Source organism: Schistocerca cancellata, chromosome 1 (genome assembly GCF_023864275.1).
Source record: "Schistocerca cancellata isolate TAMUIC-IGC-003103 chromosome 1, iqSchCanc2.1, whole genome shotgun sequence".
NCBI classification, from domain to species: domain Eukaryota; kingdom Metazoa; phylum Arthropoda; class Insecta; order Orthoptera; family Acrididae; genus Schistocerca; species Schistocerca cancellata.
The window spans coordinates 669,555,378-669,627,466 of record NC_064626.1 but is presented as its reverse complement, the minus strand read 5'-3'; the positions used below and the strand labels follow the sequence as shown (position 1 = coordinate 669,627,466).

General features: G+C 40.7%; 1 protein-coding gene across 1 annotated transcript; it reads right to left on the bottom strand.

Moving 5' to 3' along the window:
* Window positions 1-19,378: 19,378 nt before the first annotated feature.
* On the bottom strand, window positions 19,379-59,734 carry LOC126183838 (transmembrane protein 230). Its single transcript, XM_049926101.1, has 4 exons — window positions 59,556-59,734; window positions 56,151-56,330; window positions 21,686-21,808; window positions 19,379-19,685 (listed from the first exon to the last, which is right to left on the bottom strand). Exons 2-4 carry the CDS (start codon window positions 56,235-56,237, stop codon window positions 19,548-19,550), a joined length of 348 nt encoding a protein of 115 aa, XP_049782058.1. The 5' UTR covers window positions 56,238-56,330; window positions 59,556-59,734; the 3' UTR covers window positions 19,379-19,547.
* Window positions 59,735-72,089: the final 12,355 nt, after the last annotated feature.

Genomic DNA, 72,089 nt, shown 5'->3' with positions numbered 1-72,089 from the left:
TGAGGGGATAACAGAACCCACTGGGGAGTGGAAATTGTGGTCGTACCCAAGAAGTCTAAGGATGGTACGAAAAACTTTTATTTTTATAGTGCTTACCATTATTTAAACAGTAAGACTACTACAGAAACCTATCCAATTCTGAACATCACATGGATGATAGATAATCTAGGGCAAAGCCATTACTTCTCAACAATGGACTTAATGAGAGGATACCATCAATTAGAAGTGTCTCCAGAGCATATACTAAAAACGGAGTATCCAGAACCCTGGGGACACTATCAATACAATTATGCCTTTTTGGTTTAAAAATACAAAACTGTGTCAGAGTCTAGTGTATCTCAATGACATAACTGTCTTTTCAAGGCATATACAAGAGCATAAGCAGCAAGTGAGGGGTATGTTCAAGGGGTTAACTAGCAGCTCATTTCACACCAATTACAGGGCATTGGCTTAATAATGGTGACCTCTTATGCCAGAAGTCTCTGGCTGCCATCGCTGATGATTTTTATTCAAGATTTAAGAAGTGGTGAGGCTCGAACCTGGGACTAAGGACGTTTTGATTACAAATCAAAGACAGTGCCTGGGTACACCAACTGGACCCTAAGGAACTGGAAAACCGTGGCCTTGTCAGGTGAGACCCACTTTCAGTTGGTAAGAACTAACTGTGGCCTAGACCCCACAAAGCCATGGATACCAGTTGTCAACAAGGCACTGTGTAAGCTGGCGGTGGTTCCACAAAGGTGTGGGCTGTTTTTAAATTGAATGGACTGGGTTCTCTGCTTCTACTGAAGCTATCACTGACTGGAAATGGTTATGTTTAGCTGCTTGGAGGCCATTTTCAGCTATTCACACACTTTATGTTCCTAAACAAAGATGGAATTTTTATGGATGGCAGTACAGTATACTATTCATGATTGGTTTGAAGAACATTTTGGACCATACAAGCAAATAACTTGGACTCCCCGATTGCCCGATATGAATCTGATCAAATATTTATGAGACTTAATCGAGAGATCAGTTTGTGCAAAAAATCCTGCACTGGCAACACTTTCATAATTTTGGATGGCTACAGAGGTAGCATGGTTCAATGTTTTTACAGGGGACTTCCAACAAATTGCCGAGTCCATGCCATGTTGAGCTGCTGGGCAAAAGGAGTTCTGACGCAATATTAGGAGATACCCCATGACCTTTGTCACTTCAGTGTATGCACATATGTATGTATGTATGTATGTATGTATGTACAAGATCTCCTCCTAAACTCATGGATCGATTTCAGCCAAATTTGATACACACACACAACAAGCTTCAAAATTGTGGAGTTTATAAGCTCCTAGCTCCAACAGGAACAGAGATATGGGCAAAACGTATTTTTATGCCCCTACTCTATAGCTCGCCCTGCAGAACAGGTGTGTTGTGTTGTTGTAGTATTGGCTTGCTTCATTGACCAGTTGTGTAAGGGCTACATGTGTGGATAGAGGAGGATTCATGTGGATAGATGAGGGGATGGACAGAGAGGGACATAAAAAGGGAAGGACAGAGACAGGGTATGAAGTGGGGAGAGAATGAGAATGAAGGGCACGAGGGAAGACAGGGAAAGGGGAAGGAGGAGATAGTGAAGGATGGGGAGGAGGAGATCGATAGACAGGGAAGGAGGCAGAAACAGACAGAGGGAAAGGAGCAGGTGGATAGGTAGAAGATGGAGGAGGAGATGGATAGGGAGAGAGGTATAGGAGATGATAACAAGGAGATGAGGAGAAGTAGGGAGATGGGAACATGAGAACATTGATAAGAAATGGGGACAGGATGAGATGGTCGAAGAGGAGTGGAAGAGGGGGACAAAAAGGGAGAGGGGGAAGGGCGAGAGGAGGCAGAGAGGTTGGAGGAGTAGATGGACAGAGAGATGAGGAGGAGCAGTAGTAGGTGGATGGAGGGGAGTGAAGAGGAGATGAATGGAGAGGGAGGAGTAGGTAATGAAGGAGGAGGAGGAGGAGATGTGCAGAAAGAAGGAGGAGGAGATGGGCTGAGAGGGGGCATGAGGAGCTACACAGAAAAGGGGGAGGAGGAGATGGGCAGATGGAAGGGGACAATATCGATTTTAACCAAATGTGGCACACAAACAACAGGCTTTACGAGTATCAGCACTGTAGGGTTTACAACATCCTAGTGTTTGTTGGGTGGTTGAAGGAGAGGGGGGGGGGGGGGGTAGGGACCAAACCGCAAGGTCATCGGTCCCTTGTTCCTGGTAAAATAATTATACAAGGGAAAGAAGAAAATAAAGGAGACATACAGCACAATAACAGGAGAAAGGAAGAACTAGAAGAATGACAGAAGTACAACCAACACTACTATGGGCAAAACAGGAAAAGAAAACCACAGAGAGAAGCAAGAATCAATTGAAGGGGTAAAAAAAAGAGAGCAGATGACCATGGCTGAAAGACCACGAAAATTAAAAGGAAAAGCCAGCCACTCTGCGACACATTAAAACATCCACCCTAAAAGCATGAGAGTTCAGAACACAAAGGGACAAAGGACACGCGCTAAAACTTACATAGAATGATAAAATCCACCATCATGTGTAAAACTAAATTAGGCGATGAGGTGTTGTCGGCTAAAATTAATGGCAATGAGTCCGGTAACTGAAAAGTCCATTGCAGGGCAGTCAAAGGACAGCTCACCAAGATATGGTCCACTCTCAGCTGGGTGCCGCACTGACACTGAGATGAGTTATTACAGCACAGGGGGTAGCCATGTGTCACCCAAGTGTGGCCAATGTGGAGCCAGCAATGAGCCACAGAGTCCCTGTGAGAGGCCTGCATGGAGAACTACCACACATTCGTAGTCCCCAGTTTGCTGTGCATGCTGAGGTTATGTCATTTCGTCTGCCAAAGCCGCAAAACCTTGTGGCGTAGTACTGAACGCGGGTCAGTTGCAGAGAAGCCAATCTCTGTAAGCCAGCCTGTCGGCAAGTTTGTTGCCTGGGATTCTGACGCGACCGGGGCGGTTGGGGGGGGGGGGGTCCAGACACACACAACTGAACGACTGGACTGTTCCAGGGCATAGATGGACTCCTGGATGGTCGCTACCAAACGATGAAGAGGGTATCACTGATCATAGCTTGTAGGCTGCTCAAGGAGTCAGTACACAGAAGAAACGACTCCCTAGGGCATGAACGGATATGCTCAAGAGCACGAGATATAGCCACCAGCTCAGCTGTAAAAACACTGCAGCCATCAGGCAAGGAATGCTGTTCAATACATCTTCCATGGACATACGTGAAGCCGACGTGAGCATCAGCCATTGAGCCATCGGTGTGAAACACTTTGTGGCCTCGGTACATGTCAAGAATCGAGAGGAAGTGGCAGTGGAGGGCCGTGGGGTTAACTGAGTCCTTAGGGCCATGTGAAAGGTCCAGGTGAAGCTGCGGCCTAGGTATACACCATGGGGGTGTACGTGAATGGACCTCATGTATAGATGGTAAAAGCAAGGACACGAAGTGCAATTGGAAGCCCTGACCTGGGCTGCCGATGCGGGAGATGAACTGCCGTGGGTGGGAAAAGGAGACTATGTACGTGTGCAACGTCACTGGCCAGCAGTTGTGCACGCCTAATCTGCAATAGAGGGATTTCGGCCTCCACAAGGATGGTGGTCATCGGAATAGTCCTAAAAGCTCCTGTCGTAGGTGAACGCCACAGTAGTGCAGTGGGTCGAGTAAATGCTGAGGGCGCCGCCGAACCATAAACCAAACTCCCATAGTCAAGGCGGGATTGAACAAGGGCTACGTACAGCTGCAGCAGCGTAGAACGATCTGCACCCTAGTTGGTGTTGCTCAGGCAGCAGAAGGCATTGAGGTGCTGGCAGCACTTCCGCTTAAGCTGACAAAGGTGAGGAGGCCAAGTCAATCGGGCGTCGAAAACCAGTGCTAAGAATCGATATGTCTCCACTACAATGAGTGGATCGTAATTAAGGTAAAGTTCTGATTCTGGATGAATGGTTCGACACCGATAGAAATGCATAACACACGACTCTGTGGCCGAAAACTGGCAACTGTGGGCTAGAGCCCATGACTGCGCTTTGTGGATGGCTCCCTATAGGCGCCACTCAGCAACACCAGTACTGGTGGAGCAATACGAAATGCAGAAGTCATCTGCATACAGAGAAGGAGAGATGGACGACCCTACAGCTGCTGCTGCTAGACCATTAACGGCCACTAAAACTAGAGACTCAATACAGAGCCCTGCAGGACCCCATTCTCCTGGATATGGGGAGGGAACTATGGGAGCATAAACTTGGACATGGAAAGTACGAAGCAACAGGAAATTCTGGACAAAAATCGGGAGCGGTCCTCAGAGACCCCACTCGTATAATGTGGTAAGGATATGATGTCACCAGGTGGTGTCATACACTTTTCGTACGTCAAAAAAGACGGCAACCAGGTGTTGGTGGTTGGAAAAGGCTGTTCAGATGGCAGACTCGAGGGACACAAGATTATCAGTGGTAGAGCGACCCTGGTATAAATGACCTGACATGGAGCCAGTAGGGCATGTGACTCCAGGGCCCAACACAACCGCTGACTTACCGTACATTCTAACAGCTGACAAAGAATGTTGGTGAGGCTTATGGGGCGATAGCTATCCACACCAAGCGGGTATTTGCGGGGTTTGGTACTCTCTCGCCATTGCGATGGAAAGACACCGTCACACCAGATCCGGTTGAAGATGACGAGGAGATGTCACTTGTAGTCAGATGAGAGATCTTTTTATCATCTGACTGTGGATCCGATCTGCCCCAGGAGCTGTGCCAGGGCAATGTGCAAGGGCGCTGAGGAGCTCCCACTCTGTAAATGGGGCGTTATAGGATTCACTGTGGCGTGCAGTGAACGAGAAGACTTTCCCTTCTAGCCGCCATTTGGGAGTGCAAAAGCCTGGGGAGTAATTCTTCAACACAGAGGCTCGAGCACAGTGCTCAGAAAAGTGCTCGGCAATCGCGTTTGCGTCGGTAGATAACACGTCATTTATGTTAGCACTAGGAATACCTGTTGGGGTCTGGTACCCAAAAACATGTTTGATCTTTGCCCAGAATGGGAAGGTGACGTATGGCACCCATTGGTCGAGACGTATCTCTCCCAACACTCCTGTTACCATCGTTTGACAAGTTGGCAAATGTGGCCATGGAGCCATTTAAAGGCTATGAGGTGCTCCAGGGAAGGGTGCCTCTTATGTCACTGTAGAGTTAGCTGACGCTCCTTAATTGCTTCAGTGACTTCCGGCGACCACCAAGTGTCTGCCTTTCACCGAGGGCACCCTAAAGAACGAGGGATCGTGTTTTCTGCCACAGAAACGATTGTTGTTGTTACCTGCTCAACCATCACATCAATGTTAACGTGTGGGGGAGATTCAATGGTGACAGCAGAGGTGAAAGATTCCCAGTCTGCCTTGTTTAAAGTCCATCTGGGCAGGCGTCCATGGGCCTGACACCGGGGCAGTGACAGGAAGATGGGAAAGTGGTCACTACCACACAGGTCGTCATGTGCTCTCCAGTGGATAGGTGAGGGAAGTCCTGGGCTGCAGATTGATAAATCAATGGCCAAGTAGCTACCATGAGCCACACTAAAACGTGTGGTGGCCCCAGTATTTAAGAGGCAGAGGTCGAACTGAGACAGTAAAGTTTCGACATCTCTGCTTCGGCCAGTAAGCACGGTGCCACCCCACAAGGGGTTACGGGAGTTAAAATCTCCCAAAAGTAGGAAAGGTTTAGAGAGTTGATCAATCAGTGTAGCCAATGCGTTCAGGGGTACTGCACCATCTGGAGGAAGATATACATTGCAGACAGTTATTTCTTGTGTCGTCCTTATTCTGACAGCCACAGCTTCAAGGGGCACAGTTTCACTACAGACTGAGTTTAGGACATTAACGCAAACTCCACCCGACACTCGATTGTAGTCGGTACGGTTCTTGTAGTATCCCTTATAGCAACGGTGGTGGCTATAAGGGATGGTGGAAAAAAACTGCCGCAATTCCACTCGAGGATTATGTCATCGTGAGACAGGAAAGGCATGGAACATTCCATGAGGCAGTTTACGCGTCAGGGTCACCTGCTGCCACCGACTTTTTGTCTGAGCAGTCTATATCCATTGTGCCTGAGGGTTTGGCGAGATCTAGGTCCTCAGCGGATGCCAGAATCAGCTTGTAGGTTGCGGTGGTGTGGGTGCCACCGGAATTACTTTGGTCTTGGGACCTTCTTTTTATATTTCTCTCACTGTTGCTTGGGTTTCCCTGACTGGGAGGACTTCACTGATTCAGTCTCCGGGACTGAGGATGAGCGTGAAGCCCTATGACTAGCTGCTTTTGAACTCTTTAGCCACTGGCAGGTGTCATATTTCCCAATAGCAGAAACCTGGGAAGACTTACACTTCTCCAGCTCAGCCCTGATGGTTGAAGGGGTGGTGGGATATTGCTCCCGAAGTAGGTGGTGCTGGAGCAACAGGGAGGGAAGTGTCCCCCACCATCATGGGGGCAGGTGTAGTTTTCTGGTTCTGAGAGGCGACAGGAATGCGAGGAACTGATGGGGCGACAACTGTTCTCGTAGCGGCAGTGTAAGAGGAGGTCACAGCCACAGGATATAGGCGCTCTAATTTCCTCTTAGCCTCAGTGTAGGTCAGTCGGTCCAGCGTCTTATATTCCATGATTTTCCTCTCTTTCTATAATATCTTGCATTTTGGTGAAGAAGGTGAAAGATACTCTCCACAGTTGACGCAGATGGCAGGCGGGGCACAGAAGTAAAGCAGGAAGACATATGGCCAAACTTCCAGTACTTAAAGCACTGCATCAGGGGAGGGATATATGGCTTGATGCCACAACAGTAGACCATCATCTCGACCTTCTCAGGCAATGTGTCACCCTCGAAGGCCAAGATGAAGGCACCGGTGGCAACCTGATTATCTCTCAGACCCTGATGGAAGCACCAGACGAAATGAACACCTCACCGCTCTAAATTGGCGTGCAGCTCGTCATCAGACTGCAAAATAAGGTCCCTGTGGAATATAATACCCTGGACCACATTTAAGCTCTTATGGGGTGTGATGGTAACAGAAATATCCCCCAGCTTGTCACAAGTGGGTAATGCCCGTGATCGGGCAGAGGATGCTGTTTTTATCAAGAGTGACCCAGAGCGTATTTTACATAAGCCCTCCACCTCCCCAAACTTGTCCTCCAAATGTTCCGCAAAAAACAGGCTTCATGGACATGAAAGATCCCCCATCAACTCTCGTACATACGAGGTACCGGGGAGAATAAGCTTCACTGCCATCCCTAGTCTGGCGTTCCTCCCATGGTGTGTCCAGGGTGGTGAAGGATTTGGGGTCATATTTCTTAGCATTGAAGTTAGACTACTGGTGGCAGAATAACAGCAAGAGATGACGTACTACACTTCATGGTGTGTCACCCGCCCTAATGCCACCCACTCTGACCAGATGGCCTCCCCAAGGGCGCCACCCAGCCTTGGCAAGGGCCACCTGGCAGAATGGTTACTGCTGGGAGTCCTGATGCCCCAGGGAGGTGGGCATCTACTACATGGCATATAGGGGGAGTTAACGGCGCAAGCATTAGTAGAGTGATCCCTGTGGTGTCAGGGGCTACAACCAACAGGATACATGGTGGCCCCACCACAACCGACTGGCTACCATGTTGGATATGAGGTGAAAAGAATTCCATGGTCCTCGTTGGCGCAGAAAACGACACTGCATAGAGGGTGGTGGAAAATGCACCCAGGAAGGTGCTCTCGCTCAAGAGATGTAGGATGAGCAGGACTGCAATGCCATGATGAGATAGTGTGCTAAAGATCTCAATGCATGATGGACATGATGCACCATGTAAGGCGCCCTTCCCCAATTGGCTCACTCTCCAGGAAAATTTGGAAAGATGGAGGTCAAACCCAAAAGGGTACCATTACACAAAGACCAAAACGTGTGGACTCCTTTTCGTCGCCTCTTATGACAGGTAGGAATACCTCGGGCCTATTATAACCTCGGACCTGCAGGGGTACATCCTAGGGTGAACAGCACCAGAGATAAGGGCAAAAAGGTGTTTTTTTTCAGCTCCTGTTAATAGGCTGCCTTGCTTGCCAGGCGTTTTGTGAGGGACTATTACCAGCCTGCCTTATCCACCTGCATTTCAGGCAGGATACACATCAGGTGAAGAAACTATTTTCCAACCCCAAATATGCAGGCTACACTGCATGATAGGTGTGTTTGGGTGGTTGAGTAGGGCAACCTGCAAAGCAAGAGCTGAAAAATGACGTTTTTGCCCGTCTCCCCTTTATTGGAGCTATGAGTTTATGAAGCAAATGCTAATACTCATTAAGTTCACTATTTAAGTGCCAAATTTGCTTTGAAATCAATCTAGTGGCTTGGGAGAAGATCCCAGACATACGAATGTGCTGCTTAATGTAAAGATTGACTAGCTTTATCCTCATGGTTTCACTTGTATACCTGAATGACACACACTGCAAATATCTCCTCCTCCCCCATCTCTTGAGCTATCTCCTGCACCTTTTTCTTTTATGCCTGACCACTAACACTCTACACCTATGAACCTACAGCACCTTGTACTTTGCGGTGGAGGGGGAGAGGGAATTTCAAGACAAACCATCCTGACTGTCTTCCCATGTCTTCCACTTGAAAATGACCTAACTAGGCTGTAAAAGCAGACTGAGACAATACTGGAGTGGTGGATACTTGTTAGGCCCTACCGCACATATAACAATACTGTTGAGTCTGTAAACAAGCCACGAGGAGAATTATGTCTCATGCTAGATGCCTTCTGTTGGAACAAAAATTTACTAATTGAAAGAGATGGACCTAAAACAGGAGGACCTGCTGCCACAATCTGAGGGGGTCCTGGCACTGTGTTGCCATATTCCACCTACTGTGCTGCTCTACAGTGCTAATTTGTTGTTATTTTAATATGTGGAAGGTGTAGAGGTTTGGTGGGCAGGTGGAAAAGGAAGAGGTGGACAGAGGGGGAGGAGCACATAGACAGAGGAAGTGGGGGAGAGGGATATGGTCAGAAATAGGGAGTGGAGGAATTTAAGAGAAAGAGACATTAGGGAGGAGGAGATGTACAGAGTTGGAATTATGTGATGGGCAGAGAGAGAGAGGGGAGAGGGGCGAGGTGGAGATGGACAGACAGAGCAGGGAGGAGAAAATGGACAGAGACAGAGGTCGGGAGGTATGTTCTGCAGTGAATCTTGAACATGTATGAGCACTTGCACAAGCAAATACAATTTCTGCTTCAGTAGTTGTGTCTTAACAGTTTGTGTTGTGTTGCCAACAATACTGAAGACACCACCATGTACTGGGTGAAGTTTCATGGCCAAAATCGGGACAGCAAATGAGATGAAAACTGAAATAATACTGGGCAATGTGACTGTAGCTGTAATCACATTTGCAATCTTTCAATAACTACATTTCTTGCTTAATTGAAACTGTAACTACAGTATATTTAATCATACTTGGCCAGTTTTACAACAGACTTCTTGTGAGAAATTATTTAACATTTTCGTCTACATTTTTAAGCATTAGATTACTGACTTTTAGTGATTTTAATGAGCATTTTCCACCTCTGAAAGTGATGAATGTGTGCCAAGTTTGGTAACAATTGGTTCAGGCATATGGCAGTGGCATAGAAAAATGTTATCAGTACCATCACCAATGAGTCTGGCAAACCATCACATCTTTTCATTTCCAATCACACCCCTAAAGTTGGTAGTGGTATATTGCCTGCACAGTATTTTTGTACAAATTTTGATTGAAACTGGTGATGACCTTCCTGAGTTATGCTTCTGGGTCAATCCCCCCCCAGTACTTCATTCAAGATAGAAAGTAATGTGTTTATTAAGTTAAATTGATCCAGTGATTGAGGAGATGTGGAATGAACATACATACATATTATAAAAATGGATGTACATACACTGAACAGCCAAAGATACTGGTACACCTGCCTAATATCGTATAGGGTCCACGTGAACATACAGAAGTGCTGCAACATGACATGGCATGGACTTGACTAATGTCTGAAGTAGTGCTGGAGGGAATTAACACCATGAATCCTGCAGGACTGTCCATAAATCCGTAAGAGTATGAGGGAGTGGAGATCCCTTCTGAACAGCAAGTTGCGACGCATCCCAGCTATGCTCAATAATATTCATGTCTGGGAAGTTTGGTGGCCAGCAGAAGTGCTTAAACTCAGAAGAGTGTTCCTGGAACTAGTCTGTAGTAATTCTGGACATGTGAGGTGTCGCATTGTCCTGCTGAAATTGCCCATGTCTGTCAGAATGCACAATGGACATGAATGGATACAGGAGATCAGTCAGGACGCTTACTATGTGTAAGTCTTATCAGGGGTCAAATATCACTCCAACTGCACATGTCCCACATCATTACAGAGCCTCCACAAGCTTGAACAGTCCACTGCTGACATGCAGGATCCACGGATTCATGAGCTTGTCTCCATACCAGTACACATCCATCCACTCAATACAATTTGAGAGAAGGCTTGTCTGCCCAGGCAACATGTTCCAGTCATCAACAGTCTACTGTCAGTGTTGACGGTCCCAAGTGAGGCATAATGCTTTGTGTTGTGCAGTCTTCAAGTGTACATGAGTGGGCCTTTGGCTCCGAAAGGTCCATATCGATGATGTTTCATTGAATGGTTTGCATACTGACACTTGTTGATGGCCCAACACTGAAATCTGCAGCAATTTGCAGAAGGACTACACTTCTGTCACGTTGAACAATTCTCTTCAGTCATCGTTTGTCCCATTCTTGCAGGATCTTTTTCCATCTGCAGCGATGTTGGAGATCTGACGTTTTACCGGATTCCTGATATTCATGGTACATTCAGAAAATGGTCGTTTGGGAAAATCCCACTTCACTGCTACCGGTACTCCAGAGATGCTATGTCCCATCGCTCATGCGCCAACTACAACACTACGTTCAAACTCACTTAAATCTTGATAAAGTGATTGTAGCAGCAGAAACTAATCTAACAACTGCACCAGACACTTGTCTTATGTAGGCGCTGCCGACTGCAGCGATGTAGTCTGCCTGTTTACATATCTCTACATTTGAACACAGATGCCTATATCAGTTTCTTTGGTGCTTCAGTGTATATACATTTTGTATTCCATCGCTCCTGTATCATTGGACTGATTTCAACCACACTTGGTACACTTACTGTTCAGAAATCATCGCTGTGGGGATAAGAACTACCTACTTATCAAAGGGGTGAGAGTGGGGGCAGAAGCAATATAGCCCATAATGCACAATAGCCATAATTTAGTCATCCAATATTTGAGAATAAGAGAATTCAGTGAGTTGGAACAAACTTTAAACATAATTTCAAATGTTTAAGAAACTTTTTCTCACTGACAACCCCACAAAATGAAGAAATGAAAAAAAGTTATATTTTTGCTGTTCATGCACTAAAACTGCACATGAAGCAAGAAGTTTTAATTATTTGCTTCTTTACTACTAAATGTATCAGCAACACATTTTTCAGACAGTATTCAGATACACTACTGAATGTACTTGCAAAATTATATCATTGTATGGCACTTGGTTCAGGAAAAACGATGTCAAAAACTGAAGAGAATGAAAAACTACTAGCTCCATTTGCAGCATATTTCGCATACAGTAACCACATACATCATTAGATGTACATGCACAATTATATCTTTGTATAGCACATAATTGAGGAGGTGTGACGACACAATAAACATTAAGCTGTGTGAAAATGAAACTGCAGAGCAAAACTGGCTATACAAAGAGGTGAAATAAGTCAACAATTATGTGTGAAATAAGTTAAATATATCTGATATGGATTTATGTATGTGGGCAAAGCCACACGTAAAATGCTCATCCTAAACAAATGGAACAATTTCAACCAAATTTGGTACACACATTACTTCTGGTCTGGAAAGAAATACTGTGGGAGTAAAAACCATCAGCATTCTTTTGGGGTGAGCATGATAACATGAAAAGAGGAGGAGGTGAGGAGATGAACAGATAGTAAGGGAGGAGGAGGAAATGGACACAGTTAAGGAGTAGGAAGACATGGACAGAGACATGGGAGGGAGAAATGGAGAGAGAGTGGGAGGGAGAAATGGACAGAAACAGGGAGAAAGATGAGATGGACAGAGACAGGGGGGTGGAAAAGGAGATGGAACAAAGGAAGACTGGAATAAATACATGCCTGGTCAAGCCTGGGTACTCACCTTGTTTTTATGGGTACTCACCTTATTCTTGTAAGATAATACAGGATCTGCCAGAAAAACCTGAGGTTTAGAGAATAAAACAAATGATGAGAAGTGTAAATATTTATGGTGTGATAAAGACACATTTTCTTTTCATATTGTAAATTAGTGTGTATCGCTATTTTTTGAAAATAAAATTGGTAAGTCCCCCCCATACTGAATAACACATTCATGTTGTCTGCCTGCAAGACAAAACATAACTCATCACATCTTGTCATTTGGAATCTCCCAAATGCACCCATCACTTCACTCTTTTAGCTAGTCATTACTGGTTGGGTGTTGTTCATACACTTTCTGTTTAAGATAGCCCCAAAGAAAATTATCAGGTGCTGTTAGGTTAGGATAACGAGCACGGCAGTTGATGTCCCCAAGGTGAAAAATGACTCTGCCTGGACACATTTCATTCAAGACTCCCACAGAATGACATGCAGTGTGGGCTTTTGCTGCATCTTGTTACTGCTTTAGTTTGGCCTCCATTTTATAAAAAAAAAATACACTGATAATGAGCTTGAAAGAAATGGCACAGCATATTCTCATTTCTGCTCTATGCATAGGATGTTCCAGCAATTCACACAGGGTGTGTGCAGCACAGAACAAAGAACTGTTGGTTGTTGAAATACCCACAAAAGTGGAAATTGCCCTCATATGAGATCAGTAACATGTACAAAATGCCCTCTTCAATTTTCAAAAGCTTCAAGAACTTATTACAAAATTTCAGGAATACTATGGACAACTTTGATCTTGTACAGAGGGTAATGATCTTTTTACAAGATATGGAAAATGTTGGTATCCAACAACCAAAGTGCGAAAGCTCATCACTGAGGACTTTGTAAGTTCGCATTGTGTACACGATTCACAATTTCTGAAGTATGTACTGAATGAGGATGACCTGTAGGTTTACACCCTTCATGGTTCCACCTTGACTCCATTTCAACACCCATAGCAACAGAGTATTGTGACTAGGAACACCATATCAACCAACCCGATGAAAGTTGCATCGTTCGGTTGTCATAGTGTCCATCTTTATAAACTCCTCTACTATCGCAATTCAGTGTTCTGCAGATCATCACTCTATCTCAACTAAACAGAAGTGTCTAAAACAGCATGTAATGTTACAGCGCTGCATGGTGGGTGTCCTGGAAATGGAAGTTTAAAAACCGTGTGGCATTTCTGGTCCACCCTGTAGATACGGATTCAATTCATCTAGACCAGATGGATTGAAAGTGGTAAAGTGATCCAGATAGTACTAGCCCCAGAAGTAGAGCACTGAGGTAGTCCCAGAGAAGTGACCAAGTGTATTGGGAAGGCTCTCTGGGACTTGCCTTGTAAGCTGATGGGTTCAGTATCCCAAGGATCACTGGTAGGCCATGAATGTCAGCTTCAAGGTGGGAATGGTGACAGAATAATGTACAGGTTGGTGTCCAATGGTAAAGGCAGTTTACTTGTGAAGTCGTTAGAGTGGAGATAACACTTGTATAGGAGCAGTGTGGAAGCAGATACCACATACTGACTGCAAATCTTGGTTGTGCAGTTTCAAGTATGAAACAGTTTTGTATAGTGACATTTAAACTTAGAAAATCCACAAGTTTTAGTTTGTAGACTTGGAGTTTGCAAATATGGGCTATTGTGTAGAGGCAGAGACTTATTTTTGGATGGTCACTATGGACTACCATTTTTCTGCTGTGTTCTGGATTTAGAATCTGGACTGAGAGGAGTTAGTTTGGCCTTAGAAATATTTCAATGACTCACTTGTGGGTTTACCAGTGTTTGAACTTACAAGGGAACCTCCCCATCGCACCCCTCTCAGACTTAGTTATAAGTTGGCACAGTGGATAGGCCTTGAAAAACTGAACACAGATCAATCAAGAAAACAGGAAGAAGTTGTGTGGAACTATGAAAAAAATAAGCAAAATATACAAACTGAGTAGTCCATGCACAAGATAGGCAACATCAAGGAGAGTGTGAGCTCAGGAGCGCCGTGGTTAGCGTGAGTAGCTGCGGAATGAGAGGTCTTTGGTTTAAGTCTTCCCTCGAGTGAAAATTTTATTTTCACAAAGTTATGATCTGTCCGTTCGTTCATTGACATCTCTGTTTACTGTAATAAGTTTAGTGTCTGTATTTTGTGACCGCACCGCAAAACCATGCGATTAGTAGACGAAAGGACGTGCCTCTTCCCTCGAGTGAAAATTTTACTTTCTTTATTTTCACAAAATTATGATCTGTCCATTCGTTCATTGACATCTCTGTTCACTGTAATAAGTTTAGTGTCTGTGTTTTGCGACCGCACCGCAAAACCGTGCGATAAGTAGACGAAAGGACGTGCCTCTCCAATGGGAACCGAAAACATTTGATCGCAAGGTCATAGGTCAACCGATTCCTCCACAGGAAAACACGTCTGATATGTTCTATACGACACTGGTGACGGCATGTGCGTCACATGGCAGGAATACGTTGTGGACCCACCTAACTTGTACACTTAGCGAATGGGTAAAAAGAGTCTTCTACCTTGCCCGATTTAGGTTTTCTTGTGGATGTGATAATCACTTCCAAAAAAATGACGGAAACATAAAAGTTTGTCACATAAACTGAAAATAAAAAATTAAACTTTTCACTCGAGAGAAGACTTGAACCTAGGACCTCTTGTTCTGCAACTGTTCTCGCTAACTACGGGACCACGGCGCTCCTTAACTGACGTTGTCCTTGATGTTGCCTATCTTCGCATGGACTCCTCAGTTTGTATATTTTACTTATTTTTTTCATAGTTCCACACAACTTCTTCCTGTTTTCTTGATTGATCTGTGTTCAGTTTTTCAAGGCCTATCCACTGTGTCAACTCATAACTAAATCTGAGGGGAGTGCGATGGGGAGATTCCCTTGTTAGTTGAAAATTTGATCAGGTTGCACATTAGCTTGGAATCTGGGAATTACCTCGTTGAGTTTGGGAATATTAATAATACATTTCCATGCAATCAAACTTTGAACAACTGGCTGCAGTGGCCATAGCTAAGCACTAATTCATATCAATTAACAGCTTATTATATAGAAATGAACTGTCTTATTGAAGATTAGTTTGTTGTGTATCACATACTCAATTCAGTCATGACACTCTGTTTCTATAATTTCAAATTACAGGTTTGGTAGGGTGCATGTATCATATTTCTGTAACATACTGTAACAGTGTTTGGCCAAACATTGACAGTTAGAGAATCACATCTGGTCATAGCAACCATATATTACTCCACCTGCCTTACAGCTAGTCGACTTTACTATTGGTATTTAAAATATGGGTTGACATGTCACTGACTACTTCTGCTACTTTCTTGTGCCCACTAAACAATGCATTGATGAATTGGTGAATCGTTTTGCATTTTTCCTCTAACATCCACATATCAAGATTGGTAAACGAGGCAAGAACAATGAATAATTTATCATCTACATTTTACACTAAGTTTCTAAGATGTAACCTCCATGAAAATTTATCAGCTCCAAATGGCCTCAGGGAGCTATGGATGTTATCTATCACATCATCCTGGACAGTAATGTTGCTACAGCACTTTGCCGAGGTATGCTTTGCGATGATTTCAATTCTCACCTCACTCGACAATAATGAATTAAGTTCTATATACTAGGATCTTTTAATCCAATTTCATACCTGATTCGTGGGTATGTGCTCTGTTTGCAATGAGATAAATGCTGAGCTGTATCAAAAGGTATATGGAAGACAAGAAAAACAACATTAACATGGGCTCTACAACTTATATCTTACAATTTCCTGTATATTGTGCATGAAAAGAAAGGTCTAAGTTTCATAATAATGGTGGAACACTAGTTGCCTCCTACAAAAAATTGTTTGGCTTCCAAAAAAGTCATCCTATGCAAGATCAAAACATTCTGTACAAACTGCTGCAAGAAGAGGAGCTAGTTGTTCTTACAAGCAAAGCAAAATCTGAAAGGTAGCTCACTGGATCCAAAAAGCCTTCCTTAGCCATGTGAATTTCCATCTTGAAGTATCTTAGAGAATCACTCGCAACTTAACTGATAATATTTGGTTTTCAACAACACTGATTCTTTTCAGTTAGCTGTCCTTTATGTTTGTTTTACCTTTTTGTTCAACCTCTGTTAGCACAGGCTTGGCATTGTCCTTATGTTTGTTTTGCCTTTATTAGTAAAGGTTTGGCATGTCTTGAATCTGTGATGAAAATTTTCAGCTGTGTTGTATAACCAATGAAGTGGACAAAATTCTCAGATTTTCCCAGCAAGGTAGATGTGAAATTAAGTCTATCATGTGCAGCTGGGTGTTTCTTGCTGGCACATTATTCAGTGCTGTAGCTTGTCGACTTCATCAGGTGTTAATAAGCCGTTAAGAATGTACTCAGTGGCACCTGTGAGCAAACAAAAAGTAGAACTCACTGAAGTGAAAGGGCAAGACTAAAGTAGATAAGCATGGGCAACTGTCTTGATGTATCAGTAGCCCTTTATGGTAGCAATAAACTACAATGAAGTAAACAGTAAAATATAATCTATATTAAGGTCTAATCATGAATTTCACATACAAGAAATACTCAAAAGTTTTGGATGGGTAATAAATCTTATGAGGGATGTAAATAAAGTAGTGGCAACTTTGACAGAACATTATAATTAATGAACTAAAACTACAGGTCTTCAATGTAGTCACTCACAAAACCTTTTACCTCTTGCCAAATGTCGGGAAACTACTGGGGACTGTTGGCAGGGTGTTCTATGTTGACGATGACTGCGGTGGAGTGCCCTCAGAAGGACTCATGTCTGGTTAGTATGGATGGTATATCGAGACTGTCCAACACCACCACTGCAATATGAGCTTCACATTGTTTGCAGCATGACAACACAAGTTTTCACCAAAACAATAAGGCGATTGTATCACAATAAATGCGGACATTTGCACTGCATGACCGGACACAAATGTTACTCCAGAAATCGGAACTAGTAGTCACTGCTGAAGGTTTGTCCCTCAGGTGTAGCAGGCTTAAGGATAACACCTTTGCAGTCATATGCCACAATCTGAATAAGGATCCCAAGACTAGATTCCTGTCAGAATTTCTGTGGACATGGCCAACATGAGCGACACCATTCATTCAACTGGTGCTTTAATTCAGGCTTGTAGAATTGTTCCTACATCTCATTAATGGTGATAATATGCTGTAGAAATGTGTCGCCTTTGTTGTGATATCTGTCCAGGTGGATGCCTGTCAGTGCACACCGGTGCCCTTTCTGTACATCGATGAGTTGATGTGAAAACACAATGGATGCAATTTTCCTCATGTTAAGACATTTCATCAGTATGTGCCACACCATTTCATGACTGAGACCAACCTCTATCGGTAATTCCCAGACAGTACATCAATGGTGTATGGAACTGAGACAACTTACGACATCAATCTGATCTTGAAGAATGGATGGCTGATCTGTGTGGTGCATATCTGCAGTCTCATTCTGAGTGGCACAAAGGCATTGACCCACTGTGCAACCGCTCTATACAGTAAAGTATTCTTGCCACGGGCAACCTTGATTTTAATCCACAAATATTTACCACCTACTGGAGACATGCTTTAGAGGGGTGGAATTGACACTCCTCAGCTGAATGCTAGACAGCAACAGCACTCTCAACTGGATGCCTCTCAAATGCACACTCCACACCAACACTGGTGCTATCTGATTGCTCCCACATTCTATTAGCGCACGCCGAAGCTCCTGCAAGTGTCTGGACTATATTGGCACTTACTTTATTTACAGACATCATATTGTTGTTTGTTTTTCAGGACAGTAAGTTGATAGATGGATACTTATGTAGTCAAATCACTAGTATTTGGATGTGTTATTTTCCAACCATAATCATTTTCCAAGCATAATCATCAGTGATCTTTTAGCCACTCTCAGCTGCCAGTGTTCATGTTATTTTGGTTTAATATTTAACACACACTGTGTAAATTTTTTTATATTTTTTCAATGATTTAGGAAACTGGGAGATCACACTTACTGAACATATTGAACTACAAGGAGTCCTATGTGGGGGCAGCAGAGTATCTGTGGAAGTTAGTACAACTACTAAAATGTCATGGAGATGTAGAACTTATACTTCTGATGTACAGATATTAGGTTAACAAATGACACATTAAAAATTGATTATATTTGACAAATTTTCATTATTAATGGTTTTCAAATCTGTCTCCATTTAAAACAAAAATACATATTCAAAAACATTAACAAATACAATTTACAACCATCATTTCACAAGAAAACAATCTCTCTCTCTCTCTCTCTCTCTCTCTCTGACACACACACACACACACACACACACACACACACACACACACATGCACACGCATGCAAACCTGCATGCACATGCATGAAACAAAGCAAAAATAAGCCCATCGAATAATGGAATATTGCCTTTTCCGCATAATACAGCACTTGGAAATCACTTATAACACTGTCCGAAAAGTGAGCTGAATATTTACTGACTGTCTTACTGACACAATGAAGAAGTCTCACACAGCATTATTGAACTTGCTACACATGCAGGAATCCTTTATGTAGTAATAAGTTACATAATTTCTTCACTGTGGCTGTAAACTCAGACAAAGCATCAGCAGACCAAGTAGCAGAAAGCCAAAATAATGTGAAAGCTTCAGTACTACAGTGACATATTCAGAAGACTAAAACAGTCATGGGCAATCATACAGTGTACTGAATGCCAATACTTCATGAACTGCGATGTGAGGAGGCAGGAAAAAGTTGCTAACAGCAAGGGATGAAATATTAAAGCCTTAAGTAAAACATTGTGGAAGAAGTCTAGTGAGTCTTTTGTTGCTTCTGGTCATCTTTTACTTTCTGTTAGTATTAATGCAAACTTCTGTTTCATTTGTCTCTTTATGAGAATACAGCATGTCTACCAATTCAAAGCCCTCAAACCTACTGATTAACTTCAAGTTTGTGTGATAGTTCAATATGCTTAACTTGTTCTGTCTGGTGGATATTACTTTTTACTTTTTGTATGGATTGTTATTGTACCTCATTGTTTGATGCTTGTTTTATACTATTTGATTGTGCAATGTTAATTGATGATCTTCACAAAAAAAGATATTGAGAGAATGTGTTTTGGTGCACAGGAGGTGAAAAGAGAAACATTTCTAGCCATTTCTTGAAACTGTCTTTGCAAGATTTGAGTGAACACTAGATGATTCTGCTGTTCTGGAATTTCAATCAAACTCGGGTATATCATCAAATGAGTAACCCGGATATCGTCGAAATGCACAATATGCTATGCGTATGTGGTATGCTCCTGGCAAAAACATGATGGATCCCAAAATGAGTAAAGGCCATGTCCGATCCGCGTACTGGAACAAAAGAGAGAGACAACAAAATGACTGAATCTTTAAATCCAATTTACAAAGAAGGAGATACAAAAATGCATTAACTATTGTAGTATTATGAAAGTACAGGGTGTCCATAAAGTCCCTTTACAACATCAAAATTTTATTACAATGGCAGGTGTTGTAATATTTTAACAAAATTTCTTTTACTGTAATAACTGTTTACTAAAGTTTTTATATATACTAACATTTTGTGTTTCAGATACTCTGTTGATGGAAGGAACTGAATCTCTATGAAGTGGCAACCCCTCAAGAGAAGGCACAATATGTGTCCTGGTTTATTGAGACAAAATCGGATGTTCAGACTCAATGAAAATTCAGAATGAAGTATGGAAAAGATCCACCACCATGCCCTTCAATCCGTGCATGGCACAAAAATTTTATGGAGGCTTGGCCAGTGTTGGATAAAGAGAGGAGCCGGCGACCAAGAACATCTGAGGAAAACATCGATCATCTTTTAAACGTCTTCACTCGTTCACCTATGAAGTCCATCTGCTGCTGCCAGACAGTTGCAATTACCACGTTCAACTATGCATAAGATCTTTCACAAGAACTTATGGTTGTACACTTACAAAGTGCAACTGTTACCGACACTTGAGCCAAATGATGAGCCAAAACAGACAGAGTTTGCACTCAACATGTTGGAATGCCTTTCGGAGGATGAAGCATTCCTCATGCAAGTTTGTTTCGGTAACGAAGCAACTTTTCATGTTTCTGGGACATTAAACAGACACAATGTGAGAATATGGGGATATGAACACTTCCATGTGACTAGGGAGCTTCACCAGGATAGTCCAAAAGTGAAAACATGTGCAACCAAATAATTGGTCCATTTTTCGAGTCAACAATTACTGCAGATGTTCACCTCGACCTTCTGACCGAAGATGGAGCACCACAATTGATTGACTTATACAACCAACTATCATTTTCCAGCAAGATGGTGCACCACCACATTGGGGACTGCATGTTCGTCAATTCCTCAATGAAACATTTCCAGGCAGATGGATTGGGAGGGATAGGCCAATTCCTTGGCCACCGTGTTTGCCAAATATCACTCTGCTGGACTTTTTTTTTATGGGAGTATGTAAAAGATATTGTGTATCAAACACAATTACGGGACATTGCTGACTTGAAGCAAAGGATTTGTAATGCCATTGCCACCATTGATGATGCTATGCTACAGCCAACATGACAAGAAATCGAGTACCGTCTTTATGTGCTTTGTGCAACTAAACTAAAGGCACCCATATAGAGGTCTATTAAACATTGTCAAAAAGCTTTTATAAACACTGATTACTATAAAAGAAATGTTAAAATATTTCAACAACTGCTGTTGTCATAAAATTTTGAAGTTGTGAAGGGACTTTATGGACATCTTGTATGTCTAAAACTAACTTTTTTCTGGCATGAGGAAAAACAAGTTAAAATACTGCAAGCCATTAATTTTACTTCAGGTTTGTTGTTACTAGTTGCTACTCAACAGATCTCTTTGTTGCTATACCTTACACTTAATTAAAAGTATTCCTCTATGTGCAAACTAACTTCATTTTTGTGACAATAGTGGATGGGTGCAATCGTAGGGACAAGTTGAGCAGAAACATATTTTAATTTGTTCATTTTTCTAAACATGAAACCAGTGATAGCCCATCATTAAAACTGGTAGTCTCTGCTAACTGAATCCATAACAGTCTCAAAATTTTCCAGGAAAATGGCACTAGCAGAATCCAGCAGGCTGCATACAGTAACCCCTTTATCAAAATTTTATAGTCCAGCACAGTTATGTCATTCCTCTAACTTTTGGTAAAATTTCTCTAAAACTGCTCTGAATTTTTCTTCCTTTTTTTTAATTTTTCTTTTGAAAATGTAAACTGATTTGTATGTGCAACACAAAACTTGAAAATACAGTTTAAATATATGCCACATTTTGAACAAGATGAAGCAAACTATTATTCTGTGGTGCTCACCTTAGCTTCAATGTGCCCAGTCACAAGTAAGCTGCCCACTAAAAGCAGAATTGTGCCTCCAAAGCAGAGCACTGATGCCAGGACTATTGACTTCCAAGGTATCTGAGCAGCTGGCTTCTCAAACTGCAAACAGTATACCTAAAGCTGTTAAATGCTTCATATAATGAATCTAGTGTGAAAACTGAGCTCCCCTGTGTTTCTAAAATATACAGGTAATATCCACAACCTCTCTACAGATTATGCAGTAAAGAGTTATCAGTAGCTATTGCACCACATAACTATTTATTATATATAATGCATAACTATTTATTATACACAATAGATAACTATTTATTATATACAAAAGACATCTTGCACATATCTGAAGATTTATTTCTTAGTACAATGAGTACTTCTTACCCTTTTACTATTTTTGGCTAGCTATCACCAAGAAAGTAATGTATCTGACACGAGATATTTACTTAAAATTCACTCTCTTAAGAACTACAGGGGCTATGCTTCAAATATGCAATTTGAAGGGAATCTGATACATAGTAAACTGCTGTGTAGTATAATTACCAGTAATTACATGTCAAGAAGAAAAAAAAAAAACAAAAAAACAAAGTGTGATAGCTACATATATGCATTATCTGTTGAAAAATCATCCAATTTACATAAGGAAATGCAAGTCTGAAATGAATAAATTTACAACTCAGGATGAAGGATTGTACTGACATGATGTATCAGATATAAAAAACTTTATTTGTCAAATATATAAAAAAATTTATTCGTCAAATATATAAAAAAATTTATTTGTCAAAGATATAAAAAAATTTATTTGTCAAAGATATAAAAAAATAAAATTCTTAATGCTACTGGAAGAGCATTACGGACAATTCTGCCGTACACGTTGCAAAGTAGGGCTTAAATGTGCTTGGCAAACAAACAGAAAATCAATAATGGTTGCCAGGCAGCAAGTACACACATTTCTGAAGAGAACTCAAACATATTGATTGGACATCTTGGTGGAACTCATGTCCAAATGCGGTGACATGACATGAATTGAAAAAAAAAAAAAAAAAAAAAAAAAAAAAAAAAAAAAAAAAAAAAACCTTGTGGGTAAGTTACTCTGATGATTTATTGGTTTAATAGTAAATAACACAACAACATTTCTTTACTGACATACATACAGTACACTGTCCCATAGTATGTTTTACCATGATGGTCTTTGTAATAGAATAATGGAAACCATTAATATCTCCGCCATGTTAAATAACAATTTTCCATTTTCTCTAATTTAACACTTAACATAACTGAAATCATATAAAACTGTTCCCTCATGACAAAGTTCTCCATAACACTGGAATATTAGGCATCCATGGTAATTATACACTGTCTCTCCTCCCCCGCTTTCCTTTTAAAAAACAGTCATCACCACCATATGGTCTCAATTTATTCCCCCTAAGATTTGTAGGGGTATGGTTTTATCTCCACACTATTTACCATGAGACTAATATAACAGAAGACAAAAATGAGCATGGCTATTGAATAACTGCTACAACGGTGTCTGTTCACAAAGTGTGCTCTATTTTGTTTCATTTGTCATCTGCATCTTTTTCCAGTGTATTTCATTTCGAATATCCAAACACATTTCAACCCTTCTAAATACCCATTGTGGGTAATACACATCAGTTTGGTGGTGGTGACTTCACTGAAGACAACTGGTTTGAATCCTCTAGGTGGAAAGAAAAGTTTCAGTACAAATATTTTGTAGCAAAGAGGAGAGGTGGTAGTATAAGTATTTTGGTCAGCACAGACCACACGCCAATATCCTAGGCTGTCTCCTGATTTTTTCCTCGTTATCTTAAGTATAAAGACATATGACATAAATCAGAGACTTGGTAAGTCAGGCAGCTTCCTAGGTCTATCCAAGGGTAGTGTACTATGTGCCAGCACAGGAGCCTATCTCCTCTCTCTTCTCCACTACATAGCACAAGTGCACGTTACATACCTACACAAGATACAGACACATGCAATACCTGTTACATTGTAAGGTTAGAGGAGGGCAAATCTTACCCTGGGCAGCAATAGAGAACTCTCATTTGTTCCATATGCTCATATACACAAATTTTGGACCAATTTTAACTTGGAACATGTTTTCCAGACTTTCATGGAGCTCACTCAATGTGTTCACTATGAAAGTTATGGATCTGGTCTACACAGCTATTTTCTTCTGTAGTGGCAATTTGCTATTAAAATATCCTGCAGTAGTTACTCAGTAATGGCATGTTACATAAATTGAACAATGTTTATATACATTGGAAAAAATTAAGTGCAACAGAAAAATGAACAGTGTTGGTTAATACTAACTGTTCTAACCCAAGAACACTGCAACCTTATAACATGAAAAAGCATAAACACATGAAAGACAAAATATATATAATTTTTGCAATACTAATGACAATCATTTTAATCTAAAATGTCACATGTCTTTTTTAATCCATAAATCTACCATCTTTTTCAGAGTGTGGTGCCATTTTTTGCTAAAACCTTAACTTTTTTGTCTCCCTTTTATCTACTTGGACAATTTGTCAATTTTGTCTTTGTAGTGTGCCACAGACAATTTGCAATGTTGTATTTGTATCTGGCATATAAATACAGTGAGATATAGCGCAGTCATATCACAAACTGACTATTGTCTAATACTTAGTGCTGTAACTACCAAATTCGCATGGGCACATTTGGCAGTTGCAGCACTAAGTATTAGGCAATATCCAATTTGTGATATGACTGCACTATATCTCACTGGATTTATATGCCAGATACAAATATAAGATTGCAAATTATTTATGGCATGCTGCACAGACAAAATTGATAAACTGTTCAAACACACACACACACACACAGGGGATAGGAAAAATAATGTGAACAGTGGTAGTAATGTAAAGGGATGGTTGTGTTTGACAGTCAACAATGCAGGCAAGGCCCGTGTTGCGCTGGACTGTGTGTGTTCATTATGGACCAGGCATCAGTGTAGGTTGTTTATGAGTAGTGCACACTTCATAACTTGCATTCAGAGGCCGAGGTTGAAGTGTAATGAAAGACCTAACAGAGTTCCACAGAAGGCAGATTGTGGGGGCCTGATTAGTTGGAGCATCAGTAAGCAAAACAGCCAACTTATCAACTGTTTCAACAATCACGACAGCCTACACAAAACATAGTAAGACATCATTGTGTAAATATAATAGTAAGTACAAATCAAAACTAAATGAAAGAGACTGTCATACGCTAACATGAATTGTGTCAAATCAACACAACTATGGTGGCTAAAATGACTGCAGAGCTCAATATCCATCTTCAAAACCAAATATCTATCAACACTATCCTCCAAGAACTCCATAAAGTGAATATTCATGGACGAGCTGCTATACCGAAACCTTTAGTGACAACAACCAACGTAAAGCATGATGTCAGCAGCATATATCCTGGATGGCTGATCAGTGGAAACACGTCATATGATCCACAAAGACAACATTTTCGTTATTTCCAACATCGGGCTAGGTCTACGTCTGGAGAACGTTAAAAGAAGCCTACAATCCTGACTGCTTGATTCCACTGGTTACACATGGAGGTGGAAGTGTGATTGTGTGGGCAGCCATATCATGGTATTCTGCTGGTTCCATCATTACTCTCAAAGGCCATGTTACAGCCCATTATTATGTTATCATTTTAGGTGATCAGGTGCACCCGATTCAAATGATGTTGCCCAAAAATGACATATTTCAGTATGATAATGCACCCATTCACACAGGCAGGACAATAGAATTGTGGTATGAGGAGTACACAACTGAGCTGCAGCATCTTCCCTGGCCAGCACAGTTCCCGGACTTGAACATTATTGAGCCCTTGTGGGCGGTGTTGGAGTGCCAACTCCGGAGCAGATTTCTGCCTCCCTCATTACTACATGAGTTAGAAGAGGTTCCGATTGAAGAGTAGCATAACATTCCACTGGAGACTATACAATTGTTACATGCCAGTATTCCAAGGTGGATTGCAGCAACGTAGAAAAGGTACTCCCAACAAATGCAAAGCAGCACGGGAATTTTCAAATAACAACATTTCCAAGTCCAGGCACAAGACATACTTCTGGAGCAAGAGACAGTCAATAATTACTTAATACAGCTGAAAAACAAGTTCAAACAAAATGATACACATACATTCCGCTTGGTTCAAGGCCAATTGTAATGGATGCTTTCCATAGTATCTTTATCACTCCAAAGCAACTTGTAACCACTGTGTCAAAGTTCTACAATCTCAGAAGTATGGGCTGTTATTAATTCACAAATAATGATGTAGTAGTAGTAGTAGTAGTAGTAGTAGTAATAATAATAATAATAATAATAATAAACTTAAGAAAGACAATAAATATTTTCTGTCAGCCACTTATTTTTCATTTTCAATATGTCTGGAATTTTTCTTGATGTACTCAAAATGCTAAGTTACGCCAGTTTTCAGTTATGTACAGATAGCTAAATAACTACTTCCAATAGCATGACCTCTTTCTGTAAGCCACTTATTTTTCATTTTCAATATGTCTGGAATTTTCCTTGATGTACTCAAAATGCTAAGTTACATCAGTTTTCAGTTATGTGCAGTTAGCTAAATAACTACTTCAAATAGCATGACCTCTCGAACAGTCTGGATTCCAACACAGTCAAAACGCTACTACTGCTGTCACTTAAGTGCTAACAGCTTTCGAGAATAAGGATCTGGTGTCTGTTGTACTTTGTGGTCTCAGTAAAGCTTATGACTATATAATCTTTACCATCCTATTAGCAACACTGGAATTTTATGGTAAACACAACTTATCTTTAGTTCTAATCAAGTCTTGTTTAAGCAACAAGACATATCATCACAACAGTTAAAAACAGATGCTCTTGACTGAAGGAGGTTGGGAGTAGTGTGATGGAGGGCTCAATCCTTGGTCCATTTCTTTTCATTGGTGTAATTCCCATACAGAAGCTAATATGGTAACATGTTATGCAGGTGATACAATATTGTTTTAATACACACCAAAACAGCATAGACATCCACTAGGCAACTCAAGAAAAATTAGAATTAGCAATGAATTGGTTTTATTGTAATGAACCCTCCTGCAACTATGTATATCATAAGCCAAAAACTGATGTACCTCCTATAGAACATGATCAGATGATCTGCAACATGTATCTTATGAGACAAATAAAATCCTGATAAAACACAGGAACTAATTCTAGGATTAACTTAAGTTGTAAAAAGTATGTCAGTGAGACTTTAATACTGATTCCACTTTAAGTGAAAGGAACATATTATCTAAGACTGCAAGAGAATAGTCATGTGTGCTGTCTTATATGAAAACTGATAGTTGCAGTCACTAATGCTTAACTTAAGATGGTGTACGCCTATTCTGGCATTATTCTGTCACACATCTCCTACAGCATAATGATTTCAAGACATTCCTGTTACATCAGTGAAATTCTGAAAAATAGAGGAGATACTCACTGTTGTTAACCTAAACGGCTATACAGCAATATTTTATGTCAGAAACAACTTACTGGTAAAAATTGGAAACTTACATTAAGTTACATGTTTAAAATATTTTCAATAAATTTTCAGAATCTGCTCAGTACTTACACAATCATATTTGGTTATGGGCTGTTATTAATTCACAAATAATGATGTAGTAGTAGTAGTAGTAGTTATGGTTGGTTACTGAAACACCCCCACTACAAAGTACAGGGAATTTTTGAAATTATCAGTGTTTATATTAGGTTTTAGGAATCCCAATTCTGTTTTTAAAAAAGAGGGAACTAAAATGTAAAAATGTTTCTGTAAAAATACCATTGCTATCAATTGTTTATTTAATTACCTAATCCAATCTGCTGCACATGAACAATGGTTGATAAATAATAGTGAATTACCTGCAACAACACTGTGGAGATGGAACTGGTGTGCCTATTACATTCACCCATTATCAAGTGAACCAAGTTAGAATACTTGAAAACCACTGAGTAACAGATTTGTATTATTGACCATTATTCACTGTGGTTGTGTCTGTTATCTAAGTATATAGACTTTAGTATACAAACAACAACTTCTGTGTTCTGTTTTAATTAAACTGAAAGCAGAACAAGCATCTCTGTTGCCACTTACCATACAAAAGCTTATTATGGCATTTGAGTGCCATTCAGAATGGAAAAAAAATAATTTATGCAATATTAAGAGAGTTATGTATTTAGATTTGCTTAGATGAAAGGCACAACAGAAGGAAAAATGCTGATGTAGTGCATTGAACCAATGCCTAAGGTACAATCTACAATCTAGAAAATTAATCTGAGGACTTATTTTTGTCTTATTATTAATAAAACAAAAGGCTTCTTTATCAGAGAGAGAGAGAGAGAGAGAGAGAGAGAGAGAGAGAGAGAGAGATCCATGAACAATTTATGAGGAATAATCTTAAATCTTAGCTACCTTATTTTTATTTCTACGAGAAAAAAAAAGGTAGCACTCAATGTTTTACATTAGGTGTTTCCACACATTGGTGTTATCCAGGCTGAAGTAAGCATTTTTTGTGTTTACTTTCAACTATTAACATGGTATTAAATGAGATGTAGGGATGAAGACAAATTTTGCAATAATTACTAAAAAATGCTAAATGTGTAAGATGGAAAGCATTACAATTAAAATCAAGTCAGTACATTATAAACAGGACTTTTGGTACTGGGCTAGAAATGTTTGGTGAGGACATTACTGTACTGATCTATCTTTGCCCATCAAACATTGGAACTCGTAAATAATACTCTAGCAATGGTGAAATATTGCTTTTAAATAAAGTTATTGTTATATCCTAGCCAGTAATGCCAACCGAGCCCGCTGCCAAAAGGTTGGCAGCATCAAAGTCCGGATGCCGTCCGCATAAGCAGCGCCAGCGATACAGGAAATCGCCGCAAGTCTGCGCGCGCCACGGCTGGCTTCTGGCTTCTTAAGGGCTGGAGTCGCGAGCGCTAGACAGTTCTGTATTCGCCGCTCAGTGGTATACTCGCCACCGAATTGTGTACTTGCTAGTCAGTTGTGTGTTCATTGCAGCAGAGTTGTTGTTTGTCGTCAGCCGATGCTGACCTAGCCGCTCCGACTCGAACTAGACAGATTTCTGTAGACACGGAGTTCACTACTGTGTCTCTGTATCTTCGTTAATAAAGATAAGTATCGACTTTTATTCAATCAGAGTGTTTGGGTTTTCATCTTTCTGTTCACTGTTCCAGCGGACCGCTATTAAAAGTGTGGCGGTGACTTCGTAAGCCGTTTCTACAGCGAAGTGTTTGTCGCTACGAACGCCGCCACAAAAGTTATCACCTCAATGAGAGACCTGAACAATGTGCTTTCTTCCTGCAGGTGGTACAACATTCACCAAAAAGGGTTACTGACCCTTTTGAGAAAATCTGGATAACAGTTACCATTGCTCGTCTGTTGTTTTACAATTGTTGGTTTAAGCTGCTGCCACCGAACTTACTGCACTGACATAACTTATACGGCAGGAATAAGATCAGTCATTGAACTTTTTGAACAGATGATGTGTTTAAATGTAGTATTGTAACAGCCATAAAAAAAACTGGAGATAAACAAACCACCTCTAATAGTGTGCTTTCTGCTGTCCAGTTGAGTGGTTGTTTCCATTTTCTGCATAATGTTTCAACAACTGACTCACCCATCTTCTTCTGGTGCTGCTATTATGTGTATTCACTACCTGGTTTCCAACCAGACTGTGAGCTACTGTTGGCCTCATGCTGCTATTTACAGCTGAATTCAGTTCCCAATGTCCACTGTGCTCGTTTGTTTCACAGAGCATGCACGAATACTCTATGAAATGCAAATTCCTTTACCATTTTAAGCTCCAATGGATGTGACGGTTGGTGAGATTTTAATAAATTGAGGGACCCCAAGATTTGCTTATTGAAACCTACCTCCCTTTAATTAAGTTTTCTGACATCTTTATTTTGATATATTATTTAATTATGCTGTCCCAGAAACTTAGCTTTCACACTATGATACTGGTCTCATTAGATTTCATTTCATGATTACATTCAAGGCAGTGCTCAGCAACAGCTGATTTGCTTAGCTGATTTAGCTGGATGTGCCACTTATGTTTCTTGCATCTCTCCTTCAGTTCTGATAATTGGCCCAATGTAAAACATACCATATTCGCATGAAATGGGATACACACCTGGCTTTTCGAGACATAGATCGTCTTTAACATTTAACATACTTATCATGTATACATATTCCGTAAATTAACTTGTTCATTTTGATAAAAGAATTGTTCAAATAATGATCTATGGAACATGTAACTAACTAACTTAAGTCTGTTCATACGGCGGCCACCTAGATGATGCCTCCATAAAACACGATGATCCTAAACCTCTCACCTTCTTAGAGCAGTTTTATTATCTATGCTGAGAGCTAAGACACTGTCCTCACTGCTCCATAACCTCTCCTTCTTCTATTCATCCCTCTTCTCCTACTTGTAGGCAAACTCTAAACAACTCTGTCATCACACTCATCCAAATTAAGCTCATTCACCACATACTATACTTTGTATTTGATAGCTGCTATGAGTTCCATGCCAGAAAGTCTTCTGTACAATCTTGCTGCAAACATCTGGAGCACTGCATTGATGAGTAATTCCTCTGACAGTGACCAGATGTAGCAGCCATGTGTGTGAAAGTTGTCCTTGTGTGAATGCAAGTTTTTTATTTCTGAGAAAGGATTTTTTTGTCTGAAAGCTTAAATGTAGAGCTGTCTTTTTTGTTGTGCCAGTTTGTGACTCAGTGCCTTCTCTACATGGTGAGTGGCAACCTAACTTTTTAAAATATTGTTACGAATGCATTTACTACGTAATAATTGTGATGAACTTCCATCTTTCTTCCTTAGGAATAACTGTATATTTACAACAGGCATGGTATAAAGCAATTAATAGATATGATTCTAAGGATACTATTTCTCAGGATTTTAATTTTTCCTGAAATGTGTAGCATTTTTATTATTCACAAAGAAGAGTTGGCTACTCAATTAAAATCACTCACAAGACACTGTCGAACATTCATCTTAAGAATAATGTGTTTTATTGTGAAATGCTTCTGTCTATCTTTTCTCATTTTTATGTACTAGAAACTGTCATTGTGGCATGGAATTTTTCAAAGCACTCAGGAAGACAGAGGTCGGTGTTCTATGATCTACATTCCTTGTTCCCAACAGGCCTTGCACGTTCTAGCTGGATTTGTCATCTATTCTACTTATGACAACTTCTGAGGAAAATTATGAGCTCAGTTTCCAACTGCAGATGATGCATATGTGCCTTTATTTAGTTCTACTCCCTTCTGAACCAACTGCTTTGGCAATACACTAATTAAAAGTTGATAAAGGATACTTTTTGATCTTCTGATGCTGTGAATAATAGAAGAAATACAGAAGGAAATCTTCTTGCACTATTTTACAGGCTATTGCTGAAAGAGATACAAGCTCATCAACTGATCTCTTCGGTTACCAGTCTGCAGCTAGTGGTCCCGCGGTCGCATTCCAATTCCCGAGCACTGGGTCCCAGGTTCAATTCCCGGCAGGGTCAGGGATTTTCGCCTGCCTTGAGATGACTGGGTGTTTGTGTTGTACTCATCATTTCATCATCATTCATGAAAGTGGTGAGATTGGACTGAGCAAAGGTTGGGAATTTGTATGGGCACTAATAACCACACAGTTGAGTGCCCCACAAACCAATCATCATCATCATCCCCGTCTTCTTTTAACGCCCCCTTTAGGTCTGGCTTTAATTTCTTAACATGTTGGCTCCTTGATTCAACACTGCCGTGTTATTATCTTAAGCTACATTAACAATATATAGTGTCATACCACTTTATGCTTCCAGAATTAATATTTTATCCCTATTTACAATATTTTTTATTGGTCCCTTCAATTTCTCAAAGTTGAGAATGTCAATTCTTACCACCTTTCGCATTATGATAACTATAAATTCCCCACTATTTACACTCAATGAAATAATGTTAATGGCGAGAAAGGAAAAACCTGTAACTGAGATATAATGATGCTGACAAGGTGTCAGCTTTCGAGCAGTATTCACAAACACTGCACAATAAGCTTTCTTCCATAACAATAACTGTACAGTAAGCAGTATTCTTCATAGTTATGTAATCGAATAAAATGTTGATTTCTGCCTAAGTTCTGTGTTAATCTGAACAAAAGGAAAGTTGTCAACTACAAAGTAGAGCTATAGTAACATGCTTTCCATATAATATGCACACTACCTTCAAACCATTACTGATGTGATGCCTCCTGTAGAAGAAGTATGAACTAGATGGGAATTGTGGGCATATTATTTTGTAAAAAATGGATTAACTTTGATTTGTAGGGAGATGTTATCAGCTGATGTATGGCACTGTTTATTCACAATACATTGTGGTTTCTGAAGTGATAGTTAAGTCGGGAAAAATAGCAAAGCCTAACCAATTTAAACATAATCTAATTGTCACAAAATTTATGCGATTATTTCAACATATGCCCTGGTTTCAGAGGTGTTGGTTAGCTAACTTTTAACTGTGCATTCCAATCTATATCATGTCTTATAGAATTATATTTCACAATGCCATACCCATTATAAGCTACTATTCTGTATTTCGTACATGTGCTGGCACAAGTTGTCTGCAGCACACCGGTCAGCAAAGATGAAGTGCGAAGACAGATTAGTGGGCACTGGATCAAGTGCATCTATCATGAGAGAGGCCAGAGACATATTCACAAGCAACACGCTGCCAACACCCTCTTGACAGCATGTATTTAGGCCGCCGCTTTCCGTAATGCCTTTCTCATTCAATCATACAGTTTGGCATCTCTCTGTGTACTTGCAGAGCATGTTTAGTTCATCACACACTATGGCAGGGCGTAGTGACCAGATTAGCAACTATAGCGGGACTAATTTACTACAACCAGAATTGTGCTTTACATCAGTCTGCAAGAGGACTATTACTGATGAGCTTATACCACAAAACATAGACTCGATTCAAGTTAAGATATGTTTCCAGTTCATGTAAATAAAAAACTGTATTAATCATGTTTCCTTGCAGTACACGACTCTACAATGGTGCACGAGGATAATTCAGTGGTGAGCGGAGTTAATCAACTTGACCAAAGATTTTTCTTTCTTCTTTTGGGTTTTAGCTTGCGGTGTGCTCGTATTCAAGTGTTTCTATTAGCTACTTTGTTGTTGTGTTCCAATGATGTCTGACGATAAGAAGCAATGTGAAGTTTGATTGCAAAATTCAAACTTCTCTCACATCGGTTGACTTACTTGATCTGCACAGCTGATCTTCTTCTCTGGATTGCCGGCTCTGTCGATCTCTAAAACCTTCTTCTCCGAAGAAGAATGCTGGTTACGGTAATTTATAAGACTCTCTATTTTTCAAATAATTTAGTACTTGAATAATACCTGTAGTTCAGTCATGATGTATTTCAACTTCCGCAAGTAACATATTCACCATTTCTCACATTAATATTCAAATGATAACAAATCAACCAATTCATCTTGCTTTAGACTCAATTAAATACATCTGCAATATATTTGGCTTAACAACCACATAATATATGAACATGTCTTGCCTCTAGCGAGTACAATATGTGAAGTACAATTAACAATGATTCAACTGTTCTTCTTTTTCCTCGTTACAATAGACAACGATATAAAACACCATAAGATACATAAACACTCCTTGTTCTTCCGATATGTCTTCTGTGACACAAGCGGTAAACACTTGTCGATGCTGTTCAACCACTGTGTCTACCTTGTGCTCATGACTTCTTTCCAGCCTGCACACACAAATGGGTCGAGCAGAATGTATGTTCTCTCACACTTATTCTTGAAATATCGTGTGTTCGAGATGGTAAAAGGACGAGTGGTTCTAGAATTTATGTGGAAATTCTCAAAGCACTACAGTGTTCTTGGATGTATTCCAGGAGGGGAGCCACAGAACTAATCAAATTTCTCTTTTCAGAGGCTTTGCTTGCTTTTTGATATAACATATTTTCGTAAACCACGAATTCCCCAACCCTTCAAACCTGTGCCCCCGCCCCAGCCACAGATGGCCAGTGTGTTGGATTTAACACAAGTTTTTCAGTTTCAGAACCAACAATTCACTACCTTACTGATTACGGTACAACAACTAGTGGCTGTGCAAGCTGCATCAACCGCACTATCACAAGCGACCAACCAAGTAGCCCAACAAGTGTCGCCGACCAGTATACCAACATTTTGACAATTTAAGGAAACAGAGGAGGAATGGATTGAATACCTGACTCAGTTCCAAGAACACTGTCAAGTTCATCGTGTTCAAGGTACTGCAAAGTTATAATACTTCCTTTTGATTGTGATTTCCCCAGTGTTCAAGTTAACACAAAAACCATTCCCAACCGTGTCTCTCGACAAACTTGTCTATAACAAAGTAGTTGCTGCAATAATCCAATACTATGACCAGCAAGTCCAAATAGCTGCAACTAGATATTAGTTCTTTCACTTGCAGAAAAAGCTGAACAGACACACCACCAGTGGTACACAGAATTAACAGGCATGACATGAAATGTAAATTTAAGTGTAGTTGTGTCAACTTTTACAGTGATTTAATGACACGTGATACAATAACATTAAATGTTCCAGGTAGCAGAATATGGGAACAGATCTTAAAGTACTCTGGCCATCACTTCCCCAAGTATTGCAAATCTTAGAGCAATATGATTCGGTGCCATAGCGACCAATAAGTTTGACTACAACCCGATTTGTCAGGCTTTTTTGCAACCGCCCCAAGCAGCCACAACAACGAACACATACACAGCTGCACGGACAGCCATGTAGAGAGGTAAACAGACCTGTGAACTTAGTGAAGTCTTGCCCGAGATGTTTTGCTTGTCATAAAACACAGGACTGCCCCACACATAACGCAACGTGTTACATGTGTGGGACAAAATGGCAATGTCCAAGCAGTTTGTTTGCAACGGCACAAAAATGCCAATTTTGCCTGGTCCCAGAAAAAAACAGGTTTGTGCACATGCAGTGAATGCTGTGTTTTCAAAACCTACAACAAGTTCTGACAAAAGTAAGATTAAGACTGTGCTGCCTTCTCATCCTAGTGCTGTGAACAACAGTCTAACAAACTATTTGTCTCATTATGAATTGCTGGCCATCGTGCGAACTTCCAATTAGCCACAGATGCCTCAGTAACTTTGCTTAATTGTGCCATGTACCAATTGTTAGGCTCATCACTCCTTTCTAAATCTAGCAGGCACCTCACTGCTTAGAACAGACAGGAAATTCCAGTGCGTGGGCAGTGCAATTTGCCTGCAACTTACAAATCGCACACTAGGATAGTGAACTTTACTGTGCTGAAATCAAGAGACAGTGAAAACATATTTGGTTTAGATGCCTTTGATTTGTTTGAACTTAACATCGAAGACTATGTAATTTCAGTGTCTGCTTTTGAGCCAAAAGACAGCATAGCTAGCTTCCTTAAACGATTTCCTGGATCATTTTCAGAAGGAATGGGAAAAGCTAAAGGAATGTGAAAGGCTAATAACTTTGTAGCACATGTTACATTGAAAGACAAAGCACACCCTAAGTTTTTCCGGGCCCGCCCTGTTCCAGTTACTATAAGAAACAAAGTAGCCAGTGAATTGAAAGAATTGCAAGATAATGTAATTGCTCCCATTCAAGCTAGTCAATGGGTAAGTCCTCTCATTTTGTTGCCTAAGCCTTCTGGTCGCATACACATTTCTGTTGACTTCAAGTCTACAGTCGACACACAGACAATAGTTGACACTTATCTGTTACCTCACCCCGAGGAGCTCACGGCCAGGCTTGGTGCAGGACATTACTTTTGTATGTTAGATTTGCGTGATGCCTACTTGCAGTTTCCATTGGATGAAGAATCACAGAAACTGTTTTTGTAAATACACACTTAGGACTGTTTGAGTATTTGTGTTTGCCCTTCGGCAGTGCTTCCGCACCTGCCATTTTTCAACATTACTTGGAACAGCTGACTGCAAAAAGTGCTATTTTGTTCAAACTACCTCGACAATATTGTCGTCTCACGTCGTACAACAAAGGAACACATTGCCAATTTGTATAGTCTTTTTCAAGTGTTGTCAGAAGCATGACTCAAGTGTCATTTCAAAAAGTGTGACTTTTTTCCAAACTGGACTACAGTATTTAGGTCATGTGACAAAATCAGGGTGTGCATCCCCTCCAATCTCATTTGCTTGCAATCTGTGACCTGCCTGTTCCCTACAGAATTGGCACTGTGGTTTTTCACAGAATTGGTGCACAAGACAAACCCACTGTTATTGCTTCAAAGTTGTCAACTCAAACTCAGTGGAATTATTCACTAATTGAAAAAAGAGGCTCTCACAATCGCGTATAGTGTGACCATATTCCATTATTATTTGTATAGTCACACATTATTTTCAGCAACAGATCGCAAGCCTTTGCGGTCCTTGTTTCAACTGTCAAAGCTGGTTTCTACATGCACTGATCAAAATTGCATTGTTAGGCTTTGTTGCTTTTGCAGTATTGGTATGAAATTGTGTACAGATTTATGGCAAAGCATGGTGCTAAAGGAAAATTGCACAGGCCATGGAAGAATACCTAGATCTCAAGATTTTGTTGCATTACATTCACATGCCTTGATCTCGTTCATTGAACAGCATCCAAAACTCAGTTGTGCACTGACATTTTGCACGTTGGCCTGACCTTTCAGTTCAACAGGGTGTGATTCCAGTTCAAAATGACAGTGGACAATTGGGTGTGCTTGCTCCCATAGTGTTGCAACAGGATGTGTTGTGACTGCTCCACCAAGGACACTGGGGATTTGTTCACATTAAACAGTTAGCGTGACAGCATTATACTTGGCACAGCATGGATGCCCATACTGAAGAGATGACATCACAGTGGTGCACATGCACGGAAAACCAATTTCCACCATAAACCTTCTCAGCTTGGCCTAAGACTCAATTCTCATGGCAACGAGTGCACATAGACTTTGTGGGACCATTTTGGAACACTCGTCGGCTCATAGTAGTAGACTCTCTTAGCATATCACGTAGAACCATTCAAGTGTTGTCCTCCATATTTTGCATAGAGGGTTTTCCAGAAGTATTGTGTCGGACAACGGATCACAATTCACTTCACGTTACTTTGAACAGTTTTGTGAACAAAATTCACGTTCGTCATCTAACAAGAGCTCTGTTTCACCCCCAGTCCAATGGAGAAGCAGAAAGCTTTGTATGAACTTATAAACAACAGATGCCCAAGCTTTGCACCACCCACACATGGGAACAGGCACTGCAACTCTTTCTCGCCCTCCTATCACTCCTACTCATGAGATGGACCATCACCAGTGGAACTTCTGCATGGCCGCCACCATCAGACGCCGCTACAACTGCTACACCTACTGCAACATCTGGCACCACCAATGGTCTGCAAGTATCACTTTGTGCCATGTGATCTTGTTCTTTTCAGGGCTTATGGCAAACATGGGCACTGGGAAAGAGGTGTGGTCCGCTTTGCAGCGCCGCCACCAGAACCAAATTCATGCGTGTCATTTGCCCCATGATTCTTCTGCTTTTCTTCCCCCAGACTGAAGGCCTCAGGGGACCGCTCAGCCTTCACAGCTGCCCACTGGTGCCATCAGGGCACCCCAGGAGGAGCAGATGGATGATGCGCCCTCACTCCCACTGTCCCCAATCGCCGATCCGATGGACATGGGCCCATTGTCGCCATCATCACCCCAGGACATGGCCTCAGGCCTTGATGTGTGCCCAAGCGACAGTTTTCTGGATGATGTTCCTGTTGCCTTGCAAGCCAGTTGGCAGGGTACAGTCGAGGGTACGCTATCCTTCACAGTCATTATTAAAAATAAATGAACTAAATGAATACTGGGTGATACTGTTAACTAAATATATGTCACAATTAAATTTTATTACAATGAAACAATGCTTTAGATGCACAAGGCCACACATATGGAGACAGAGCTCTCATGAAAGATAAGTAATTTAGGTTGTAATTAATTGTAGTTGAACACTTTTAAGTAATAATATGTTTTTAGTGTACTCTTCAAGCTCACCATTAAAAGTTTTTCTTTTATTTGCGTAGTGTTCTAGTAATTGCGAAAAGTTTGTTTGTTTACTTACTGCTACTTAGGCCTAATTTTTCGAGTGTGCATATTTAGTGTTATACTGCAATTGGAAGCGCATTTGCTGTAGTTTAACTGATTAAATACTTTCATTAGGCTGCTTTTCAAGCTCACCATTAAAGGTTTTTCCTTTATTTGCTTATTATTCCAGTAATCGCAAAAAGTTCGTTTTGTTTATATTTCGCGGCTTTGCCTTACTTTCCGAGTGTGCATACTTACCGTTATACCGCAATCTCATATGCATTTGGTATAAATTAACTAATTAAATACGTTCCTTAGTGTGCTCTTCAAGCTTGCCATTAAAGGTTTTTCTTTTATTTGCATATTCTTCCACTTATCGCAAAAAGTTTATTTTGTATAGGCCTAATTTTTGATCGTGCATATTTAGCGTTATATCACAAATTTAAGTGCATTTGGTAATAGTTTACTTACATATTAGTTTCCAAAACATATTTAGTGTCCTTTTGCATCTGTATTTAATATATAATTGTTATCGCTTAGTAAATCCCTTAACTAATTTCCAAACTACCATGAATACTAAGTGTGTGAGCTGCAGTAGGAAAGTTAGTTCAATTAATGACTCAACAATTAGAAATTTCAGAGAAAATCTTCAGCAGTTAGACTGGGATGAGGTGTACAAGGAACCTGATGTTAATTTAAAATAAAACTTATTTCATGATACACTTGTAAGAAAGCATGCAAAAAAACCTCAGCTTACTAAAGGAATAAAAATATCTTGTAACCACAAAAGGGAACTGTATCTAACAACAAAAAAGAGTAATGACCCAGAAACAGCCAAATATTATAAAAACTACTGTGGTACATTAAGAAAGGTCCAGAAGCATGTGCATCATGTCTGAGATTAATACCTCTGATGACAAAATCAAAACAATTTGGAATATTATTACAAGGGAGACAGGGCAACCAAGAGTACAGGCTGACGGCATCACCATCAAAGCGAATGGAAACTTGATAAACAACAAGCCGGAAGTTGAAAACATTTTGAATAATCATTTTTTAAATGTTGCAGAGAAAATAGGATCTAAATGTTCATTAGAAGAAGCAAGGCAGTTAATGGAAGAGGCCTTACCCACACCATTTGATACAATTGAAATTTCACCCACCACTCCTTATGAAATTAGGAAGATAATAAACTCTCTCAAGAATAAAAGCTCACATGGAATTGATGGCATTTCCAGCAGGATAATAAAGGCTTGTTCCCAAGAAATAAGTGGGATTCTTAGCCACATGTGTAATAGCTCTCTGAAGCACGGTATTTTCCCAGATAGACTGAAGTATGCCATTGTTAAGCCACTGAATAAAAAAGGGGATACATCTGATGTCATCAACTACCGCCCAATCTCTCTTCTGACTGCCTTATCCAAAATTCTTGAAAAAGTAATGTATTGTAGAGTAGCTTCACACCTTTGTAAAAATAAAGTTTTAACAAAATGTCAGTTTGGTTTCCAGAAGGGTTTTTCAATGGAAAATGCTATATATATATATTTTCACTAATGAAATATTAAATGCTCTGAGTAACCGGAAGTCACCTGTTGGGATTTTTTGTGATCTATCAACAGCTTTTGATTGTGTAAATCATGGAATACTTCTAGATAAGCTCAAGTACTGAGGTATGAATGGGACAGTGCTCAAATGGTTTAAATCATACTTAACTGGAAGAGTGCAGAAAGTTGAAATAAGCAGTTCACATAACATGCAAAAAAACTGGTGATTTCTCAAACTGGGGAACAATCAAGAATGGGGTGCCGCAAGGTTCAGTCTTGGGTCCTCTGCTGTTCTTAATATATGTTAATGACTTGCCATTCTATATTCACGAAGATGCAAAGCTGGTACTTTTTTCCGATGATGCAAGTATAGCTATCACACCCAACAAACAAGAATTAACTGGTGACATTGTAAACAATGTTTTTCAGAAAATCATTAAGTGTTTCTCTGCAAATGGGCTCTCATTAAACTTTGACAAAACACCGTATATACAGTTCCACACAGTAAGTGGAATGACACCATTAATAAATATAGACTTCGATCAGAAATCGATAGCTAAGGTAGAATATTCAAAATTTCTAGGTGTATGCATTGATGAGGGGTTGAACTGGAAAAAACACACTAAGGATCTGCTGAAACGTTTGAGTTCAGCTACTTATGCTATTAGGGTCATTGCAAATTTTGGCGATATACATCTCAGTAAATTAGCTTACCACACCTATTTTCATTCTCTGCTTTTGTATGGCATCATATTCTGGGGTAACTCATCATTGAGTAAAAAAGTGTTCATTGCACAAAAGCGTCTAATCAGAATAATTGCTGGAGCTCATCCAAGATCATCCTGCAGACACTTATTTAAAGAGCTAGAGATCTTCACTGTAGCCTCACAATATATATATTCACTTATGAAATTTGTTATTAACAATCCGAACGAATTCAAAAGTAATAGCAGTGTACATGGCTACAACACTAGGAGAAAGGATGATATTCACTACTCAATGTTAAATCTAACTTTGGCTCAGAAGGGGGTAAATTATGCTGCCACAAAAGTCTTTGGTCACTTACCTAACAGCATAAAAAGTCTGACAGATAGCCATATAGCATTTAAAAGGAAATTAAAAGAATTTCTTAATGGTAACTCCTTCTACTCATTAGATGAATTTTTGGATATAGTAAGTGGGTAATTTCCCCAACCCCAACAAAAAAGTGTCATGTAATATTTTGTGTAACGTAATGTCTATACAAGACACCTTTTATTAATCTGACACGTTCCACATCATTATGAAGTGTCGTATTCATGATCTATGGAATAAGTACTAATCTAATCTAATCTAATAAACCATTTAAATAGGCAACAGCCATAAGATCAGTTGTAGAGTAATGTGAATTATTTCCTCATTTACAAAAATTTATATCTTTGTTCAGTCAGATATCAATGTTGAAATTTTTAGAATACGTTGCTTTTATATAGGTGTACAAACTGTGCAAAAATCATATTTTTATATTCAGTACCACCTGAGATAATTAACCCCAAACTTTACAAACAATGAAAATGTTCAAATTTCTAAAATTCACAAAAAATTAAGGAAACATTTGTAAGTGTTCTTGCTCTATAAGAAGCTAGTAGTGTGTGATATCTAACTATAGAAAAAAATATACCCTCATAAATCACTCCTTGTTTGTTATTTTGGGGCCTAAAAAGTGGATTTTTGAACATTTGGATACCAAAATTTGGAGGTAATTTTGACTGGTTATTTTTGAATTTAGGGATTTTGTGTAACAGACAAAGATGTAGAGGACACTTTTCTAAAAACAATCATGTCAATTGCAATGTTGTAACTTAACCCAGTCCAGAGATATTCGTATTTTTGCAAACGTCTCTAAACTGAAACATCGTCACGCTCTAACAAACGAAAATGGCTGCCATTCAGTAAAGATGAAAGGTAAAATGTTTTAAAATAACTGTTTTGAACGTCTCAATTATAGGGTAATTACATAGAAAAAAATTAAAATATTCAAAATGGTAAAGCAACCAACTTAATTTTTATTGGAACACTTCATTTGGACTGACTGACTCTGCTGCACATGCAGTATGACATTGCAGAGCCATATGCTGAACACGATGGTCTTTGCTCTTGGTAGTGTCATGTGGCCATCTGGAGCCCAGTCTTCTTGTAACTGTACTTTCTTATGACCACCACTGCCAGCAATCATGTATAGTGGCTCCATTCCTGCCAAGTCTTTGTGCAGTATTCTAGAAAGAACATCCAGTTTCTCATAGCATTATTAAATGACCTCATGCAAACTCAGCGAGGTGTTGATAATGGTGTCTTTGTCATCTTGAAGGCATTCTTGACTAACATCAACTCATGACAGCCAATCTCAAAGATAACTAAAGCTCTTGACCATTACACTGTATATTTAATGAAAACTTGATTTGCACTCTTACCTGACTGGTACGAAATCTGAATAGATTTCATGTTTCAGAAGTAGAAACACACTTGCCAACTTTTGTTTTTGTCGCACAACTCCTTCTAGGTGATGCGATTTTTTTTCCTGTCAAATGTGTTACCTATCTGATACAGTAGAGACCTTTTATCTGTACTAGTTAACAAGAGGAGAATGATCTTCTTGCAGAAATAGCAAACAGCCAATCAGTTGCCAAATAGAAGTATTAAATCCCATTTACCATGGTTTTAACATTTACAAAATATGTTTTCTTCAGGAGGAAATATTGACAACTGGATTACATGTTATGTTGTAGCAGAGGTACATCAAAATACAGCTGAAAGGTGTCATTCAAATATCCTCTGCCACAACATGTAATCCAGTTGTCAATATTTCCTTCTGAAGAAGACTTTTTATAACTATGATAAAAGGATTTTAATAAACCTTCCATTTTGCAATGATTGGTCATTTACTATTTCTACAAGAAGATTTCATCCTATGGTTGCTGCTCCAGCCAGGTACACAGTTTTGAAGTGAATGATGATGTGAGCTACTGAAATAGGATAATATATGAAAGTATAGTAACTTTCTAACACAAGAATTAAAATGAGTGACTAGAGTTGCAAACAATTAGTACTTCACATCTGACACCTACATCTACATCTACATCCATACTCCGCAAGCCACCTGATGGTGTGTGGCGGAGGGTACATTGAGTACCTCTATCGGTTCTCCCTTCTATTCCAGTCTCGTATTGTTCGTGGAAAAGACTGTCGGTATGCTTCTGTGTGGGCTCTAATCTCTCTGATTTTATCCTCATGGTCTCTTCGCGAGATATACGTAGGAGGGAGCAATATACTGCTTGACTCTTCGGTGAAGGTATGTTCTCGAAACTTCAACAAAAGCCTGTACCGAGCTACTGAGCGTCTCTTTTGCAGAGTCTTCCACTGCAGTTTATCTGTCATCTCCGTAATGCTTTCGCAATTACTAAATGATCCTTTAAAGAAGCGCGCTGCTCTCCGTTGGATCTTCTCTATCTCTTCTATCAACGCTATCTGGCATGGATCCCACACTGCTGAGCAGTATTCAAGCAGTGGGCGAACAAGTGTACTGTAACCTACTTCCTTTGTTTTTGGATTGCATTTCCTTAGGATTCTTCCAATGAATCTCAGTCTGGCATCTGCTTTACCAACAATCAACTTTATATGTTCATTCCATTTTAAATCACTCCTAATGCCTACTCCCATATAATTTATGCAATTAACTGCTTCCATTGGCTGATCTGCTATATTGTAGCTAAATGATAAGGGATCTATCTTTCTATGTATTCGCAGCACATTACACTTGTCTACATTGAGATTCAATTGCCATTCCCTGTACCATGCGTCAATTCGCTGCAGATCCTCCTGCATTTCAGTACAATTTTCCATTGTTACAACCTCTCGATATACCACAGCATCATCCGCAAAAAGCCTCAGTGAACTTCCGATGTCATCCAAAAGGTCATTTATGGATATTGTGAATAGCAACGGTCCTATGACATTCCCCTGTGGCACACCTGAAATCACTCTTACTTCGGAAGACTTCTCTCCATTGAGAATGACATGCTGCATTCTGTTATCTAGGAACTCTTCAATCCAATCACACAATTGGTCTGATAGTCCCTATGCTCTTACTTTGTTCATTAAACGACTGCGAGGAACTGTATTGAACGCCTTGCGGAAGTCAAGGAACACGGCATCTACCTGTGAACCCGTGTCTATGGCCCTCTGAGTCTCGTGGACGAATAGCGTGAGCTGGGTTTCACACGACCGTCTTTTTCGAAACCCATGCTGATTCCTACAGAGTAGATTTCTAGTCTCCAGAAAAGTCATTATACTCGAACATAATACGTGTTCCAAAATTCTACAACTGATCGACGTTAGAGATATAGGTCTATAGTTCTGCACATCTGTTCGATGTCCCTTCTTGAAAACGGGGATGACCTGTGCCCTTTTCCAATCCTTTGGAAAGCAACGCTCTTCTAGGTACCTACGGTACACCTCTGCAAGAAGGGAGGGCAAGTTCCTTCGCGTACTCTGTGTAAAATCGAACTGGTATCCCATGAGGTCCAGTGGCCTTTCCTCTTTTGAGCGATTTTAATTGTTTCTCTATCCCTCTGTCGTCTATTTCGATATCTACCATTTTGTCATCTGTGCGACAATCTAGAGAAGGAACTACAGTGCAGTCTTCCTCTGTGAAACAGCTTTGGAAAAAGACATTTAGTATTTCGGCCTTTAGTCTGTCATCCTCTGTTTCAGTACCATTTTGCTCACAGAGTGTCTGGACATTTTGTTTTGATCCACCTACCGCTTTGACATAAGACCAAAATTTCTTAGGATTTTCTGCCAAGTCACTACATAGAACTTTACTTTCGAATTCATTGAACGCCTCTCGCATAGCCCTCCTCACACTACATTTTGCTTTGCATAATTTTTGTTTGTCTGCAAGGCTTTGGGTATGTTTAGGTTTGCTGTGAAGTTCCCTTTGCTTCTGCAGCAGTTTTCTAACTCTCTTGTTGTACCACGGTGGCTCTTTTCCATCTCTTACGATCTTGCTTGGCACATACTCATCTAACGCATATTGTACGATGGTTTTGAACTTTGTCCACTGATCCTCAACACTACCTGTACTTGAGACAAAACTTTTGTGTTGAGCCGTCAGGTACTCTGTAATCTGCTTTTTGTCACTTTTGCTAAACAGAAAAATCTTCCTACCTTTTTCATATTTCTATTTACGGCTGAAATCATTGATGCAGTAACCGCTTTATGATCACTGATTCCCTGTTCTGCATTAACTATTTCAAATAGTTCGGGTCTGTTTGTCACCAGAAGGTCTATTATGTTATCGCCACAAGTCGGTTCTCTGTTTAACTGCTCAAGGTAGTTTTCAGATAAAGCACTTAAAAAATTTCACTGGATTCTTTGTCCCTGCCATCCGTTATGAACTGAGTCTCCCAGTCTATATCTGGTAAATTAAAATCTCCACCCAGAACTATAACATGGTGGGGAAATCTACTCAAAATATTTTCCAAATTATCCTTCAGGTGCTCAGCCACAACAGCTGCTGAGCCAGGGAGCCTATAGAAACATCCAATTACCATGTCTGAGTCTGCTTTAACCGTGACCTTCACCCAAATTATTTCACATTTCGGATCTCCGTCAATTTCCTTCGATACTATTGCACTTCTTATTGCTATAAACACGCCTCCCCCTTCACTGCCCAGCCTGTCTCTACGGTATACATTCCAATCTGAGTTTCGGATTTCATTACTGTTTATGTCTGGTTTCAGCCAACTTTCTGTCCCTAGTACTATATGGGCATTGTGACCGTTTATTAATAAGAGCAGTTCTGGGACCTTTCTATAGATGCTCCTGCAGTTTACTATTATCACATTAATATTGTTATTCCCTGTTGCATTTTGCCTACTCCTACCTTGCCACGTCTCAGGAGGCGTCTTGTCAGGCCTAGGGAGGGAATTCTCTAACCTAAAAAACCCACATGTGCACTCCACACGTACTCCGCTACCCTTGCAGCTGCTTCCGGCGTGTAGTGCACGCCTGACCTATTCAGGGGGACCCTACATTTCTCCACCCGATAGTGGAGGTCGAGAAATTTGCACCCCAGATCTCCGCAGAATCGTCTGAGCCTCTGGTTTAAGCATTCTACTCAGCTCCAAACCAGAGGACCGCGATCAGTTCTGGGAACGATACTACAAATAGTTAGCTCAGATTCCACCCCATGAGCGAGGCTTTCCGCCTTCACCAATTACGCCAACCGCCTGTACAAACTGAGGATGACCTCTGAACCCAGACGGCAGGAGTCATTGGTGCCGACTTGAGCAACAATTTGCAGTCGGGTGCACCCAGTGCTCTCTATCGCTGCCGGCAGTGCCTCCTCCACATCTTGGAGGCAAGCAGACAGAGTAAACACTGGCCTTCTTCCCCGAACTTTCCACTATTTTCCTAAGGGGCTCCATCACCCGCCTAACGTTGGAGTTCCCAATAACTAATAAACCCCTCCCCCCGTGTGCCTACTCGGACCTTGCTGAAGGAGCAGCCACATGCCCTCTGACAGGCAGAGTGGGCGATGCCACACGGCCAGCTTCCACATTGACCCTCCGTCTTGTGCGGCGCGAACGCCGCTGAACCCGCAACTCCCCTTGCACCCAGTACCCGCGAATATGTCTCGACAGCAGGGACAATGGGGTGAAGCATGTAACACCTGGGGTGTACCATGCGAAGTGCCAGACTCCCCACTGCCGCTACATTCCTAGGCAGCAGCCTGAAGATGGCCGACCGCGGCCATCAACACGCTCAGCTGTTCACGAACAGTGGCCAGCTCCTCCTGCGTCTGTACACAGCAGTCACACATCCTATCCACCCTACGAAATCAATTTACTGTAGAGAGTTAATCAACTTTTAACTAGACTGCTAATTCACTAAAGGTGGCTGATAGTTGACTAAACTGTGGTTGCTAGACACTTCTTGTAGAAAACAATGAAAATAACACTACCTGTCTCTGGACTGTATTGAAAACAAACACTAGCACTACTGGCACTATGGTTGACTGAAGGGACTCTCTCGGACTGTATTCAAAACAAACACGAAATCTATGGAACACTATTACTAGCACTCGACAATTAAAGCTTCCTAAAAGCAAAAACACACGGAAGAAGAAGTGACAAGTAAGAAAAATACAGTTAATACTTAAATTAACATAACTCGCTGCACAGCAGACGGGACAGATGCAGTTACGACGACACTGTATTCTCAGTTTTGATACAGTAACACCGGCCAACTTAACTTACTTTTGATGAATGGATTCTAGCACAGTGAAATAAATGGGTAGCTCTTAGAGTGTATTTAAGATGCTGTTGGTAGTTCAGAAACTGAATGTTAAATGAAAATCACACAACTTCATCTTTCAGCTAATGGTACAGCAACCTCCTGATGTGTTCAAGACAGAATAAGGAAATTAAATAAATAAAAAGTCATTTTGCCACCGAGACTGCCTATTCTTTCGTGAATGTTAAATGGTAAAAGTAACAATGAACAGTAATGTTTCACAGATGATGGGTAAAATCAAGTGAATGACTACAACTATCTTATTGATCCTCACATATCTGAAGTTTATTTTTATCATTTACAATAAACTGTTTGATACGTACAATGTAAACACGGTCATATCATACTCAATCCGTACAACTTTTATCAAGCTTGCTTGCAAAGAGAGAGAGAGAGAGAGAGAGAGAGAGAGAGAGAGAGAGAGAGAGCACTCTTACAATATTTATTTTACTTCTATACTGTTTTTGGTATGTACGTTTTGGTGGTACACTGATCTGCGGCACAGACCAAGGTCTTGGGAAGGGTAAAAAGAGGACAGTTTGGTTGTGAGTTGGTAAAGGCAACACATGTGATCATATGTGAATAAGTACAATTCTTGTTATGTATTTTATGCATATTGTATTTCAATGAATGATTATGTCCACTATTTTTATGATGTCATGAGTCAAGGTGGATGAACATCAGTATGTTCAATATTATGTTGGTCATATCAGCAGTCTTTGAGAGGTAATGTTGCAGTTCACTCCCAAAGACTGTTACTGGTACAAAATGATGTGACATAAACAGGGTGATTCATGAAGATATGCAAATATTTTAATATCTTATTCTACAAATAAAACTGAAGAAAAAAGTTCACATAAGCATAGGTCTGCAAATGTTTAGTTACAGAGTTATGGCTAATAAAAGATTTCACCTGAAATTTAGCATCTTCGCTAATATGAAGCCATTGCAAAACTGTACAAGGTTAGAGTAAAGCATGATTTCCATTTATTTTGTTGTTATTGATCTGGTGAATCTAATAAAACATGTCCCGAACATGTATCTGCAGTAGTTTTCCAGAACACCCAGAAAAGCAAAGACGTAATTTAGTAAAAATTTTCATTTATTAACTACTTGGCCCAACTTGTTTTTTAAATTCCAGACAACTGCACAAAGTTTTCAACAGAAGTTGTAGAGAATTTAATTTTGGAAAAATGATGGTAATAACATTAACTGACAGTGGACTCCTGGACAGGTGAGTACAGGGTTATAAATACAAAATAAAATCGAGGTAATACAAAGCAAAATAGAATTGTATGTCAGCTAGTATGAAAAGCATAGTGAACGCATTATCATAGCCAAGACCGGCATGAAACCAACCCCCACCACAGTAGTGGAATTTTATATGCCAACTACCTGCACAGATGATGAAGAAAATGAAATAATGAATGATCAAACAAAAGAAATTATTCTAATAGTTATGGGAGAGGAAAAATAGTAGGATAATACTGACTGGGGGAAAGGAATGAAGGAGGAAGCCATCTGGTAGAATTTTGCACAGAGCATGATTTAATCATTTCGAATCCTTGGTTTATGAATCATGAAAGAAGGCTGTATACGTGGCACAGACCTAGAGAAACTGGAAGGTGTCTGACTTATTACACAGTGGTAAAATAGAGATTTCACAATCATAAAACATTTCTATGGGCAGATGTGAACTCTAATCACAATTCATTGTTTATGAACTGTAGATTAAAACCAGAGAACCTGCAAGAAGAACCAAATGTTCTGAGTGTTTCAAAAGGAGCATGAGGCAACAAATAATTGAAATAGGGAAAAGAACATAGTATAAGAAGAACGGATAACTTTGAGAGATGAAATAGTGAAGGCAGCAGAGGATAAAATTCATAAAAAGACAAGGTCTAGTAGTAATCCTTGGATATCACAGAAGATATTGAATTTAACTAATGAAATGAAACTTCTCTTAGAACTTAAGTTACAGAAAGGTAAACGAACATTTACAGCATATGTTGATTAGAGGAAACTTTTGACAATGTTAACTGGAAGACACTCTGATATTCTGATGGAAGCAGAGGTAAAATAAAAGGAGCAACAGATTATATACAACTTTTACAAAAACTGAACAACTGTTGTAAAACTCTAAGAGATCTCCTCACCAGAGAGAGCATTGCAGGAACATGATAGTATGCAACCTCATGTTGTAGAATCCAGCTGCATGAAAGCTGTCAGTAATAAATACTGACGAGTGCAAGCCAAGTGCTGTGATCCACTTCCTACTCATGGAAGGAATAACACATACAAAAAATTTTTCATGAATCTAAATGGTTTACAGTGAAGGTGTTATGGACAGAACAAGTATGTTTAAGTGGTATAGGGAGATTAGTGGAGGCAGAAGAAATGTTCATGATGAACAGTGGAATGTAAGACCTTCCATTTTGACCAATGAGCTGGTAAAAAAAATTGAGGAAACTCTTTGTGAATACAGCTGGCTGACTGCGGATGAAATTTCTGCTTTGTTTCCACAACTCTCCAGAGCTCTCTTACACAATACTCTCTCAGAAATGCTGGGCTACCAGAAATTGTGCACAATATGGCTTCCAATACAGGTGACAGAGCAGTCCAAGAGATATCGGGTCAATAGTACCTACAGGTTTCTTGAGCATCTTGAACTGGAAGGAGAGAATTTTCTGAGCTCTACTGTGGCTAGATATGAAATGTGGGTGCATCATTAGACCCCTGAGGCAAAAACATAGTCTTCATAGTGGCACCACAGTAATTCCCCATCTGCCAAAAAATTCAAAACCATGTTTTTGAGCCAAAAAAATCATTGCCTTAGTGTTTGGGGAATGGAAAGGCATCATTTTGGTTGAAATTCTGTCTCGTGGGAGACCATCAATACAAAACGATATTGTAAGAGCCCAAGGAACTCGCAAGAGGCATTCAATACAAAAGCTGGGAAATGCTAATGAGAGAGAAGTGTGTTCATTGCACGACAAAGCCCGTCCTCATACAGCCGTAGCCATCAAGGTGCTTCTTGGCTCATTTGATTGAGATGTTTTGAACTCATCCTCCCTTCTCCCCTCCAAACTACTTCCTCCCCACCCCTCTACCCCATATTCCCCTGACTTGACACATGATGCAGACTATCATTATTCCACCACCCTGAAGACATATGAGTGGAATTAAATTTTCAACCAATGAGCTGAGGCAGAAAGAGGTTCGGAGTGGGGGAAGGAGCTAGAGACAGAGTTCTTCAAGGAGGGCATAAAGAAGCCTTTGCCAAGGCTCATCATGGGGTGGCAATTATGTGAAAAAAGTCAACAAATGTAGCAACAATATCCTTGTAATACAATTTTTGTAAGAAGATATATACATCTAGTACACTTACTTTCTGAACGTGCTTGTATTTGCCTGCAGTGTAGGCCCACGTGAAATGAAAGTGGATGATAAGCTGTTCAGATCAGGAGAGAATAGAAGCCTTTGAGATGTGGTACTACAGAAGAATGCTGAATATTAGATGGGTAGGTTTTGTAATTAATGAGGAGGTAATGAAGAGAATTGAGAAGAAACAAATCTTGTGGCACAACTTGTATGAAATAAGAGATCGGTTGAGAGGACCCATTCAAACTAGTGAAACATCAATTTAGTTTTCTAAGGAAGTAAGGGGGAGGGGGGGAGGGAATTGTATAGGGAGATAAAGAGACGAATATAGTACGCAGATTCAAATGGATGCAGGTTACACTAGTTATGCAGAGGTGATGAGGCTTGCACAGGATAGAGTAGCTTGGGTGGAGAACTGCAACTACCCAGTCTTCAGACTGAAGAAGATGATGATGACAGCCATGTATGCTGTTCTACCTGGACGTGGTTATACAATAACTACCAAGAAATCTCCCTCATTTTATATTTCCTCATATTACTAGTTTTCCTTGTGATACCATTTTATACTTTTTAATCACAGCCTACAATGTTCACATGTGCATCAAGAGTAAGTTCCTCAATTATGAAAGAATTAAATTCTTCCATGTACTGAGCAAAACTGATTGATTACAAGGCAACATCATTCTATTCATCCAATGTAAGAATGCGAAGGGAGGAACACACACACACACACACACACACACACACACACACACACACACACACACCTGCCCTCCACCCCCACTTATTTTCTTTCTCTAGTGTTCTGATTAAGTTCTTATTACAAGTTACACACAAAATTCAGCAGTGTGTAACAGGCATATCTTTGCAACACAGTAGCTCCATGAATTGGCTTCTCATGCCATCTACAGACTTTCATTTGAAGATAGCCATACAGACCCAAACTGGTTACTGGAATTAAAAATAAATAATTTATAGCTATGTGGACTATTTTATTGATTATGTAATCAGTTCAGCTCCGAACGATATGCTGAGCATGTAAAACAATAAAATGGATGATTTCATCTCAAATCATATAAGTGATGTCAATTTGTGGTCATGAATTTCTCTGAAAAAAAAAAAAAATACTTATTAGACCTAATAAGTATTAAGAAACAAAGTATTTTCTTTTTATCTTAATTTTTGTAAATAGTACGGCCCCTTGTGAAAAATGTATCTTTTGTAAATAACTCTTAAAGCAGTATAGAACAAAAAATATATAACTAATAAAGCAAAAGTACTGGAGACCTGGCATATGTTTTGTGTTAAAGCTCCCTCTTAGTGTGTTGAAATTTAGTTGACACCCACAAACTTATGGGCATCCTTTCACTTACAAATTTAAGACGAAAATATGAAGTTTCAAGTTAATTTTCCACTTACTTTTTTTTCTAATTTGGAAAAATCACAGAATGCTACCTTTTTTGTCATATTACGAAATACTACTGATGTAACTATAAACAGGATCTTCTTTGTTCCAGCTATCAGCATTATGTAAATATTTATAACTAAAAATTAAAAAAAATGTATTTTTCCAAGTTTTTTAATGAATTATTTACTCAAAAACCCCTGTATGAAAACCTTTGAGAATTACACACAATATTGCTTGGTTAATATTTTACTAGACAGTGCAAAAACAGTGGGCAATATTTTTTCTGTGTAAAGTGTTAAAAAATTTTCAACATTCTGCATATTTCGCATCACTGAATTTCTAGTCTAAAATATGCATGTTGGCAACACTGTATCCAGCACTCTTCTATTTATAACACACGAGTGAGAACTTGCACATAAACCACTCTGCATCGAGTTTTGTGTCTGATTTAAACTTTTTGTTGGATGCGACGGCAGTGAGGAAATACAGTAGTGAAAGAGTGAGGTGTGTGGGCTATGAAAAAAGACACATGAAGGTGGTGTTCAAGGAAAGTGAGAAGCACTTCACAGTTGTTGGAAATCTGTCAGAGGTATTACTGAAATATATTGGTATTAGTATCATATCCATTGTGCAAAAATTGCTGCACTCACTACAAGAAGAAATTCATTCACAACCAACCTGAATGATCACCATCACCTGAATGTGAAACTGAAGAAGACTGTGCAGGTGTTTATATTTCTGGGTGTGGAATTGTTGATGTGTTGAATGTTAGTATTTCTGCTGTAGCTCCTACAATATCTCTCCTTAAAATGTCCAGGAAAGGTAAGAAGCACAAGAAGAAAACAGTATGTAAAAAGAAACGTGGAAGACATATAAACAAGTTTTACACATGCAACATTTTCAAAACTTTGTGAAACGTAAAATGTAGATGCACTTGGCGCAGAACCTGAAGATGTATACGAAATGTGATGTGTGGTTTCAAAACCTTAATACTGCTATCTCAGCAGCCACCTATACTGAAATGGTACAGTTACTGATACTGATACCATGTAGCTACTCCGAGCAGAACATAAAGAAATTTATATCCACTTCCTCACATTATTTGATTTCAGAAGCTCATAGAATAAAGAATGAGAAAGGTCATGTGGAATAATCGGGTCTACTGCCGGACGTTTGTGTCACTCTGGCACAATATTTCGGCCACGTAACTCGTTGCCTTCTTCAGGTGCTACCTGAGACTGCCGTATTGGAGGATCTTGTCCAGTATTTATGGCCGCAGGGCACCCAACACCCGGCGGGCATAAATATTGGACAAGATCCTCCAATACGGCAGTCTCAGGTAGCACCTGAAGAAGGCAACGAGTTACGTGGCCGAAATATTGTGCCAGAGCGACACAAACATCCGGCAGTAGACCCGATTATTCCACATGTCAAGATCTCGCCGGGAAAGCCTGAAGAGTTAATGAGAAAGGTATTTGGGCATGCCCAGATTCTTACTCTGGGCATTCATTGTAAGATGACACACTTACTGTTGCTCAGAAATATTACCTAAGTGATGACAAAGATTGCAGCAGGCAAAGTCCTAACCATGCTGATATTATCCCTGTCAGTGAAAATGCTGAAAAATTTAAAAAGTAAAAACATATATGACAAGTTCAATAAGGAGAGAAGGAGAGCATATCTCCTAATGAAAAAGGAGAACCTGGATTTAAACATTCGTCTCACAAAATTCTAGTCCTTACGACCAAATTGGGTAGAATGCAAGTCAGTGAAGGACGTATGCACAGGTATTTACTACACTAGGCCTAATTTGAAACTTTTTGTTTCACTGTAAGTAGTGTCACAGGAAAGAAGTACACAGAGATGGACTTGATGCTTCTGTGTATATGTCAAGAACCGCAAGATAAATGTCAGTTGCAGGAGTGTCTAATGTGCCCTGGTGCTGAAGTGATGACTGTTGAAGCGTTACACCATAAGGGTACAGACAATGATGTAACCTATGCATTGTGGGAGGGAGGAGAGTTGATGAAGAAGACAGTTGAGCCAGCTAAATTTGTTACTGAGGTCAGGCTCACCATCATATTGGGAGAATTCAGAAATAACAGTTTTGCATGACATTTACTTAAAATCACCTATCAATTTACATACACACATCAAAAAAAGTTTTGCATCACCCCGGTTCCCAGAACTTCTGAAGATAGACACTGACTGTGGATATTGTATCACAGACACAGTTCCTTTGACTGTTCAGAGATGTCACTAAACCCACCCAAAGATGTAAACAACCATGGGTGAGTAGTGCCTATTAGATGGAGAAGATCTGACAGCCAATCAGTTCCAGTCATTCCACCAGGAAGGAGGTACATGGCTCGCGTTCAACCATTCCCCGATGGTTGATACCACAGTTCGATCATGTCCGCATTGTTACTTTGTGCCAGGGAGGGCTCTCAACAAGGGAAGTGTCCAGGCATCTCGGAGTGAACCAAAGCGATGTTGTTCGGACATAGACACAGAGAAACAGGAACTGTTGATGACATGCCTCACTCAGGCCTGGTTACTACTGCAGTGGATGACCACTGCCTACGGATTATGGCTTGGAGGAACCATGACAGCAATGCAGCCACAGGACACTGTCTTACGACTCAAACTGTCTGCAATAGGCTGCATGAAGCGCAACTTCATTCCTGATATCCATGGTGAGGTCCATCTTTGCAACCACAACACCATGCAGCGCAGTACAGATGGGCCCAACAACATGCCGAATGGACCGTTCAGGATTGGCATCATGTCCCTTCACCTATGAGTGCCACATATGCCTTCAACCAGACAATCGTCGGAGATGTGTTTGGAGGCAACCCTGTCGGGCTGAATGCCTTAGACACAGTGTCCATTGAGTGCAGCAAGGTGGACGTTCCCTGCTGTTTTGGAATGACATTATGTGGGGCCGACTTACACCGCTGGTAGTCATGAAGGGTGCCGTAACGGCTATACGATACGTGACTGCCATCCTCCAACCGATAGTGCAAGCATATCGGCAGCATATTGGTGAGGCATTTGTCTTCATGGATGACAATTTGCACCCCTATCATACACATCTTGTGAATGACTTCCTTCAGGATAACGACATCGCTCGACTAGAGTGGCCAGCATGTTCTCCAGACGTGAACCCTATCGAATGTGCCTGGAATAGGCTGAAAATGGCTGTTTATGGAAGACATGACCCACCAACTGCTCTGAGGGACCTACGCCTAATCATCGTTGAGGTGTGGGACAATCTGGACCAACAGTGCCTTGATGAACTTGTGGATAGTATGCCATGACGAATACAGGCATGCATCAATGCAAGAGGACGTGCTACTTGCTATTAGAGGTACCGGTATGTACAGCAATCTGGACCAGCACCTCTGAATGTCTCACTGTACGGTGGTACAACATGCAATGTGTGGGTTTCATGAGCACTAAAAAGGGTGGAAATGGTGTTTATGTTTATCTCTATTCCAATTTTATGTATAGGTTCAGGAACTCTCAGAACCAACGTGATTCAAAACTTTTTCTGATGTGTGTATTTTTTATTTTCAGCTTGAGAGTAGAGCTCGGCCGACCTAAAAAATTTCTCACATTTTGTCTAAGCAAATATTGCCTACTGTGATTGTACATTCCCTAAGTGCAATGACCAACTAACGTACCATGAAATTTTTAGAACATTTAGGATGGGGGTTTTGAATAAAATCATTTCTGTATAACAAAAAATCACATACTTTCATCTTTATATAAAAAATATTTTGACAGTTTAAGAATTTCATGCATTTGTGTCATAGCTGACAGTTAGCAGTCTTTCCACTTTATCACTTATTACTTCTGAAGACAGTCAACTTTTTCAAAACATAATTTTGAAATTTACAAATTTTCATAGTTTATCCCCCCCCCCAAAAAAAAGCTCAGAAGTGTGTATAAATTGGTCATGTCTCACAGTAATGGGAAAAAAGTTTTTATTGAAAATAAATTCAGATTTATATCACTTTTCTTTGCTACAATTTTTCTTTTTTCCCTTTCATGACATTTTTACAAATACTCTCATTTTGAGAGGTCTGTAGTGTTTTAACAAATCAAAACATTGTAGTTTTGGAGAGGTGTCATGTGGAACTTCAACATAGCCTATATTTTTATCAGCAAACTTTGAAATAGTGATGTCACACATTCACTCTTGACCTGTATGATTTGAGATGAAACTGCCCAGATATACCAAACACATATAAGAAAAATTGGATAAGAGGAATATTTGATATGAGTCGTTACCTTCGACCAGTGACACAGAAAATATGCGATAAGTGCCATAAACAACATGGTAACTGGATTGTGATATCAGTGGCAACTTCTCCAAAGGGGCTAATCTACATATTGATCTATCATCACAACCATTTTCCTTTTTTTTAGTTTCACATTTATTGGCTCAGCCAACTAACAAAAAAACTGTGAATAAACAAACCAAAAGGTGAAGTCAAAGAAGCCATTAACATTACATCCAAGTCACAGTCAATGACTTGTATCAAATATTCCTCCTGGCTCGAAAAATGAAATACCTGTGCATCAATGAAATCAACGGTGTCATTCCCAGGTAATCTTTGATAGGCCACCCTCCCATAAGTAGTAACCTTTCTACGGGACATATCCACTGCAGGAACTGTTGCAGTTTGATGGCTGCTGACGTTTGACCTGAACTGGCAGGTACAGGATGAATGCACCTTCACCAGTTTGCCTGACTGGAACATACATTTATAATGGACACTAAATAATAATAAAATGTAGCTTTTAGGATGAGACTCTGCATATCACTATTATCATACCTTTCACATATATGAAATAAATGAATTATCTGCACGCTATATACCAATAAAAATACAACGTCTGGGATTTCAGACCAATACCTGTCTTTTTGAGACACTGCTGTTAAATTGTTCAAGGAATTGATCTAAAATGCAGATATCTGGGTTATCATCCTGGCTGAGCATGCTGTTTTATATTGTTACATTCCATCAACACAATACATACTCTAAATTTCATTTATTCGCCCGCAGATCACCATATAATGATATCGGATTGTCGTCATAATACCATGAAAAAAAAAAAAAAAAAAGTTGCAAATATATAGAATACACAAGAATGCTTTATGAGGATAGGACATGTGGTGGGGCCTGGCCTTGATGAAGGAACCATCCCAGCATTTTCCTGAAATAAATTAGGTACAACACGGGAAACCTAAATTAGGACAGCAGGACATAGACAAAATTCCATCTCATCTGCCCAAATGGTAGGTCAGCAACTTAAAAACTGACTGCCTCATTCGGTTTCTCCTTATTGTATTATGTTATTTTGTTCACATACAATACACACACTGTCACTGCACACACTATGGACAACTGCTGGCGACTCCAGAACCAAGAAAATGGTGCTATGCCCTTGCATTCCCTTCAGTCGATTTTGAAAAACTGGCTCCAGGACCATAAACGTACTATCATGAGTAACACACATCTCCACGTCCTCCTTTTAGTCTGTCTGGAAGATTGAGCCAGTACTCCCCTGTGCTGAGTGAGATGTTGAACTTAGGAGAATGGGAAGACATTACTACAATGTATTATAGATCTTGGCACTACAGTATTGCAATGTGACAAGGGTGTTCTACTTATATCCTTTCATTATTAAACATTATTCTGAATCCTCTAAGTAATATTTGACTGTGTAGTATGTATTACTTATGATGAATGGTTTAGAAGCTTTTTTCAAAGATATGTATTTTAGTAATCTTCTTCCTCTCATTGGGCAATTAATTCTAGATACAATTTTATTCTCTGATAGCAAATGCTGTTCTGAGGGTTTTTTTCCCCTCCCCCTTGTTAACTGTAAGTCCAAACTGGCTCTTTTTCTGTGATTATGTATAGATCTACTAGTTAAGTACTAAGTAATGTCTTTTCTGATCTGCTCAACAGATTGGTAGATGTATTCACTAGGTGCTGCAACAATATCCAGAGTCTTAAACAGTTCTTTGCAATGAGCAGTCATTTTTCTGCAATTTAAAAGTTGTGTCAGTGTTTTGTGCCTTCGATCTCCAGAAAAAAATCCCATAGCTAAGAACAGGGTGTAAATAGAAACAATATGTGACTACAAGACACTGGCTGTTATAAACTGGTGCTAGAACCCTAAGAGCAAAAAATTCTGTTGACATCCTTCCTGCCAGTATCTTTGTGCCTAAATTACATGTTAACTGAGAAATATTCATCCCCAAAAACTTCATGTTTGTTATACAATTTATAATTACATCATCTAAACTTAATGGGACAGAACTACATTCCCTCTCTAAAAGTCAAAAATAAATGCAAATTTAAGAAAAAGTGCCTCTTATTATTATCATCTTCTAGGCAGAACAATATTAATCATCTCATTAGGAGGAAAAAGAAGGTAAGATTTGTAAAGTTCTTATAGCAGTGCTGTCTCCATAATGCGGCACACTTAAAATAATACATCTGTAAGTGCATGCATGTTTTAAGCATGGGGAAATTCAAAAACAGCAAAAATGGAAGAACCGAGAAAGTTGCAGATGCAGTGAAGAGAGCAAAATAAATAAAAAACTGAGGGAAAGCAAATATGGATATAGACTTTGTGTGTGTGTGTGTGTGTCCTCCCTCTGATTATCACAAAGTAGTTATTGCTTTTTTGGGTCTGTCAATTTAGATTTTCCAATACTGCCAACATGTGTGTTAATGGACATGATGACATTTCCAAACTTGAAGTACTCTATGTTTTATGTGTCTGTAAATAAAATACTTACTGAAAGAGAAAAAAATAATAAATTTTGAAATACTTATATGACATACTGTTTACACTGAAAGTGAAACACAGCAATTTCATGAAGATACATAGAAGTATAAATTTTTTGGCAAATTCGGTAAGACAAGGAGCTCAGATTCACGATACAGGCTCATGCTCTGCCTGGCTATGCTGTTTTACATTTTTTCCTAAATCACTTTAAGCAACTGCCAAGATGGTTCCTTTTAAAAAAAAGCCAAGTTCATATGTCTGTAAACATGAGCTATGTCTTTCTTGCATTAATCTGACAGATCTCATCAAAAAATTATCTTTGAAAAAATAAATTTCTGATACTGAGCATTGTAGCACAATGCAAACATTACTAGATTATGACTGGCAACTGACATCACAGAATTTTCATACCTGCCTTCTTCCCTGCCCCTTTACACAACAAATCGTTAACATGAAAATTAACAAATCCGGTTAAACTTTTACATGTGACATTTACTTGAAGCTACATATTTCAACACAGTGTATGGGTAAGGTGTTATAATAAAGTTTTGTAAATAAAATGCAATGGTTTTAAAGTTTAACCATTGTAAGCAAAATTCTCTCACATACTCCAGCTGCCACCAACATTATTTAATAGTGTAACGATGTAAGAATAAGTATGCTACATATGCGCACTTCAAGAGAGTACTATACTTTAATTTTTGCAATACGAATTTGGCTGTAGAACTACTGAAACCTACACGTGACTAGTAGTATCCTCGCTAAATTGACTGTTATTTACTTTGATGGTGTGTTATGGTTTAACGTGTAAAGTACATGGAATTAGCTTGCAGTCTGCGGGTATTACGAATAACTGTGTCTATCCTATTGCCTTCAAATTTGGCCCGAGTTCCTGCAGCAAACTTTATTGTTTCACTTTGTTCCTATATAACATTAAGTTCACAACACCTGAAATTCAAAACACAGACCGCAATAGGAGATAATGTTACCTTGTATCATGTACTTTTCTTAGATAACAGTAATTAAGTTGTAAATTTTATTAGTTGTTCCTGAAACGCTTTGGAAGGTGTTTATAGACAGTGTTAGATAGTTTCTGAAATTTATAGATCTGTCTCTTTAATATGACAGGTTATATCTACTCACTGTCCGTTCTTTCAACTAGAATTACTCACCTGACCAATTATGTATTTATTTATTACACGTACTTAAGTAAATATTTTCGGCTTGTCAAATTCTAGCGCACCTATTACTGTACTCAATTCTGTAAACAATACTTTCACTGTAAACACTACCACGCGATAACATTTTACGACATAAACACGCTCTAGTACGAGAATGGGACTACTAGATGTCAGGACGAGTAACATACTGAGAAGGCGGGTTTTCGTTTCCCCGCAAAATTCTCTGGTTGACACTAAGAAAGAAAATTTACTGTGACCTTTCTTTACACTTATAAAGTTCTGTGAAGGGATGGTGATGATAATATGGAGATTTATAGCTCTTTTAAGGCGCACTAATTTTTATAGACCTCCGTAAGCCCACTGCGAATATTTCCTTATTCTCTCTCATCCTTAAAAAGTGGATATTTCAAATAGCACAGATTAGTTCTAACATGGTCAGGAACTGTTATGAAATACGGCGGAACATAGATGGACAGCGCGAACGTATTAAAATTTACATTCGCTAAAAATTTGTGTTCGATTTCGGGGCTATTGCTTTTCAACGCCCGACTGACTCTCATAATAATCGAACAACATACACATCTGCTACAATCTACGTTCATACATCCATATTTTGCAAACTGCTGTGAAGTGCGTGCCAGAGGATACTTCCCATTGTACAGTTACGAGGTATTATTTCCGTTTCATTCACGTATGGGGCCTAGGAATAAAGACTTTTTAAATACCTCTATGCGCGTTGTAATGAACCTGAACTTATCCCGTAGGGATCGTGACCATCCCTTCGTGGGCATTACGTGGTGGTTCTAGTTTATTACTGTTGTCTTCATTTAAAGTCTTTTCTCGAAACTTTGTAAGGCGATGCTTTCGGGTTCGTTTGCGACAATCTTCTAATATCTGCAGTTCAGATTATTTAGCATCTCTGTGACACTATTCCACGTGTCAAATAAACCTGCGACCATTCGTGCTGCACTCCTCTATATACGTCAGTATCTCTTGTGATCGTGTTTCGTAAGGGTCCCAGACGCTTGAGCAATATTGTAGGATGAGTTACACGCAGGCGTGGATCCACCATTTACATTTACAAAAATGTAATAAATGATGTAGAAACATAATACGTGTCTCCTACAGCCAGCGTTTGGAAAAATTATAATTATGTTGTTGGTGTCATTAGGGATATGCCGATGGACGTGCATATGCGTAAGACTGTGTTTCGAGTTTTGGTCATAGCTGATCTTAAATTCGTCTTCGGCGTCACATCGAAAATGGTTTGTCAGCAGATGCAATTGTCCCTGGAAGCGTTAAATGCACCAGTACATTTAAGTGTGTTATGAGAAATCGCACCCAGCCAATATCAGTGGTCATCAAGAGCAATACTGACACTGTGAGTTGGGGGACAGAGTGGGTACCAGTGCAGTTTGTTAGTGCAGGTTGCCTACATTTAGAGGAAAGCATAAATTCAGGGGCAAACCAATTGTTCTCTTTTGATTGACAGATCCTTAACCCATTGTCCTTCCATCCATCCGACTGCCCCTCCTCCTTCACCTCCATATCCTCCTCCATTCCTCAGGGAACTTCTCTCGCTGATACAAGCACACTTTTGATCTCAATTTGATTGTCTAATTAATTCAATCAATCAATTATTTAACCTTGATCTCTGAGAAACACCCCTGTCTCCCCCCTCCCCTCCCGCACCCGGAAATTGACTGGAAAAAGACTCAGTTGATTGGTCTTTTGGAGGGAAAATTGCAACGTATGGAATAGTGTTTAAACAATTTAGAAAATCTGTGGAATATTGTTTATTTAAAAAAATTACGGGATATAAGGTGAAATACAGAATATTTAAACAATTGTGATGCTTTTATATCCTCATCATGTAAGGAATACTCTTATGAAACAGTCATCACACTTAATCACACTGATAAAAATCTTTTGATCGCAAAGCACACACCTTCCATTGCCCCACACTCAGCACTGGCTCATGTCACCCATGAGGCATCCGAGAGTTTGGGTGCACCCGGCATCCCATAAAGAGACATGTCCATCAGCAGCTTCACCATGGGCCGGTGTCCAAGATGTGTCTGCTTGGGCCCCGCAGCTGACCGACTGGATGTCACGCTAATCCCTGAATAACAGCATCAGTTGGCGGCAGCCCTTTCATACCTGATACCTGACAAATTCCTGTCGAAACATGTGCCCTCTGCCTCTTCCTCTTCTTGTAGTGCCCAACTGCCAGTCCTGCACATGCCAGAGGTCGTGATCAGACCAAACAGCAAACAAAGCAGCATTTACCAAGTAAACCTCTGTGCTGCCTTCTGAGCTGAAGAGGCAGGAAATTCAATTATATAGCATAGGATATATTGTTCATTTATAAACTTCAACTAGCAGGGACTGGATCTCACTTTTATTTGGCGGGAAAAGCCTACATCCATCAAGTACATGTCCTAGTTACATAATTACACTGCTGCGGATTGGAGGTGTCGTCTTACTGAAAATTTTTCATGAGTGCACTCAGCTTGACATGCAGGGATCGACTGAGCTCATGCACAGTGCTATCACCAGAGGATGTACCACACCTTACCCCTCGCCCTCCCCTCCCCACCCATCCCAGAAAAAATTGGTAGAAAAAAGACTCACTCTGTGCTAGAGAAGAAGGCTATTACTACACGAAATTGAAATCAAAATCAATAACATATAACGTCTTTATTTCATCAGTTTACAGGAGACAGGGTTCCCCCTCTTGGGTAGACTGCACATCCCCACCCTCCCTCCACATGACATAATAAATGTAATAACCAGAGGATCGAATGAAGTGCAGTATAGTAGCCACTGTTGGGGGGTCTCTCTTGTATGTGTTTATCGTTAGGGCACCACCACAAAGGGCAAAGCAGCCCAGTGTCCTAATTACAGATCACTTTACTAAATACCACCGACCACAGACTGGATATCGGCCTCATTCTATCTCAAGGCCCCCAAACAAAGCATCAAGTAGTGATATTCTGTTGATCAACAACTTCCAGACTCACTTCCTGTCTGTCTCTCTCAAGAGGCCACTCCCTGTTTGTCTGTGTAAACCAACATCTCCAAACACGAAGATGGAAGTTTTCATCTCTCTTCAGAATGCTGTATTCCTATTGGTTAATGCTGGGGACAAAAGGAAAGCTGATGCAATTTCGATATCAAAAATAGAGTGCTGGGGATACATTTCTTGCATTGGAGTCTTAACAGCACTGCATTCCACATGACTAATTGGTCAGAAGCCGCACAGCTCTAACATTACATCACATTTTAAGTACAAAACTGTGTAGCCTTGGAATGCGTATGTTTATGTTCTCTCTTGCGAATACCTACTTGGTACTGACCCCAGAGACTAGAACAATACTTCTGAATTGATAGCACAATAGATTTACATAAATTGCCTCAAACTACATCCATCTGGATCTCCATCATATATAAACCACACGTTTCTTCTGCATAACCATCTGTTATGTCGTCACAACACTTTCGTATGTACTACACACCAATAAGGGATGCTATCCTGCTCGGCATGTGCACTTGGATGGGTGCCGTGAGTAAGATTGCTGCAGCACATGGGTTATGGGTTTGGCTCGCTCTGCACCTTCATGAGATGTGGAATGTAGCAGTCTACTTCTGGTCATCTGAAAATTAAATCGGTGATTATCCCAAGAATGCGAGAATGCTCTGTGACTCCTATCTGTATAGTGAAGGAAGGGTAATCACAGCTGTAAATTGCGCACTATGGTGCTAGAAAATATGTAGATTGCTGTCTGGTACAATTTGGTTCATATGTTCGGGAGTTAAGAATGAATGGATGTACTGCACAGTCATCAATCTACATCGCAATCTAGTATATGGTACTTGGAATGTAGTGCAGGGGCGGTTTAGCGATGATACAGAAATTGAGAACGATGTTGCAGCATCACAGGTTGGTATTCAAATTACCGAAAAACTGGTAAAATGCTTATTACAGTACATCGATGGTGTCCTTTCCATCCCATCTGTCCGCTGTATGCTGTTGATTATCACATAATGATTGACTGACATCACACGTTTGAGATGAAGAAAGAGTTTTGGCAGAGGGCAACACCTTCTGGGGATGGCTAGCACTGAAACAGTCATTGGGTACATGACTTCAGTATGAGGGATCAATCGAAACACAGCAGCAAGCCATCTGCTATCTCGCATTGTGAAAGATGAATTTAAATGGAGACGTTGTCAGTCATCTTTAGACAGCTGTTTGCAAACGTCCCACAATGCCGCAAAAGTCCTCCGGTTTTGAAATGTTGTGACTGTCTTTTACTTAAAATCATCCTCTCTCTCTCTCTCTCTCTCCCCCTCTCTCTCTCTGTGTGTGTTTGTGTGTGTGTGTGTGTGTGTTGTGTGTTGTGGCAGATGTGATGTCCAGCTTTCGGTCAGAGCCAATGGGTTGAAATGTGTTTATGTCAGTTCAGAACCTGACACAGACCTCGAAGCTGTGGTGGAAAAAATAAAATGTTTGGCAGTGTATAAAGCTATGTCATATGCTGCTTGGACGTGTAACTGCAGAAAAAAATAATGTATCAAACAGCAACAAGGCTCTCTCTCTTGTGACTGACAGTCTGTGGCATTTGGTCCTCCTATGGTACAGGCAATGACACTTTACACTGGTCTGTGCAGGTGACTTCGATCACTGAGTGGATCAATACCTGTACATTTAAAGGGGGTCATCATATGTACTCGATGCCAGCATGCAGACGGTATTTGTTTTCGATATGTATATTGGAAGACAGGGGCGTGCTAAAATCTTATCGAGTTCTCTACCAGGTGACGTTAGCGGAGTTTTTATAAGTCTCAGTTTTTTATTCTCTGTTGGATGGTACAAAATAACAACGATAGAATGTTTAGTTGACAGACGTGAATGCACCCTGTGGGGTACAGATCTTCTTTGGGCTGCAGTAGCTGTACGAGATTTGTAGACGCACGACCATGCAGTAGCAAAACCCTCGTTCTCCTTCCAGTTCCCATACTGTCTCTTTCTGTCACTACTTCGTGTTGCAGGAGAAAGCTTCGTTTGCTGTTGGCGTTACATATCGACACTTTTGGCGAAACTATGACAACATATTCCCATTTCCACCGAATGCTCAAACCATGGTCCTGTCACATTAACTTAGCTCAACCTGTTCCTACACAGGATGCAGAATGTGGTAGATATACCACTGTCTCACCTGTGCTCATTTCCGACTTAAATTGGAATGATCACATGCACAAAGCTGCAGGGAGGACGGGGCAGAGACTGAGGAACATTTACAAGATGCATAGGGGCTGCCTAAAAACCATGTTGGAGTTTTACTGTAGCGGATAGGTTTCAAAAAAGTGACTTGTTTCGAGATATGAGAGTGGCACGATTATGATTCACTGGTGGTTGTAATCATTAAAAGACATCTCCGTAGAATCCAACACAGGTGGGTGGTTGAATAGACAGGCTTGATTCCAAATCGCAGACAGCATTTCTGCCAGAAAGCGTAGTGCTATCAGTGACTCTTGTATGTGTCTGTGGAACCAAGACCACTTTTTATACAGGTCGACGTTAACATAGTGGTTGTGACCGTGTTTTTAATAGCGCGGTCCTTGCGAAATGTATGTTGCCGGTGGTGGAATCCTTTTGTGGTGAGTTTCAAATTTCGGTTCTCAATAGTGTTCCTTGAAAAGAACGTCTTCCCTCTATAGATTCCCATTTCAGCTACCTGGTGAGTGTAATCCGACTACTGAGAAAGAAAAATTAGTCGCCAAACAAAGTGCCTCTCATAATCAATTTAATTAATTAGCCTATCAATTTGATGCTAGTGACATGCCACCTGTCGGGTGGAGGTGATGTGTAGGGCACCGCGGATATGATCCTTGACCTGACGCTTTTTGGTTGCGACGATACCTTTTAATGTTCGAATCTCTCACCTACTCATGGAGAGACACCACTGTAATACAATCAGATGTATTACCCAATTTATAAAGTGACACGTAGTATAAATCTTATATTTACAACTTCCCTGTGCTGTTACCTTAAAAGAAAGTCCGAAAGTAAGGAGGTGTCCTGTGACAGTGGTAGATCTTAGCACTCCATCATGAGCCAAAAATGATTGTAATATTTTAGTCCTGTGTTGCAGGACACGACAGATAAGAAAAGATATTTTTCTACCTGATGAGAGAATACTTAGGGGGAATATAGTCTATGCCATAGTCCTGTACAGGATTTTCACAAGTTCTGATACTTTAGCGACGTGAAAACGTGAATATGGTTCGATTTCTACTATTTTCGAAAATACCTCTTATAAAAGGGAGAAATCTACATTTCGCGTGAGAAATTCGAGGTGTGTTTTCAACAGCATCGCTGCCTCAGACTGGGTAAAGTAGATTTTTGAAACTGGTGGGTCTATGTCGGGATGGAATTGTTTAGGACTAACGTATACGTCCAAACTGCAGCTGCTTGTTTTGCAGTGCACCATGGCTGGCTGCATTGGCGGTTACAATGAGTCAGGAACCGGAAGTAACAGACTAGCTCAGTCTGGGACAGGTACTAAGACTTGTCTGATCTTGCCCATGACAGCAAGGGCTGGAGAAGTGACCAGTGTGCTGGGTGAGCGCGACAGAGGCGGATGCGTGTGTGTTGCGTGAGAGAAGATTCAAATGATGGATGTTTTCGCTGGACGTATTGATAACATCTGTGTTCCTACCACTCGAATCATCTCTGGATGCCCTCCACGGCCGGGGGTGGCGCACTCCTGCATATACGCACAACCAAGATGCGGTTGTGGCCGCGGCTGTAGTTTCCTCGGGCCCTAAACTTCGGCGCTGATGGTGTTTTTGGATGTCTGGCAGGTGAGTGCGCGGGATGTACAAGTGTTTCAGTGATCTCTAACATCTGTCCACAGAAGCTACTGCTACGGACTGGGTCGTGGTTTAACTGTGTTGTGTTTGGCACTCCTCAATACATTGCAGTGGACTCTGTCTTGCAGTGATATTTGCTTTTGTCTCTATCCTGTCACGCAGTAGAACTCTCCTTCTTCGGAATGTACTGGAGAGAACCTATTTAGGAAATCTATAGTGCTTTAAAAATCTAGTCGCGATGCCAAATTTCCGACTGATAGCGTTCTCCAACATCTAGCCATTACAACTACTACTGCTATGGATTGGTTCGTGGTTTGAGTGTGTCATGTTTAGTGCTTATCAATACATCGCAGTGGACTCTGTCTTGCGGTAGTATTTGCCATTGTCTCTATCCTATCTTGCTGTAGAACAACCTCCTCCTCCTTCTGAATGTAGGGGAAGGAACCAATTTAGGAATTCTGCAGTGCTTGAAAAACCCTCGACATCCTATTCCCAACTGACGGAGATCTCTGACATCTAGTCATGAGAGCTTATTGCTACATTTTGGATTGTGGTTCAAGTGAGTCGTGTTTAGTGTTTCTCAATACATCGCAGTAGACTCTTTCTTACAGTGGTATTTGGTATTGTCCCTGTTCTGTCATGCAGTACAACCTTCTTTCCTCCTTCAGGAGAGAGAACCAATTTACGAAGTCAATAGTACTTTTAAAAACCCAATCGTGACCTCAGATTTCCGAATGATCAATTTATTGTTTCCCATAGCTGTACTGCGTGCACGCATGCATTAGGTACGGACTGGCATGGCCGGCGCAGGTGTGGGTCTCTCCCCCCCCCCCCCTCCCCGCCAGCGCGGATGGGGCTACCATCCAGTCGGCGGACGTCGCACTTCGTGGTCGCGAGTTTGTGTGATCCTCAGGATTTTTTATTCACCATATATGTTTACTGGAAACGTTGCGGTGGAGGAGGGTGTTCATGATCTCAAACGTCGGTGCGTGCAGGACCGCAGATATACACTCCTGGAAATTGAAATAAGAACACCGTGAATTCATTGTCCCAGGAAGGGGAAACTTTATTGACACATTCCTGGGGTCAGATACATCACATGATCACACTGACAGAACCACAGGCACATAGACACAGGCAACAGAGCATGCACAATGTCGGCACTAGTACAGTGTATATCCACCTTTCGCAGCAATGCAGGCTGCTATTCTCCCATGGAGACGATCGTAGAGATGCTGGATGTAGTCCTGTGGAACGGCTTGCCATGCCATTTCCACCTGGCGCCTCAGTTGGACCAGCGTTCGTGCTGGACGTGCAGACCGCGTGAGACGACGCTTCATCCAGTCCCAAACATGCTCAATGGGGGACAGGTCCGGAGATCTTGCTGGCCAGGGTAGTTGACTTACACCTTCTAGAGCACGTTGGGTGGCACGAGATACATGCGGACGTGCATTGTCCTGTTGGAACAGCAAGTTCCCTTGCCGGTCTAGGAATGGTAGAACGATGGGTTCGATGACGGTTTGGATGTACCGGGCACTATTCAGTGTCCCCTCGATGATCACCAGTGGTGTACGGCCAGTGTAGGAGATCGCTCCCCACACCATGATGCCAGGTGTTGGCCCTGTGTGCCTCGGTCGTATGCAGTCCTGATTGTGGCGCTCACCTGCACGGCGCCAAACACGCATACGACCATCATTGGCACCAAGGCAGAAGCGACTCTCATCGCTGAAGACGACACGTCTCCATTCGTCCCTCCATTCACGCCTGTCGCGACACCACTGGAGGCGGGCTGCACGATGTTGGGGCGTGAGCGGAAGACGGCCTAACGGTGTGCGGGACCGTAGCCAGCTTCATGGAGACGGTTGCGAATGGTCCTCGCCGATACCCCAGGAGCAACAGTGTCCCTAATTTGCTGGGAAGTGGCGGTGCGGTCCCCTACGGCACTGCGTAGGATCCTACGGTCTTGGCGTGCATCCGTGCGTCGCTGCGGTCCGGTCCCAGGTCGACGGGCACGTGCACCTTCCGCCGACCACTGGCGACAACATCGATGTACTGTGGAGACCTCACGACCCACGTGTTGAGCAATTCGGCGGTACGTCCACCCGGCCTCCCGCATGCCCACTATACGCCCTCGCTCAAAGTCCGTCAACTGCACATACGGTTCACGTCCACGCTGTCGCGGCATGCTACCAGTGTTAAAGACTGCGATGTAGCTCCGTATGCCACGGCAAACTGGCTGACACTGACGGCGGCGGTGCACAAATGCTGCGCAGCTAGCGCCATTCGATGGCCAACACCGCGGTTCTTGGTGTGTCCGCTGTGCCGTGCGTGTGATCATTGCTTGTACAGCCCTCTCGCAGTGTCCGGAGCAAGTATGGTGGGTCTGACACACCGGTGTCAATGTGTTCTTTTTTCCATTTCCAGGAGTGTATTTAGCGCTACAATCTATTTGTAGCGAAAATTTCATTACTTGATTTGCACAATGTTTGCGCTCAAACGTTGAAAATATGTTTTATTATGAAGAAGGATCATCCTAAGGTAGAAGTGAGTGTTTTAAGCGATCTATTTGACTCTTGTAAATTGTTAAACAATTAATTTGACAGAGGAGTGCAAATGAATTATTTCACTCCATTTTTGATATAGAAATTGTGTCAGCTTTCTCTTTGTCTCCAGCATTAGCCAATAGGAATACAGTATTCTGAGAAGAAATGAAAACCTCCATAATCGTGTTTGGAGACGTCGGTTTACACAGACAAGCAAGGAGCCCTCTCTTGATAGAGACAGAGACAGGAAGCGAGTCTGGAATTTGCCAATCAACAGAATGCCACCACTTGATGCGTTGTATGGGGACCGTGAGATCGAAGGAGGCCGATATGCGGTCTGTGGTCAGTGGTATTTAGTAACGTGATCTGTTATTATGACATTGGGCTGTTTTGACCTTTGTGGCGGTCCCTGACGGTAGACACATACGAGGCAAACCCCAACGGTGGCTACTATACCGCACTTCATTCCATTTCCTGGTGATTACAGTTATTATATCATGGGGAGCAAGGTTGGGAGGGTGCAGTTATGACGCCTACCCAAATGGGAGAACCCTGTCTCCCGTAAACTGATTAAATAAAGAATGTGTATCAGTATACGAGGGCTTTTCGGAAAGTAAGGGACGATAGGTCGCGAAATGGAAACCACAGTGAAAATCAAAACTGTTTTATTTGCAACAGTTAGCTACAACTTCCAGCTGCTTATCTCCATAGTCGCCGATCCGACTTAGACGTTTTTCGTAGAGTTGTACCAACTTTCAAATACACTTGTTATAGAAGGCAACCGCCAGTGCATTCCGCCAATTCTCTACGCTGGCCTACAACTCGTTGTCTGTGCCAAAAGGTTGTGTTCGTAGCTAGCGTTTCATGTGTGCAGAGATGAAACTCATAGGTAGACAATTACGGACCGTATTGTAGATAACAAAAAATTTCCACTAGAAAACGATACAGGAGCGTCTTCATTGCCCCTGCAGAATGCAGCTGAGAATTGTCTTGAAGAAGAAAACGCAGGTCAGTTATGTAATGTTGGTTGCATAGCTTCAGGCTAAATTTCTCACCAGGCCCACGTACTTGGCGGGAGACACTATTGTTCTAGGTATCCCTGTGAGCTCCCTGTGTGCCCAGAGCTAAAAAGAACGACGTAATGCGATCGAATGGCATAGTAGAGACACTGCCCAATACACCTGTGCAAAACTTCATCGGATTTGCATTGTAGTTTCCATTTCTCGACCGATCGTTCCTTACTTTCCGAATAACCCTCGTATTACTCACTTTGATTTGAATTTCATGTCATGAGATCCTCCCTCTCCAACACAGAGTTAGTCTTTTTCTTACCAATTTTTCTGGGAGGGGGGAGGGAGGGGGCAAGGGAAGGGGGGGGGGGTGAGACGTCCTCTGGTGGTGGCACTGTGCACTAGCTCAGTCGATCCCTGCATGTCAAGGTGAGCACCCTCATGAAAAATTTCCGATAAGGCGACACCTTAAATCTGCAGCAGTGTAAGTATGTAGTTAGATGTAGTTGATAGGTGTGAGCTTTTCCCACCAAAGAATGAAAATTGAATGCTATCAATAAACAGTATATTCTGTGCTATATAATTGAATTTCCTGTTGTGAGATCCTTTCTCTCCATCACGGATGGCAGCTTAGAGCCCATGGCTGAATCAATTCTCAGTCAGGCATTTGCCTTGGAAGGGGTTCTTGCATGCATCGGTAGTCTGCTGTGGTTTGCCACGTAAATGCTGCTTCGTTTGCATTTCGGTCTGATCGCAATTGACTGCACATGTAGGCCTGACAGTTGGGCACTACAATAGGTGAAAGAGAGAGAGCATGTGTTTCGACAGGAATTTCTTGGGTTTCAAGTATCAGAGAGTTGCTGCCACCTGATGTTTTTGTTCGAGATTAGTGTGACACCCAGTCTGTCAGATGTGAGGCCTGAACAGACAAGACTTGGACACAGGCACATGGCATGGCAACTGACATACATGTCACTTTTCAGGGCCTATGGTGCACCCCAACTCTGATTATCCTGCATGGGTGGTCCGAGCCAGGACTGGGTGCGGGGCAGTGGATGATGCATGACTGTCTCATGAGTGAATGGGGATAAAAAGGCATTGCAATTGTTAAATATTCCATATATCAACTTCTACCCCTTAAATTATCTAAATAAACATTGTTACACACATTGTCTAAATTGTTTAAACAATATTCAATTCACTGCAACTGATTTCCTGCCAAATTCTTTATATACATAAATAAACTATATTCTTTATGCAGTCTTCTATCCCATAAATTGTTTAAATATCCACACATTGTCTAAACTGTTTGAACAATATTCCATACATTGCGATCGATTTCCCTCCAAATTCTTTAAATAAATAAATACAATATATTGTCTAAATTGTTTAAACAATATCCCATACACTGCAATGGATTTCCTTCCAAAGGGAAGATCAACTGTGTGTTCTCCCCCTAATTTCTGGGAGGGTAAGGGGAGGGGGAGGTCTTGGGGACATTTTCTAGAGGGGGGATTTAATTAAATGATCGATTTAATTAATTAGTCAATTAAATTGATATCAAAAGCGTTCTTGTATTGGTGAGGCAAGTTCCAAAAGGCATGGGGAAGGGTAAGGAGGATGGGGTGGTCGAGGGGGAGGAGTGGGGGGGAAAATACGTAAAGCGCATGTCAATCGAAAGGAAGAATTATCCCCAGGAGGTCATAAGCCTCTTAGCAGAACAATAGGTTGAGGACCTGTCAATCAAAGGAGAACAACAGGTTTGCCCCTGAATGTATACTTGCTACTGATGTAGGTAACCCACAATGTACTCTGAAACGAAGTTTGTCCTACTACTATGGAGGCATATACGCGTTCTCACATCGCCAAAGTATCGTTACTTGTTGTTAAAATCCTATAACAGTGTGGTATAGTCTATTTAAGTATTTTCTCATCAGGTAGCAAAAAATCTTTTCTTATCTTTTACGTTATGGATCACAGGGCTAGTATATTAAAATCATTTATGGCTCATGATGGACTGTTAAGATGACAGGAAGCCTCCTCACTTTCAAACTTCTTTACTGTAACCAAATGCCTCGCCACATACGAAGTTC

What these genes read in the sequence shown, in the direction of transcription:
- LOC126183838 (XM_049926101.1), bottom strand. Translation starts at nt 56,237, where the DNA reads ATGTCCCGTAGAAAGGTTACTACTTATGGGAGGGTGGCCTATCAAAGA. An exon ending in TTGATTTCATTGATGCACAG is followed by an intron (nt 21,809 to 56,150) that starts GTATTTCATTTT and finishes TACTGTTTGCAG; the next exon opens with TTTGAGAAGCCAGCTGCTCA. An exon ending in CTGGGCACATTGAAGCTAAG is followed by an intron (nt 19,686 to 21,685) that starts GTGAGCACCACA and finishes CTTTTGTTCCAG; the next exon opens with TACGCGGATCGGACATGGCC.